The sequence below is a fragment of the Pelobates fuscus genome, chromosome 6, assembly GCF_036172605.1.
Source record: "Pelobates fuscus isolate aPelFus1 chromosome 6, aPelFus1.pri, whole genome shotgun sequence".
NCBI lineage: Eukaryota > Metazoa > Chordata > Amphibia > Anura > Pelobatidae > Pelobates > Pelobates fuscus.
Window position 1 is genome coordinate 187,503,276 of NC_086322.1, and position 62,283 is coordinate 187,565,558.

General features: G+C 38.7%; 1 protein-coding gene across 2 annotated transcripts; it reads left to right on the forward strand.

Annotated features, from left to right (window-relative positions):
- The first annotated feature begins 14,488 nt into the window (after positions 1 to 14,488).
- Positions 14,489 to 38,624, forward strand: LOC134614605 (alcohol dehydrogenase 1-like). Of its 2 annotated transcripts, none has more exons than XM_063458581.1 (9): positions 14,489 to 14,591; positions 21,239 to 21,340; positions 26,143 to 26,284; positions 26,564 to 26,651; positions 26,938 to 27,157; positions 27,913 to 28,173; positions 28,810 to 28,945; positions 36,747 to 36,885; positions 38,519 to 38,624. In XM_063458581.1, exons 1-9 carry the CDS (start codon positions 14,538 to 14,540, stop codon positions 38,541 to 38,543), a joined length of 1,167 nt encoding a protein of 388 aa, XP_063314651.1. In that variant the 5' UTR covers positions 14,489 to 14,537; the 3' UTR covers positions 38,544 to 38,624. The 2 variants fall into 2 exon arrangements, with proteins under 2 accessions (XP_063314651.1, XP_063314652.1); XM_063458582.1 differs by lacking the exon at positions 14,489 to 14,591 and adding an exon at positions 18,818 to 18,849.
- The last annotated feature ends 23,659 nt before the right edge of the window (positions 38,625 to 62,283 follow it).

Here is a 62,283-nt window from a genome sequence, read left to right on the forward strand (position 1 = left end):
CTTCCCTTAAATACTTCCAGTGTATTATATAAAACGCCTTCCAATCTGCATCCAAAGATAGAATTGCAGAGAAGGGGTCCGATCTATCCTAATCTGGTGAATAATATAGCTGAACCTTCTAGTTCCATCTGTGGTCTGCCTATCCAACACAAATCCATGGCCTCTTCTGGGGTGTCTGAGGGATGATCAATAAACAGACAATGTAAATTCACCTGTGTGTAGATAGCAGACACACTTAGTGGGTATTAGGTGAAACAAAAACACACAAATTACCCTTAGTTAACTGTATCGTAGATAAAGGATTCCTCTTATATCCTCAAGACAATAACAACAAAACACCAAAAAGATGGCAATCTACAATACAGAAATAATAGAGACGGACATAGCGCAATACTGTTGCAAAATAATTATAATCGTAGTTATAAATAATTGCACTCACAAAACCAATTTGATTGAAGGCATATCAAAATATGATGATGTGGATAATTCAGGACTTGTGGAGCATCAGAATCGTGTATAGGAGGAAAAAGACAAATAATAGTGCAGAGTATCCAAGTAAAAAATGACACACTTTATTCACAGGTACACTTACAAAATTGCAGTGTCAAATAGGCACATCAAGGTTCAGATGGAGTCACACATCCCAATGGAGAAATCCAGTGGAGCAGAGGAACCAGATGCATAAAAATTAAATAAATAAATAAAACCGATAATGAAAATAAAAATGCTAATACTCTAGCACTAAAAACAAAGCCCTACGCGTTTCGTTCAGAGATGAACTTCCTCAGGGGCATCGAGCATACAATCATCCATATGCAAGCATGAAAATCAAGTCCAGAAACCTCCCTTTTAAGTCCGTCCGGTTTGGCGCGAAAACGCCGGCTCAGCCGCTCACTTCCGGGTTCGGGCTACTTCCGGTTACGGCGTTCCGGAGTTGCTGTCCAAGCCTCAGTTTGATTTTGTTTATCAGTGCAGAGGTGGCACATAGGGAGAGTTCCGTTTTATCATAAACACAAGTCCATGGTATAAAGAAAAACAAATATAGTACATGAATTAACAGCATATCATATATATAGCCAAAAACAATCAAGATAACATAGTAAAGCCTATGACTAGTGTGAAAACACCTTAGGGGGAATAGAACAAAAAGAAACATAAGAAAAATACAAATAAATTTAGAATTAAAATTAAAAATAAATAAAGGTAAAGAATAAAAATAAAAATAAAAATAATAAATTAAAAATTAAAAATAAAAATAAAATTAAAAATAAAAATAAAATTAAAAATAAAAATAAATAAAAATAGAAATAAAAATAAAAATAGAATAAAATAAAATAAAAATAAATAAAAATAAAAATAAAAATAAATAAATAAAAATAAATAAAAATAAATAAAATAAAAAATAAAAAATAATTATAAAAAACAAATCAGATCAAAATCTACGTTCAAACCCCTTGGTTTCATGGTTTTCAATGTATGGATCCAATAACCCTCACGTTGTCTTAAGGTCATCATTAGATCCCCACCTCTTTCATTCAAGCTTACTTGTTCTATGCCAATGCATTTTAATGTATTAAAACTGAAGAGGGGGCAGCTATTACAGTGGACTGGCACTGAATGAGTCAATAGACCCTTTTTGATGTTATTTCTATGTTCTTGAAAACTAATTTTAAATTTTCTCCCAGTTCTCCCCACATACTGCATCCCGCACCCACAGGTGAGGAGGGATACCTAACCCTAACCCTAACCCTACCTCTACCCCAACCACTAACCCTACCCCAACCCCTAACCCTACCCATACCCCATCCCCTAACCCCAACCCTCTCCTGTTTTGCTACTTTTTAGAAATCCAAAGGACTTCGGCACTTCCGAAGCATCCGAATGTCCGAATTTCCAAAATTCGTCCGAATTTGTATTCGGAACGAAATGAATTGCACATGTCTAACAGATAAGTGGAGGGATTTGAAGGTTTCATGGCTGGGTAGGATGTATTCCTTAAAAATGTATTTTCACCCCAAAATGTTATACTTCTTATGAGCCATATCCTGTCTGTCCCGTTGTCAGTCTTCAGGAAAATCAATTCAGCTAAGATTGGGTACATTTGGTTAGGTAAGCCCAGGAGGATCAGATTTCGGTTTTACAGAATCCAAGAGTAAATCTTAGTAAATGGTGGTTTGGGATTTCATAAATTATTACTTTGCTGCGGACGCAGCGCAGGCCTTTAAAATTTAATTGATCTAAAAACCTGCCATAGAACTAGAAACCTGCCCTGGTGGTTATTATTCGAGAAGGAAAAGTTGCTTCTGCATTCACATGACTACTTTGCCAATACTTCCTACATTCAGGGCATGGGATGTATTGTTCAAGGAGGTAAAGGGGACTGCTTTGTGGTCCAGAGCTAAGCCACTATCTGTCTTAGAACATGTTACACCAGGGATTGACTTGGCTTTCTGGAGATTACTCTCTCCTAATACGATGGACGATTTCTTTTTAAATAATTCCTTACTCTCATTTGATACATTTAAATTAAAGTATGAATAAAGTATGATGAATCGGTTGCCCCAAATATGAAATTATTGCTAAAAAACTAAGTGAGCTGGTATCTACACTCAAAAATACACTCATTTAGAGAAGAACAATCTATATTGATGACCCAGATAAGAAACTAATTATTTAATTGTGTTACTCTATGTAAATTCTCGGCCCAAAACGAAATTAAATGTTATGAAAGCATGGGAGAGGGATTTCCAGACAGTATTTCTAGTAGATTACTGGATAGCCATTCCTTGGAATTTGAAGGGCATGACTCAGTGCTCTGCTATTCCGGAGAACCACTACAAAGTGATATATTGGTGATGCATGACCCTGTTTAGACTTCAAAAAGATATGAAGAATTTGACTGCTAACGTGATCATTTTTTAAAAATTGCAATCCCACAATATCATGGTAACTTATTTAATATAAATTTTTTGAAAAAAAGTTTTATACAAACCAGACACAATAAATAATTAAAATCCTACCATTGAAGAAATAACAAGCCCAGTCAACATGTTGATGACCAGGTGAGGACAGGGGAGGTTTTTCCATAGGGGCCCTCGGTGTAGTGGCCCACCAGTTTTTGATGGAAAAATATTATTGGCAGTAATGTAAGATCACTGAGATTTTTTTCTGAGAGGAATGGAGTAAGTTAAAACTTAAAATTTTCACTGCCACCACTACAGGGTGGGTGCACCTCGGAAGAGGTGTATTGCAGTGCTAGGCTCAGCCCCTCACATTAGACTCTGCCCAGGTGCACTCGGCTCCAGGCTCCTGGGACAAAGCATCAAATCTCCCACTCAGACCATCTGGAAGCAGAATTTGCCCTACCTGGCCCAAGGTAAGCCTCGGGAAGGGGAGAATATACTAGAGCTTTTTTATTTAGCCCCTACACCCTACTACTGCCCCTTACACAATAACTATAGCTATAACACGCCTACCACAGCCCTAAACCCCCACTACATGCATAACCCCCCCAATTCAGCCCTAAGCATCCATTACAGCACTAACACCACTACTACAACCCCTTACCCTCCCTATACAGCACCTATCCCCTCTACTACAGCACCTATCTCCCTACTACAGCCTAACCCCCTAAAACTGCCCCTCACTCCAAACTACAGCCCTATCCCCCACCAGAGCCCTAACCTACCTACTACAGCCCTATCCCACCACAACAGCCCCTTACTCACCATACTACAGCAGTAGCATTCCAACACAGTCCCTTACTTACTGCTACAGCCCCTAACTCCTCTACTATAGCACCTATTCTCCCAACTACAGCCTAAACCCCATACTACTGACTCTAATTCCCTATTATAGCCCCTAACTCCCTACTATAACACAAACCCCTCTACTACAGTCCCTTACTCCCTACTACAGCCCTAACCCCAGACTACAGCCCCTAGCCCCAGCCTACTACAGCCCCACCTATTCTACAGCATTTTACTTACTTCTACAGCCCTAACCCACCTACTACAGCCATTTTACCCAAATAACAGCTTGTATACCCAACTACAGCCCTTATAATAAAACAGCAGGTCCTTTCCCCAATGCAGCCCCTATCCCTATTACAGCCTTTAACCCCCCTATTACAGTCCCTTACCCCCACTACATCCCTAACCCCCCTAATTCAACCCTAACCCCACACTACAACCCTAACCCCACTACTACAGCCCCTTATTCTCTCTATACAGCCCCTAACCTCTGCCTTACTTACCTGTCTCTTGCTCTCTCCTATGGGACAGTGGTTTGCTCTCTCCTCCAGCTCTGCTTCATTCCTACTTGATATTTCCTGTCCTAGTGTTTCTAATACTCCACCTCCTATAGTCTGTAAGCTTGTTTGAGCAGGGTCCTCTTAAACCTATTGTACCTGTAAGCTTTCTTGTAATTGTCCTATTTATTGTTACACCCCCCCCCCCCTCAAAATATTGTAAAGCACTGCAGAATCTGTTGGCGCTATATAAATGGCAATAATAATAATAATAATAATAAGTTGTTGGGGTTCCAGGTCAATTTGATGCCCAGATATTTAATAGGCTGCAGGCTAATTTTCAGTTCGGTCGTTTGTCCTAACCATGTAACATCCATCTCCGACATCCTTAGGAACATGCCTACGGACTTATCTATATTAATTTTATATCCCAAAACCTGCTTGTATGTTTCCAACAGGTCAAGGAGACAAGGGACTGACTTTTTCGGGTTAGTGAAGTTGGGTAGGACTTTGCCCGCATATACGGATACTTTAAATTCATCAGATGCCACTGTAATTCCTTTAATTCGTGGGTTTGTTCTGATTAGGTGTAGCAAGGGCTCTAGAGCCAGTATGAACAGGGGAGGGGATAAGGTACAACCCTGGTGAGTGCCGTTTTGCAGCTCAAAAGGTTGTGGAGTTGCTCCAGGTATTATTGTGTGTGCCCTGGGATTTCAGTACAGGGCTCAAACTGCCGTCACAAAGGCAGCTGGCAAGTTCATTTTTTTCAAGAATGTGAATATATAGTATTATTGGACTCTGTCAAACGTCTTCTCTGTGTCCATGGAAAGGACCAGAGAAGGCGTTCGAGATCTCTCAGCCCACCATATCAGATCGGCTGCTCACCATGTATTTTCATATAGTTTGATCAGGTCCCTGATCAGCCGCCTAATTTCTCTCAGTTCCATGGTCGTGGTTTGGGTTGCTGTCTGTTTATGTTGCATATCTGTTTTGCTGAGCTGTTTTTGCAGTTCAGTCAGTCTGTCGTATTTTATCTTTTTTTGTTGGGTTGCTATTTTTATGAGCATCCACTGTATACAGTCTTGTGCGCCACCCATAGTGTGGTTGGCGATATGTCAGGAGTGTAATTCGTCTGGAAATATTGTGTATTCTCCTGGTGGATTCTTTCGTTTATCTGTGGGTCTCTGAGAAGGGAGGCATTCATTCTCCACTTCCATGGTGTATGTGTACCAGGGACGCTCATGGTGAGTTCTATATCCACAAAGTCAGACCATGAGATAAGACTAATCGTGGATGTTTTAGTCCACTGCATACCTGTAAGAAATTACAGTTTACCCTTCCACACAGGGTCCCTGTTCTTTGAGGAAGGTGCAACAAATAAAACACACGAACAAGGGTAATAAAATAAATAAATTCACTGGTAATACATCAGGTTTAATAAAATAGTATTAAACATAGAAACCTCAATAATTAATAACATTCAAGTCACAGTGTATCACAGAAGAATGGAATAATCACACTTTCCATAAATACAATATCTCAAATAATCAATTAAGGCAACCACAATATATATTGGTTATTAACTTGCATCAGAATAATAAACAGTTCATATACAAGCTACAAAACAAAGACCACTCATAGATATATAGTAGTAAATGCATTAACAATGTGCTCTAAAGTATAATACACAACACATATACAGTATATACAATAATTCAACCTGCTCTATAATCTAATACACAGCAAATATATTGAGGTTAAACCAAACAACACACAATGATATAAAACAATACAGTACCACAACTATCACAGAAAACAACCAAGTATCCCAGTCAAATATAGTTACCAACAGAGTGTAGATCTGTATATTGAAGTCTCCTCTGGACCTCTTGGTAGTCTCCTTGAAAGCTCCTACCAGAACTGCCCCCCTTCTAGCCATTTTGGGCCTACATTTATACAGCTTTTTCTCTTTGAAGTTGTTCCTTCCATTTACCCATATCTTCCCTCCATCTACCTAAATTATCTTGGGGGCATGTGATGGGTTTGGGAGCTAAACAATAAATTCCTTATTTCTTGTTTGATGTAGGTGGTTCACAATAGAAGTAAACAGCTATTTATTATTTAAATTTATAAGTTGGGGAAAACTCATTAACACCCTATTGATAACACAAAACTCAGGATGAACAAACTGGTCTAATATCCTGTTCTAAGGTATGCTTTGTTAACAGTAAGACAAAAGGCCTTTGATTTTGGAGTTGATAACCCCAACTGTCCCATCTACATTAACAGTTAGATCAAAGACTGTTTGTCCTGGAAATGACACCACCTTGTTCCTCCTGGTTTACATGGCACTTGTAACATCTCCTTTTGATATTAAAGGTCCAAAGGTCAATCATACAGATCTACATTCTATTTCTTAAATTTGATTTACCTTCTAATTTGATTCTAATTCATCATTTCTTACACACCCATATGATTGGTGAGGAAAGGGTCAATGCGGGAATAGGAGGCATGTGCGGTCAAATAAAACATATAGTCCCTTGTACCAGGGTGCTGGATCCTCCAAGGGTCCAACAGTTCTGTATTGTGTATGAACCTATTTAAAAGTATATCTTGTCATCCCCTATTTTGTGGATGGGGGAGAAGTTGTCCCCCTCTACGGTCAGTCGATGGGCATGGTGTCGCGTTCAAGTCACCTCCTAGTATTAAGATCCCTCTAGGCCAGGATAGGCAACCTTTGGCTCTCCAGATGTTGTGGACTACATCCCCCATAATGCTCTTACACACATAATGCTGGCAAAGCATCATGGGAGGTGTAGTCCAAAACATCTGGAGAGCCGAAGGTTCCCCACCCCTGCTCTACGCAGAGTTTTTGTCAAGGTTTCTAGTTCTGTCCAGAGCAGTTTGTTAGGAGTGCTTGGTGCGTATACGTTAAGTAGGTGGTAGGTGTTGGAGATGAGAGTACATGTCAGGACCACATACCGTTCATCAGTGTCTGTCTGAACTCCTGTGATTTGGATAGGGCACCACTTGTGAATCAGGATTTCTAGCCCATTTTTTTACACAGTGCTCTAGGTGCATATGCTCTTGTATCAATATGGTCTGTGAGTTGTGTCCTTGAGCTACGTGGGATGTGAGATTCTTTAATAAAGGTTATGTCTGCTTTGTAGCATCTAATCTCTCTGAGCAAGAGTCTACACCTGAGCTCCATGCTATGGTGTTGTATGGTGTGTCAGTAGGCTTACCCAGCGTTGGCCTCACCTTCCACTTACAGTGCGCTTAGACTGGGACCAGCGTTGTCCACCCAGGCTGCAGACTTTGAAGGGAAGGACTATGTCCAAGTTCGAGGGGGGAGTAGGGGGAAGGGAAGGGAAAGGGGAAGGGGAAGAGTAGCGGGAGAAAGAGTGAGAAAGAAAGAGGTAGAAGAATAAAAATGGTTGTATACAATATACAAAAAAAAAGAAAAAGCAGATGAACAAGTTAGTACACTGTACGTCAGTAAATTAACTTCATTATATGTACAATTCTGTAAGTCTGTTGTTTACGGGTTTAGCGGTTGCCAGGATCTATGGGGGTGGGCATCCACCACGTCGGGGGGAATCACCTCTAACGGGGGGGAGCTCAGCTATCTAGCACCCTTACAAAGCTCATATTAATGTAACAGAATCCTACCTGTCCTGGTCTGGGTGGGGGGGGGGGTTCCTTTCTAGTGTGGACTTGTCCAATACTGCGGGGTGTGTGCTCTCTAACCCAGTGGAATGTAAGGTGGCCTGTGATTCGATATGTACACCGATAATGGAACAACAGTCGGTCTCACTCGGAGGTGTGAGGTGTTAGGGGTCTGCGTCTTGGTATTCCTATGGCAGGAGCGGGTCATGCTCCAGCGAAGTAGTACTGTCCGAGCATCCAGTGGCAGGGGTGGGTTAGCCTAGGGGGGGAGGGCCCATGCAAGGTCTAGCTCTATTGGCAGTCGGTCCTGCATCCACAGTCATGTCGTATGCCTCAATGCTTCTGATAGACAGCGGGTTATGAAGGCTTGCGGGTGCTTAAACTTTAGGGAAATTTACATACATTTCATGGGTTCTGTGGTTGGGCATAAGTCCCCGGTAGATCAAATCCTCTCCCCTGTTGGGGCCCTTCATCTACTATCCGCCCTCTGTCCCATGTCCCGTGCTCACCATCCGCTGCCCTCAACGCATGCAGTTTCATTTTAACACCAGACATGTAAACACATTACCAATCTTAACTTGTCTAACAATAACTGATTATCTATTGAGCAAAATACCAACTCTTGCATCTAAACATTCCATATGCCATTTGTTCGACCTCTTTTCGTCCCCCTCTTTTTTCTTTTGTTTTTCAATAAAAAACAAAGAAACCTTTTCACTTTCCTTTTGTTACTTTCTTTTCTTTCTTTCTTTTTTTTTTCGTTGTTGTTTATTTTATGTATTTTTGTTGTTTTTTTCCCTCAAGAGTATGTGTGTATCGGAGTTGATGAGTGACAAGCTAACTATCGGCATACACCATTTAACTATCTAGGTTCCCTCAGCATGTCTCAATGCCCTGTCTCTCAACCCTCATTCCATGGACTTCAAGTAGTTACCCCGTCTTTGTCTCATCAGACAAGTCCTGCACTATTACTCCCTCTGTGTCAATATCAATGGTAACTCAACCCTGGTTAACTTCCAACAACTTAAACCCAAAATAGAAATTGTAAAACCATAAAATTATGAAATTATGAGATAGCTTGCATGTGGCATGGTCCACAGGCCTTTCCACTGTGTCAAGTTTTCAGTCTGCAGCTCAGGCCGGTCAGAGACTTCGGTCTTCCCATTCTGTAGGCAATGGTTCAAGTGTCCCTGTACCGCTAGACGGAAGGAGCATATCTTCGGGTAACACCACGCAAAACGGATTTCTTTTTTGCGCAGCAGGTCGGTCACAGGTTTCCATTCCCACCTGCGGATGAGTGTGGCCAAGGCGACATCTTGGTACAGTTGTAGGTCAGTCCCTTCATATGTAAAGGTCTGTGTCCTGCTGTGTCTCAAGATGGCCTCCTTTGTTTTGAAATAATGCCACTTCTTGATAACGTCTCTGGTTTTGATGTTCTTTGGGCCTCTGGCTCTGAGGGCTCTGTGGACTCTATTGACTAGCCATTGGTGTTCGGGGATATCTGGCAGACTTTGTGCTGTGATGCGGGCCCCAATAGTAGAGATTTCGGCCTTCAATTCCACGGCCGTGGGGGCAATTTCAGCCACTAGGTACCCCTTCACTTCCGCCAATGAGTGTAGTATGGCACTGGAGGAAGCCTCCAAGGGATTACCTGTGTGGTCAGTCGATCCAGCAGGGCCCAATGAATTTGTGAGTCCGCTGGCAGTAGGCCTTTACGAGGTGAGCATGTCGGCCACCGATGGAACTTCTCTGTGGCTCTTTTTGGCCGACTTGCAGCTGGACATCCATACCGGAGCGAACTCCTCATCTTGGCTTTATGCAGGGGTGGGTTTCCGTGCCTTTTGTGCAGGTTGTAGCTGATTACAGGGCGGTTTGATGAGTTTCGGGTGCAGAGCTCTGACTCTATGCGGACAGCACGATCGGCAGTCAAACCACGCCCCTTAATTTGTTGCTTTTTTAAAGCTAGAAATTCCAGGGGCAGGGCCAAAGTATTTTGGTGCTCCTACTATCGTGAATTAAGATTAACATTTTTGTAAAATTAGTCTGTTTGATTTATTTATGCTATTAAAGAAGTCTATACATTTTGGGGTGTATGTGTAAGAATACAGATAGTATAATGTGTATTCTTGTCTCCACCTACACCCCGGTTAACTCCTAAACATATATATGTATATATATACAAAAAAACACATGCAGGATTGGTGTGGTGTGCTATAAAATCAAATGTGAAGGTCACCAATAAAGTAGTATACATACACTGGTAACAGATCTGCTGAAATATGCTGGTTAGATAATATCCAAAGAGGAACAATAATTCAAGCTTTAATCACAGGGTTCCGGATCCCAAGGAGTGATGGAAAAACAACTTCTGAATAGTGGATGTCCCAGATAGGGTGAGTAAAAACCTCTGAAGGCCCCAAAATAGTCAGACCGGTTTCGTCCTTTGGACTTTCTCAATAAAGAGCTTAGATCTTTTCACAGCCATTGCAGTTTTAAACCTAGTCAATAAGTGATTTAATAGGGTTAAGTCCTATCAGTTGAGTTAGTACTTGAAACCCACCAAAAAGATGGCCGCCGGAATCACTTACGGCGACTATAATAAGAAGCTGTTAGATGTTGGGTTAATATCCCAGTTTCTACCTAGATGTCATCTCCCAGATGGACCAATAAGTGTAAAAAGGATAATAAACTATCAGAGGGGCAAGAGAGAGACACGGGGTCGGGGGGAAGAAAGAGATAGAGGGGAACGAGAGAGACACAGGGAGAGGGGGAGAAAGAGACAGAGGGCAAGAGAGAAACACAGTGGGAGGGGGAGAAAGAGACAGAGGGGGAGAGAGAGACAGGGGGAGGGGGGAGAAAGAGACAGGGGGCAAGAGGGAGACAGGGAAGAGACAAAGGGGCAAGAGAAAAGAGACACAGGGACATTGGGGAAAAGTCAGAGGGGTAAGAGAGAGACACAGGGGGATGGGGGAGAAAGAGACACAGGGGGAGGGGGAATAAAGAGACAGAGGGCTAGAGAGAAAGACGGGAGCAGGGAGAAAGAGATAGAGTGGAGAGAGAGACAGGGGGAGAGGGGGGAAAGAGACAGAGGGGGAGATAAAGACAGGGGAGTGGGGGGAAAGAGACAGAGGGGGAGAGAGAGACACAGGGGAGAAAGAGACAGCGGGGCAAGAGAGAGACACAGGGGGAGTGGGTGAAAGAGACAGAGGGGGAGAGAGAGACAGGGGTAGTGGGAAGAAAGAGACAGAGGGGGAGAGAGAGACACAGGGGGATGGGGAGAAAGAGACAGAGGGGGAGAGAAAGACAGGGGAGTGGGGAGAAAGAGACAGAGGGGGAGAGAGAGACACGGGGGAGGGGGAGAAAGAGACAGAGGGGCAAGAGAGAGACACAGGGGAAGGGGTGAAAGAGACAGAGGGGGAGAGAGACACAGGGGGAATGGGGAGAAAGAGACAGAGGGGAGAGAGACACAGGGGGAATGGGGAGAAAGAGAAAGAGGGGGGAGAGAGACAGGGGAAGTGGGGAGAAAAACAGTGGGGAGAGAGACATTGGGGGAGGAGAAAGAGACAGAGGGGGAAGAGAGGGGGAGAAAGGCACACAGTGGGGCTGGGGCAAGAAAGAGGTACACAGAGGGACTGAGGTAGAGACAAAGAGACACAACAAATAGAGGTACAGAAGGCAAAGGGATCAAAGTGATACACACGGTTTGTAAGTGGGCAAGCTGTACTAGGAGGAGAGAAAGAGGCACACAGAGGCACACAGAGGGAATTTGAACCTAATTTAAAAAATAAACATTTCATGAAATATCAAGATATTCTGTGACCTGAATACTATGGATCATATACAATCTAAACAATGAGCATGTCATTTAAAAGCATATGTTCCAATGTCTTTTCTCCTCATTGATTTGTAACATAAGATTCATATTTCACATATTTTTCTCTTCTGTTTTTCCTTTCTCATCCATGAACCCCTAGTGACCATTTGCTGTGATACAGATCACCCCCTTAAATTGTAGTTTATAAACGCAGTCATTAATCTAGAATGTTTTTCTTGTGTTTGTAAATCATCTGCAATGTATTATAATACTTGAATTTTCAGTTGTTGTTTTTTTTAGAATAATGTTTCCTATTGAATTGTGTGTGTGCTTTTTTTAACCCCTTAACGCCGTTACGACGTTCTATGCCGTCACGCTTTAAGTGGGCCCTGAAGCGCCTGGTATACTTACCTTACCGGCGCTCTGCTTCGGGAGGACTGCCTCACAGCCCAGGCAGCCCCCCCACGGCAAATCAGGCCCCCGGGGGCCATGTGATCGCTCTCAAAGAGCGATCACATGGCACCCTATAGCTGGCTGTGGATCTGCCAGCAGGGGGACTGTCTAAAATATCAGACAGTCCCCCTGCTGGTGGGATCTGTAAAAAAAAAATATTAAAGATGTTTAAAAATAAAATAAATATATTTATATATATATATATATATATATATATATATATATATATAATATATGTATATATATTATATATATAATATATATGTATATTATATATATTTAACGTCATACATAGTGCATTTTAATACTAATATAAGTACATATATTAGTATTAAAATACACTTAGAATGACGTTACATATATATAATATACATATATTATATATATAATAGATATATACACATATATTATATATATATAAATACGTATAATTACAATAATAAATAAATAAAATAATAAAATGTATAAATAAAATATTGAAACAAAATAATAAGTAATATAAATTATATATACATATGTAATTTCATTCTAACTGTATTTTGTTATTAATATATATATATATATATATATTGGTAACAAAATACACTTAGAATGACATTCTATATATATATCTATCTATATATAAAATGCAAATAACCGCAAATATATATATATAGATAAATACATATAATTACATAAAAGATTACATTAGTATACACGTAGAATTTAAATACCTATAAATGCATATATATTAAAATTCTACGTGTGTATTTAAGTAATCTTTTAACATAATTAGGTGATTTGATTAATTCAAATTTGATTGACATACCTGACAACACAGGGAGAAAGTGCAGAGAATTTAATTTGCAAGCACTATATTTGACCCTGAAACTCTCCAAGACAACATAAAACCTGTACATGGGGGGTACTGTTTTACTCGGGAGACTTCGCTGAACTCAAATATTATAGTGTTTCAAATTGGTAAATTGTATTACAACGATGATATTTTAAGTAAAAGTTACGTTTTTTGCATTTTTTTTACAAACAAACGGCTCTTTTATGGACTATATTATTGTTGTAATATGTTTTACTGTTTTAAAACACTAATATTTGTGTTTAGTGAAGTCTCCCGAGAATAACAGTACCCCCCATGTACAGGTTTCATGGTGTTTTGGAAAGTTAGAGAGTCACATATAAGGCCTGCATTTCATTTTTTTGACATTGAAATTTGCCAGATTGGTTATGTTGCCTTTGAGAGCGTATGGTAGCCCAGGAATGAGAATTACCCCCATGATGGCATACCATTTGCAAAAGTAGACAACCCAAGGTATTGCAAGTGGGGTATGTCCAGTCTTTCTTAGTAGCCACTTAGTCACAAACACTGGCCAAATATTTGTTTTTTGCTTTTTTAACACAAAAACAAATATGAACGCTAACTTTGGCCAGTGTTTGTGACTAAGTGGCTACTAAAAAAGACTAAACATACCCCACTTTCAATACCTTTGGTTGTCTACTTTTTCAAATGGTATGCCATTATGGGGGTAATTCTCATTGCTGGGCTACCACACCGTCTCAAAGGTAACATTACCAATCTGGCAAATTTCTATTTGAAAATGGAACGTTCTATATTTGACCCTGTAACTTTCCAAAACACCATAAAACCTGTTAATGGGGGATACTGTTGTACTCGTGAGACATCGCTGATTACAAATATGTGCATTTTTGTGCAGTAAAACCTAACAGTATTATGACATTCACAGCTAAAATGTCAGACGGAAATACAAATTTAAAAAAAAAATCTTATTTTCTCACATTTTTTTAAAATTTTATTCATAATGAATTATGTTCCATATATGAATAGTTGATGATAAATTAAAGCCCTGTTTCTCCTGAACAAAATGATATATAATAAGTGTGGGTGCATATAATATGAAAGAGGGGAACTACGGGTGAACAGACATTAGCGCAAATTCCAGTTTTTGTTTACGTTTTGTTTTGATCAGAACGTGCACTATTGACTCCGTCCTGAAGGGGGTTAATGAACTCTGGGATCTTTTGGATACATGGTTTACTTTTGATGATGTCGGCAAAGAGACAAGTCCTACAGAAAAAAATGCATGTCCATACAACTTTAAAATGGAAAAAAACATATCCTTTATTGTTACAACATATCATATACACAACCTAATTACAAATTTGAAAATAAAAAAAAGATTCCCAAGGAAACCAGGAAAGGAAATACTGCTGTATTCGTATGTTACTATATACAGTTAGAAAAAAGTCTCAAAGCACTCTAGGAATGCAATGGGCAGGGCCAAGTATTTTTACCATAGCAAATGATTAACTCCATACGGTCTGTGTCCGTATATATGCATGTGCAATCACATCCTTATTTTTCTAATCAGCAAAATGGAGACAGCAGGCAAAGTAAGTGAACAGATCTTTTTTTCTCTAAATACATGTCCCATTCTAGGTATTAATTTGTGCTTTTGTTAACAAAAAGAGATTATCAGTTTGCATTTGTGTCTGGATTCTAAGGCACAAGGAGTAATGGTGTGTGAGAAACTATTATACATTATGCATGTCATGCAGCTCAATGATTAACCCTTAATTACACATCGCAAACAATACAAAATAGATGGCAGAGAAAAAAGAAAAATATATACTTTAATCAGAGCTAGATTACTCTTTTGGCAACCAATGCGGCTGTTTAGGGACTGGATCAGACCTGTCTGGGCTTTGAGCTCTGGCTCTAAACAGGCCCTCCTCCAGATGGCAGGGAGATAAAAGATCTTCCTGCCCTGCTTCACTTCACAGAGGGAGCATTGTAGTCTGTATCAATATCAGACACATACTACCACGAGGGCACTCTTAAAGTGATCTCTTGTCTACAAGAGATTCACACTCCACTTAACAGAAAGAGAGGTGGGAGAACATACATACATACACAACTCTCACACTTCCCTACACAATTCAGCCACCACACATGCAACTCTCAGCCAACACAAACAGTCCCGTTCAGCCTCCCCATAAAGCTCTCACCCTCCTCCATACACTGCCACCACACTCATCACTCACAGAAACAGAGCCCAGGGCTTTGGAGGGGGCTCCAATCGGGCACAGTGACTAGGGGCCTGGGCAACCTTAATCCGGCTCTGACTTAAATCCATTGGGTTCTTAAAATACAGATTGCAATAAATATGGAAAATAAAAACAAAGGCCTCAATTGATTTATTTTTGATAAGTAATTCAAATAATCACAAACAGGAAAGAAGTCTCCATGCACTCACGGTGTTCAAACCATAGGCAGATTTATTAGGTCAAAAAGTTTGACCTGCTACAAGGTCTTTGTCAAGCTGCTGTGTCACTTTTTTGACCTAATAAATCTGCCTATGGTTTGACTGCCTTGAGTGCCTGGAGACTTTTTTCCTGTTTGTCTGAGTGTTGTGAGATTGCTGGTCCTGCTCCAGTGATCCTGCTGTTGACTGGAATTGATTGCGGCTCCTCTCTTCATTCTTATAATTCAAATAATCACAGTCTGTTAGGAAATCGTTTCAAAGACTTATCTACAAATAATCACATATACTTAAATAGTGACTTTTGTAGATAAATCATTTGAAAACATTTTTTTTTCTAACAGATTGTGACCATTTGAAATGCTTATCTAAAATAATTACATCAAGGATCTCGTCTGTAAATAACTGCCATAAGCGGTCGATGTTAACAGCAATCCATAGCTTCTAGTGGCTACTAATTTGCAAGTAGTTTCCAAGCTCGTTCTTATTTTTTTACCAGCTAACAGACTAGCCTCTTACTGGTAAAGTGTAGAGCACATGCTGTTAAAGGTAATAACCACATCTGTGACAAACTGCCATTTGCCACTGGGCATTGGAGAGGACTTATTGCTAGCCTCCTGCCCTGCGACTATGGCCCTGCAGTTCAAACCTGTTATTTTCCCTGCCGAAAGGTTTATTTGTGCCTTTCTGCGGACTGTTAAAGCCATGCTACCCCAGATAGCAATGCCATGGAGCCCAGCCGTATACTGAAAGACTGTATGAAAGACTTTGGCTCCATAGCGATTGAACAGTATGTATTTTTATGTCTTTTATTGTCCTTTGTCTGCCATGTGGCTAATGGAGTTTTGCCTCTGTCCTTGGAGATAATTGGATGACTTCTCAATTATCTCCAGGATAGAAGACTCTGAAACTGGTTTGGGCCGGAAAGCCATGCTGGCAGTGGGTTTTTAAAAATACTTTTGCTAATTTTTGAATCCCTGGTCTGATTCGTGCCATTTGTTAATATGTTGTTCCCCTGAATGGATTGATTATGAAAATGTATGTTTTATGTTTGTGACATGTATATTTGAGAAGTTATAGAAATGTATAAAAATTTATAAGTTTTAGCTTGGAGATAATTGAGTAGATACAGTAGGAAACTCAATTATCTCCCAGGCAGAGGGGAGGGAATATGTGGGATGTAACCGATATATGATTGGTTAATGCCTAATTGCCTGTGGGCACCTACCTTGCAGGGGAGCACTGCATAAAAGCAGAGTCCCTGTCATTAAACCAGAGTTCTTCTTGACCCTCAATACGTAGCCTTGTCTCGTTATTGGAGGGAGCTGCTATATCACACTGGGGATTGCTATGCGCTGCATATTCCCTGGAGCTTTAATCACTTAGTTCTTGTTCCTGTTACGCTCTCCTTGGAGGAGAGGTCTTTCCCACACGGTCCTGAATGCTGGAGGTTCATTCAGGGTGGAAGGAAGACGGCGCGGCTCCAGTTAAGCTACGGCGGTTGTGGAGTCTGGGGTGGTTGTGGTGTCTTTTGCAGTGCGTGGAGTCCTCAGGAAGCGCTAGGAGCATCTGTCAACTGAAGGCGTCCGTTACAACATCTTACCCGTATAAAAGGCTCACCATGAGTATGCGCAGTTCACTATGTGATTGGCCTTATCAGAAGATATCAACAATGTATCAAGTGCTTTATACTGCGATTTTGTGCTATGCCAAATACATATATAATTATCTTTTGAGGCTAATTTCTGTTATATTAACTGTTCATTTAAATGACACCTGTACTTTACTTTAGGAATTCAATATAATACCATATAGCTACAATTTTACCTGTTGGATATGGGGTGATTTAGCTTTTGCTAATTTCTTTACGCATGAAAGAGGTTGGTGTTAAGTTTTAAGGTTTAGACGCATCCATTAAACAGTAGGGACCGGGTTGGAAACCAGTCACTTAGTATCAATTAGTGACTCCTGTAGAGAGGAATGAAGTGGCATCAGGTAGCAGCAGCTGGTTGAAATTGTGCAGCTTCAAACAGTAGTTTGTTTTAACAAGTAGTGCCTGGCCACTAACAAGCAGTGACTGCACTGGAAATGAGACTAATGAAGTAACCCTATATTGATAATTGAGACTAATTCAATGTATTATATAGGCACCCTTTCGTTGACAACTGTCTTACATGTTCCACGAGCCAGACATCCTCTGACAATCCTGGGAGCTCTCTCCCAATCTGGTGATTCCCATCCCGGATTTGAGGACGTCGGTCCTTGTTCTGTTGTCAGCAATGACCCGAAATTCTCTATCTCTCTCCCTTTATTCAAGTTGTTGCCTGCGTCTTGTCAGTACTCTTTGCCCACACAATGTGCAGTTGCGGTCATTTTGGCATCACACATGACACAGGTCAATCAGAGGCCACAGGGGCCTATAACCTCTCTTCATTGTACTGTCATGGTTTTTGTGAGGTCAATACTTAGTATTTGTGGTACATGACCTGGCTTTGTTTAATCGTGTATTTTGTATTCTGGTATCCCTTAGGGCTTCTGGTCTTGACACCGACTAACATTTAAAAGGGCTAATAAGTAAACCTTGCTCTACTTGAAAATTTCTTCTGACCAATGAAAGTGGTTATAACCTTCTTGAATCTTACCCTATATGGCCATGCTCAAAAAAGAAATACTAAGAAAAATTCCAAGGAATTACAAAGCATATAAAAAAATAATAATAATCTACCATTACAAATATCTTTAAAAACAAATCACCAACAATACCAGGTAGAGAATAGTCCAAGATGCATCTTGCCATACACCTTTAAATCAGATAAAGTGCATAGCTCTCTACATGTACTTCTTACTGTCAAATAAGTGTGCAAGGTGTCTGTGATGTATTTGTATTAATAACAAATGTACCGAGGGCCCTACATGCCGAGCAACCATATTAATTTCAAATTAGAGCTACTGAGACTCTATGGATTTTAATCAATGGTCAACTAGAAAAAAAGAAAGAAATATCAACCTTGGTAAAAAGAAAAAAAATGATACTTCTGAATTTCAGAGTACCTGCAGATCCTACAAATAACTTAACTTAAAAACATCAATATTGCATATTGCATCTAGTTCAGATCCTATGGTGGGTTCCCAACTAAATTAATGGACACAGATAAAGAATAAAGATAAAGAAATGTTTCATTCCTACTTTACTTTTAACTTTATTCTTTTATATAAACATTGAATTTGTAATGGTTTTATTTATTTATTTTTTTAATTAATATTAAATAGCATTTTTAAAATCAATATAACTTAATGTATTGGTACCTTTACTTTGTATATTATTTATTAGTTCAGCTATACAAGGCCAATGAACAATAAAAATGGCATCTACTTCACCCTGCATTGTGGTACCTTGATTATTTTTATTATATGAACATAGCTCATTTCAATTTCAAAACAGGATGTGTTAGCGGTAGTAACAAAAACTGATAGACTTACAGAAATAGATGACGAAGGGGGTCTAGAAAATAAAGTAAATATATTGAAATAGTCTGTTCGTAACTGTGTGTGACAGGTGTGGTTGTGGAAGGAATATAGTTATTCTTTACCTGTTTATTGTTAGAGTGAGGTTTTTAAAAAAATGAGTGGCAGGTCAGGTGTGAAGGGCAGCAGAGAGATGTAGTTTTTAGATAATATTCAGAAAGGTTGCCCAATAAGAGATTAAACGTAGGTATTCCATTAACAGTAATCTCTGACATTAACATTGCTGATTAAACAATCCACTTGTCAAGGATCTTTGGTCAGCCTTTGCATGAAGATCTAATAGCATTCTAAAGGAGTTAGAAATAAATAAGAAGAAATGTGTAGAAAAAAGAAGAAAAATAATACACAACTGCATGAATATCCCAGCAAATATAACTGGAGCAATAAGGAGGATGTGAAATATATCACCCAGGCGCTGTTACATACAGACTGTCCTTGAAACCTCAACGCTCAAACAGGGAGATTTGTTAAAGGCACAGAGAGATGAGTAATCATTGGCGGGAGGCTACAGAGTTCTGTTAATATAATGCAGAACTTTGAAACCTTTGTAATGAAACTGTAATATTAAACACAATTAATAGGTCAGAGTTTCATTTTATTATTAAACATCAATGCAAAGTCCATTTAGGGCAATGTTTTTTGAGGCCATGTCTACTATACAAAAGCAAATTATTTTGGTAGATTGTTCTGTATGTCTGCACAACGAAATGTTGCGTGTACCTATTTCACAACCTGAGGTCAACAGTGATGTGAATTGTTCATAGCTGCACACCCACCCCTCTTCTCTTGTGACATGCTACTCACCAATATTGTATGCATATATTATTTTGTGAATATTTCGCCAATAAATATTCATCAATTAGATTGAATAGATAGATAAATAAATACAGTGGCGTACACATGACCCATGGGGCCCCAGTGCGGAAATTGATCCGTGGCCCCCCCCCAGCGCTTACTCTGCACGGGCCCACAACACATGGCGGCGGGCACCTGGTCACAGGGCTGTGACCCCTGCGACCGCGGTATGTACGCCAGTGCATGCAGATACACATACACTTAAAGGACCACTACAGACAACCAGATCACATCAGCTCAATGAAGTGATCTGGGTGCCAGGTCCTTCTAGTTTTAACCCTGCAGCTGGAACTGCTATGTTTCACTGAGGATTAATCCAGCCTCTAGTGGCTGTCTCATGGACAGCGGCTAGAGGTGCTTCCGCGATTCTCACTGTGAAAATCACAGTGAGAAGATGCTGGACGTCCATAGGAAAGCATTGAGTAATGCTTTCCTAAGAGCGGTTTGAATGCGCAGTCGGAGCTGAGAGGCAGATCGGGCAGAGGGTCCCCAGCGCCAAGGGAGTCTGGCGCTGGAGAAAGGTAAGTGCTGAAGGGGTTTTAAACACACACACACACTTGCGAACAGACGCATACACACTAGCTAACAGACACACATTTACTGACAGAGACACACTCATTAACAGATACCAAACAGACTCACTAGCAGACACAGACAAACTAACACACTCAGTAACAGACACACACAGTAATACACTCACTGACACACACACACACTCACTGACACACAAACTAACACACACTGACACTCACTAACAGACACAAACAAACTAACACACAGTAACACACACACAAAAACTATATTTGATATATTTGTGTATTGCAAAAATAACTATGTTTACAATTATCTTAATTCTGATATCATACTCCTATCTAAACTCTTAAAATATGTTTTAAGGGCTGAGCTTAACATCCGAGCTGAATGGACACCATATAGTGGAGCTCTTGCTAACAATCTACTCTTTGGTAACAGCTTTTTGCTGCGATATTCCATTGGCAATATACCCACCATAGTTACTGCAGATGGTGGGAACTCACCCAATGCCTTTTCTACATTTTTTTAGATGGGCATGTAGGCATGAAGGAAGTCAGGGGCCTATCTTGCCTCCCAGCCCATTAGAGTTTCTGGACTTACTCCCGGGTTGCCCCCAGAATGCAAAATCTTACTAGTGTCTCATTACCTGTCATTACTAACAAGGTACTTACCTGGCACCTACATATATTGGAGCGAAGATTCCAGAAGCAGCAAGTGGGCACACCTAAACAAACTAGGACAATGATAGGTGAATGATAGATAATAGATACACACATAAATATTTTTGTTTACATGCATGTTTTGTAAATTATTTCTGTTGTGTGATAAATATCTAAACAATAAATATATATGATTTACTTGTAGGTTATCAAATGCAGGGCAGCTGTTAGCTGGGCAGTAAATGAGCTGCTTGTGATCGAGGAGGTGGAAGTTGCTCCCCCAAAAGCCTATGAAATTCGAATCAAGGTAAGAGCTTGAGGTGCTTTTTTGATATAATACAAAGCTGAACTTTTATTTTTGTTTTTGTGAATTGATGAATAACTATATCCATTGTTAGAAGCAGAAATCCCTAAAGCTCTTGAATGTGAAACCACTCCACAAAACTTGCCTAACAAGCTTAGTAAACAGTGGCTGTTGTGTACAAATTCTGCATATTGCAGTCAACAATAGAGGCAATATTGTGGTCTTCATCTAATACGTTTTAATTTTACTGTGTAAAAATTTTAAATTGTGTCAATATTTCTTTCTTTCAGCAGTACTTGGTGCAATGTTTTTTGTAAGGTAAAATAGATGCAATAGGTTTAATGTTAAGTAAAGAACACTGAATTACAAGATCAATGTGCACCCTGTGTGCATCATTAACACAATTATTCACTGATTGCATTGATATGAATTCAAAGTGATTTTATTCAATAAGCTATTTTGCCCTAAAAAACATTTTTTTCTTTTTTTTTTAAATTCAATTCATATGCCAGTGCGTAATCTACTTTGTGTTATTATTATTATTGCCATTTATATAGCGCCAACAGATTCCGTAGCGCTTTACAATATTTTGAGAGGGGGGATGTAACAATAAATAAGACAATTACAAGAAAACTTACAGGAACAATAGGTTGAAGAGAACCCTGCTCAAATGAGCTTACAGTCTATAGGAGGTGGGGTATTAGAAACATTAGGATAGGAAATATCAGGTAGGAGTGAAGCAGAGCTGGAGAAGAGAGCAAAGCACTATCCCATAGGAGAGAGCAAGAGACAGGTATGTAAGGGAGAGATTACTCTGGGAGGCCATACGCTTTCCTGAAGAGATGGGTTTTAAGGCACTTCTTAAATGATTGAAGACTAGGGGAGAGTCTGATGGCAGTAGGCAAGTTATTCCAAAGGAGAGGAGCCGCCCGTGAGAGGTCCTGCAAGCGCGAGTTGGCCGTACGGGTGCGAGCAGCGGTCAGGAGGTGGTCGCGGGCAGAGCGGAGGGTACGAGGAGGGGCATACCTCTGGATCAGTGAAGAGATATAAGAGGGGCTGGAATTGTTCAGTGCTTTAAATGTATGAGTTAGCACTTTGAATTGACTCCGATAGGATACAGGGAGCCAATGTAAGGACTGGCAGAGGGGCGAGGTGTGAGAGGACCGACTGGATAGGAAAATCAGTCTAGCTGCAGCATTCATTGCAGACTGTAGCGGGGCAGTACGGCTTTTGGGGAGACCAATCAGGAGAGAGTTACAGTAATCCATGCGGGAAATTACTAGAGCATGGACAAACTCCTTGGTAGCATCTTGCGTAAGAAAGGGGCGGATGCGGGCTATGTTTTTGAGTTGGAACCTACAGGACTTGGCAACAAACTGGATGTGAGACTCAAAGGTGAGACCAGAGTCAAGTATGATGCCAAGACAGCGCGCTTGTAGGGATGGACTTATGTGGATATCACTGACTTGAAGGGAGAGTGAGAGAGGAGGATCAGTATTAGGAGGAGGAAAGACAAGGAGTTCAGTTTTAGAGAGGTTAAGTTTGAGAAAGCGTGACGACATCCAGTCAGAGATGGAAGAGAGGCAAGCAGTGACACGTTGCAGGACGGCCGGGGAGAGGTCCGGTGAGGAGAGGTATATCTGAGTGTCATCAGCGTACAGGTGGTAGTTGAATCCAAAAGAGGCAATAAGTTTTCCAAGAGAGGCAGTATAAAGAGAAAATAGAAGGGGACCAAGGACAGAGCCTTGGGGAACTCCAACCGAGACAGGGCGAGGGGAGGAGGTATCCTTGGAAAAGGAGACACTAAATGAGCGTTGGGAGAGATAGGAGGAAAACCAAGAGAGGACAGAGTCACAGAGACCGAGTGATTGAAGAGTTTGAAGGAGGAGAGCATGATCAACTGTGTCAAAGGCAGCAGAGAGGTCAAGGAGAATTAATATGGAGTAGTGACCTTTGGATTTAGCAGATATTAGGTCATTAGTCACTTTGATAAGAGTGGTCTCAGTAGAGTGGAGAGGGCGGAAGCCAGACTGAAGAGGGTCAAGGAGAGAGTTGGAATTAAGGAAGTGAGACACACGGGTAAAGACAAGTCTTTAAATATTAAGTGTTAAATATTAACCATGTAATCAGCAATATTCTGCATGAACTGTGTGCTAAAAAGGATTGTGAATGTGAAATTGCAAAAACTGCTACTATGAAAGAATACTTCTTCTACTAGTAGTGACCCCACTCATTTATATATTTGGTGACATATTAACCTTGTTATATCTTTAGCACTATGTATTTACAATCCATCATAAAAGATAACATAAAATAATGTCAGCAATAAAATAAATCCAATGCTTATAAGCACAATTTTAATAAAGCACAAATAATAGTAAAATACTGTGCAAAGTTCTCTTTACTAGACCTTTGTAATATTTCCATTTCAGTAGAAAATAGCAGCTTAAATGACAAGTGCTCAGTGCCTGTTACCACCTTCCACTGCACAGCATTGTCCCCAAGTCTCTGTGTCCGAGGATTGGAACTATGATTTGGGCGAAAGGTTGTCCCATTAACCCCTTAAGGACACATGACATGTCTGACACGTCATTATTCCATTTTATTCCAGAAGTTTGGTCCTTAAGGGGTTAAGTCCCTTAGGCTAGAGCATGCACCACACCGCCGCTCACTCCAGTAGGCTAGAGCATACACCACACCGCCGCTCACTTCAGTAGGCTAGAGCATACACCACACCTCCACTCACTTCAACGTGTTTCACACAATTAGTTTGGCTTTATCAAGATGAGCGCAACGCAAACACTTTCCTGTATTTATATGGAAGGGTTAATCTGCTAGTTTAAAGATATACACACCTATTTTTTTTTATAATAATCAATTAGAAATTACTGTTCTAGACACAGTGCACTCTAAACAGTGCATAAATCATTCATGTATCAAAAACATGTAAACTAAGTATTGCGCAATAAAAAAAATAAATAAACAAACAATCAATCAATCAATCCAGAGTTTGAATAATAATCATTCATTCTTTTACTCTGGACATACAAAGAGATCAATGCAAACTCATTGAGAGGGCTAATTCATGAAACAGACCATCCCACTTGCTCACAGAATCATGGTGTTTTAAAGGAGCACTACAGGGTCAGGAACACAAACATGTATTCCTGACCCTACAGGGTTAAAACCACCATCTGGCCCCCCTTGCCTCCTCTTGCCTCCCTATATATAGTAAAATGTTACTTGTATTCAAGTCTGGAGCTGCATGCTTTGTCCCTGTTTCCTTTAGACCTGACATCAGCATAAGTGGTAGCCTGATCCAATCACAATGATTCCCCAAAGGGATGGCTGAGACTGACAAAGAGGCAGATCAGGGGCAGAGCCAGTATGATTCAAACACAGCCCTGGCCAATCAGCATCTCCTCATAGAGATGAATTGAATCAATGAATCTCTATGAGGAAAGTTCAGTGTCTGCATGCAGAGGGTGGAGACACTAAATGTTTGGATGCATTTTAGGCAGCCATGACCCAGGAAGGATCTCTAACAGACATCTGAGGAGTGGCCAGTGAAGTTATCACTAGGCTGTAATGTAAACACTGCATTTTCTCTGAAAAGACAGTGTTTACAGCAAAAAACCTGCAGGTAATGACTCTACTCACCAGAACAAATGCGAATGGTATAGCTTACAGCAAACACCCCAATCTCCTCTACCCAAACTTTGTATTGTGTAGTTCTGTGTTTTCACTCACCTAGTCACTTATATGCTGATATGCAGCACATGAAACACAGCAAAGTTAGAACAGTTTTTCAAGGATTGTTTAGTACATTTTAGTTTTTAGTAAAGGTGCTGTTTTGTTGTTGTCCAGTTACCTGGAAATGAAAAATAGTACATGGCAGTGATGTATGCCTTGCACTAGCAGGTTATTTATTTATTTTTATGTACACTTGCTTTGCACTGAGGTAATTGCTGTATTTGTTAGTTAAGGGGCACTGATTACTGCCATCAGCAGTAAAATATTATGCAGTATGTATTCATGCACATGCGTGCTTCTGCTGCCCACAAACACTGCTTGGACTAGGCAAAAGTGCATCAACCAGAAAGGAAATAGAGTTTAATGAAAAGCGGAAAGTTATCTCATGACTTTAAAAGTGAAAGAGGAACAATCACTTTTAGGGAGGTGAGAGTTCCTTATTTCTTCACCAAAGTAAATGTTAATGCAGCGTTCACTGGGGTGAAGAATGAGGTGGAGGTAATCAAAACACATCTCCAAACCACCTCTGTGTTGTGGTGACTTCACTGTGTTGTGTGGTCAAATGTGAACTTTAACATCTAACAGAGAAATGCTGAAGACACAATGTACTGTCTGCATTGTCTACAGTCGTGTCATGTACGTGTATGTGCCATGCATACAGCACTCCAAGAGTTAACGTATTTGCCCAGCAAACCATGTCAATTAAAATAAAATAAACTATAAAGAAGAGGTAACATTAGATAGTTAATAGACTGTGCTTAAATTGACAACAAGACAGTTGGGTAATAATATGATAACAGCAAAACCCCACTGAAATGTTTCCATTGTACCCATGTAAGCCATTTGATATTCTGGGTAATGCATTTTTAACCCCTTGAACTGACCATAACATGCTTCCATAATCTCAAAGAAACACTAAACTACCAACATTTTAATGAGTGGAATATTTATAACTACCATATAATTTCCTAAACTCAGTATGAGAAGACACAACTCATAGTTAACAACGAACATTATATGAAGCATAACACAGTGTATATTAATGATTTTAGATGGTGGAAACAGGCATATGTCGCACTGATGACCATGGAAAGGTCGGAAACTTCAAAGATGTCAAATATCCTGTCATTCTTGGCCATGAAGGAGTTGGTATTGTAGAGAGCATTGGAGATGGAGTGAAAGAATTTAAACCAGGTAAAACATATCTAATTACACTATGAAAAGAGAATCTACGCATTTCATATACCTTGATTTTGTTGACTTGCACAACAGCGACATACGTTAAATGTTGAAATGAGGCTAAACCTATGTACAGGCCTGTCAGCTATAAAGCCGTTGAGTTTTGGTGTAAATTGGATAATATATATGTGCAGAGAACTCTTTTATAAACAAAAAAAATAATCTGTTGTTTGCACATTTTCCTTTATAGCGAAATGTTTTAGCTAAGTAAATGATATACTTTTCCATATTAAGGTGACAAGGTCATTCCTCTCTGCTCACCTCAATGTGGTCAGTGCATTTGCTGTAAGGACCCAAGGACCAATATTTGCTCAGCAGCCAGGTAAGTAATACAACCTTTCCATGTGTGTCAGGTACAAACTTTATCAGGACTGTATTGTTCTCACCAGTCCAAGCAAATACTTGTTACATTTGAAGTCTAGTTGATCATGAAATAGTTACTGGAAGTCATTTTTGACTAGTGTACAAAGTCATATACTGCTATGATATACTATGTTAATGATGTGATGCTTTTAATAATTACATTTTGTTTTCGTTAAGTGATACCATTTATTCTTAATCTTAGAATAGGATATGTTCAAATTTCCCATGTATTTCACATCTAATAGTACAGATAATCGCAGAGGAATGATGGCTGATGGCACCAGCAGATATACCTGCAAAGGAAAACAAGTATATAATTTTGCTCACACCAGCACATTTAGCGAATATATTGTGGTTGAAGAAATTGCAGCCGCTAGAATTGATGACAACGCACCACTGGATAATGTCTGTCTTATTGGATGTGGTTTCTCTACTGGTTATGGGGCTGCTTTAAAGACAGCCAAGGTATTCTCAACACATATATCTGTTTGCCAAAGTGTACTGTGTACCTGATTTTGGGATTCCTAATGCTATTAACTAGCCTGATTTATTTTTATATCTATTCAGTTTCATTGTGGAGGGGTGAATGGAAAAAATATATTCTGGTTGTGGTACAGTTAGAATCCAAATTCTAATAGTGCTTGTTTCCCATGCTGCTCTCATAGCTCCTCATTAGCATTGATTGCTAGTGCAAGGATATGATGTCACAGCTGTGACCTTATATTAATGAAACAAAGAGCCGGCTAGGGAAAAAAGAGCGATATTTGTGTAAGAACAGATAGATCATTCTATCTTTAAAAGCATACTGTAACTGCTTCACCTCATTGTAGTGGTAAAATGTCCGTAGTCCTCTAGTGCTGTCCTTTCATTCAGCCTTATGAGAGTCCCCAACATCCCATCCCCTCTGTGCTGTTTGGGCTGTGATTAGCTGTGCATGTCTCCAGTCTGCTTTTAGCCTATTGCAGAGCCCATTGATCAGGATGGCTAGAAGGAATTGTGTAATATATGCTTAGTCCTATCTCCAAGAGGGTCTGGACTGTGGGTAGCCAGGGATCTTTATTTAGTATTAAACTGCTCAAAAATGGTTTAACACTGCCAGGGGCATCCAGGCACTATAACCAATGCAATGAGGAAAAATGGTTATACTGCCAATAATGTCCCTTTGACATGGCTAAACAGTATGTGTGGACTAGAAGTCACTACATTTTATCATCATGCAGGTACATCCAGGGTCTACATGTGCTGTGTTTGGTTTGGGTGGTGTTGGACTTGCTACTGTCATGGGCTGTAAAGCATCTGGTGCGTCCCGTATCATTGGAGTGGATATTAACAAGGACAAGTTTGACCTGGCTAAAGAATTAGGAGCAACTGAATGCATCAACCCCAAAGATTATGATACACCCATTGAACAAGTACTTCAGGAGCAAACTGGTGGTGGTTTGGACTATGTATTTGAATGTGTTGGTAACACAAACACTATGGTATGTGGTTTAAACCAAACTGTAAAAAGAATAATGTCAAATTGTTTAAGGATTGCTTTGACAACTGTAGCCTGATGACACATTTTTTTTAAAACTAATTATGCTGTGTTATAATATTTTTTTATTTTATTATTTGTATCTTAGTGGTCAAACTGGTTTCTGCTGAAATAAATTTTTACTGTTTTTTTTTTATTTATTATTTAAAAAAAAATAATTATTGTGATATTTGGGAAAGCCCTTTCCAAAAAGGCATGATAGCTTTTAGCTATCAGAAGCAGTCAACAAAAACTGTAGGCAAATGTATACCGCCAAAAAGCTCAGGGGATGAATGTCAAATTCTTGGTCCGATTTCCTGATGGGAATCTCGGCCACCGTAGACTCAATGTGAATAATTTATTTTAGGCTGTTTAATTTCTCACAAAATCTTAACCAACCAATTTAGTACCAAAGCTGTTTTCTATCTTAATAACCTGTATGGCAATCATTACCCATATTAAATATATATCAACATATTAATTCTTACCCAAGTTTGCTATTGAAATATTGTTCTTGAAAGGAATTATATCCCTAGACTCTATTGTGCATCAGACATAGATATTTGTTTTTGGTTATCATGTTTTACATTCTGCTCCACAGGTATCAGCAATAAAGTCCAGCCATTTTGCATTTGGAACTACTGTAATTGTAGGGGTAGCTGGATCAGATGAAACTATTACCTTGGATCCAATGATATTTTTGACAGGACGTAAACTGACTAGCACATTTTTTGGAGGTATAGTAAATTATTAATCATTATTACATGTTTATTTTTTTCTCTTACTCATTTACTGTACCCACATATATTATATACAGTTTTTCTCACAATTAAATAGTCTTTCTAAATATATCATTATTCTCATGATATCATACAATTTACTATAAAACAAATTATAAAATATGATGAAAAAATGTAAAAAACACACTTTTTCTAACTTTGACCCCCAAAATCTGTTACGCATCTACAACCGTCAAAAAACACCCATGTTAAATGGTTTCTACAATTTGTCCTGCATTTAGAAATATGCAATGTTAACATGTTCTTAGCTTTTTTGTTTTGCAAGTTATAGGGTAATAAGTACAAGTAGCACTTTGCTATTTCCAAACCATTTTCTAAATTAACGAAAGTTACATTGTAACACTGATATCTGTCAGGAATCCCTGAATAACCCTTCACATGTATATTTTTTTTAAAAGAACACAACCTAAAGTAAATAACTTGGGGTATTTTGACTATTTTCCTGCAACTATTTTACCACCAATCTATGCCAAATTAAAAAAAAATTAAATAATAATTGGTGATTTTTTTGACACACATAGCAATTTAAGAATACATGAACTGAGAACTTTAACCCCTTAAGGACCAAGCTTCTGGAATAAAAGGGAATCATGACATGTCACACATGTCATGTGTCCTTAAGGGCTTAAGGTTTACTGCCAAAGAACACCCCAATATGTGTTCAGCAACATCTCCTGAATACAGTAATACAATCCATATACAGGTGTGTCGGGTTATCTGGGGGCTAAAAGACCTTATTTGGAGGGTGCGCATTCCAGTTTTCCAACTTGCAATTTTCACATTTGGTCATCATGCACCCATATCCTATTTGGGACATTTTTGAAGCCGACCAATGTAATTTACCCCCATCAAACCATATATTTTTTAAGAATAGACACCTTAGGGTATTTAAAATTGTGGTATTTTAACACTTTCCATGCACTAATTCTACCACCAGTCTTTGTCAAACTCTTGGGTAGTCATTGTAACGGACCACCTGGCACTCCGACTGGGTACCTCCGTTATTGGATGCTCCTAGCACTTCCTGAGGGCTCCAAGCACTCCAGCCGACACCATAACCACCGTAGACTCCTTCCGAGAGCAAGACAGGAACAAGCTCTTAAAAGAGCTTAGAAGTGATTATCCAAGGGAGCATGCAGAGCATAGCAATCCCTTGTAGTGATATAGCAATTCCCCCAATAAGAGACAGGACTCTAAATTGAGGGTGAAGAAGGGTAAATTGAGGGTGTGTTTAATGACACACACTCTGCTTTTATGCAATTCTCCCATGCAAGGGAGACGCCCACAGACAATTATACATTAGCCAATCAAAGAATGATTACAACCCACACATCTCCTCCCCTTAGCCTGAGAGGTAACCCAATTATCCGTACAGTTTAAAACATACTTTTTACCCAACTTTCATAACTCTAAATCTGTACATCCAATATTAGTAAAACATATTATTAATCAGCACATTTCAAATACAAACATACCCAAAAATCATTCAAATCCGTTCAGCCGTTCGGGAGATAAGTATAAGTCACTTTTGACCGACCGCAAGCACATTTTCATGCCCAAAACAGTTCCATGGATTTGGGCTGTGCGGTCGGTCTATTTTATACAGAGAAAAACAAGTGTTCGAATATTCGAAAGGTACTTAGTCTTAAAATGGCCACCGCCACGTGTTCGGTATTCGAATGGCGGCCACTTCGACGACTTCGGCACTTCGACTGCATCCAAAGTGCCAGTTTAAAAGTACAAATCCTTTCTCTGGGAATTAAAGGGCCAGAAACAGCATTATAAAAATCCATTATGCCCAAATACAGTTGTTAAAGGGTCAGTAACAGTATAATATCAGTCCATAAGCCCCAACTCAGTTCCTTAACCCCTTAAGGACATATGACATGTCATGATTCCCTTTTATTCCAGAAGTTTGGTCCTTAAGGGGTTAAAGGGCAATACATCCCAGGGCCATAGTTGCAGGGCAGGAGGCTGGCAAACAGGCCCCTCCAAAAAACAGTGGCGAGGTTACTTTCGCCACAGTCATTTGTTTGTGTTATTTTTCACACACATTGTACTTTAGGCATGGAGTTTTTTGGGTTGTTTGGGGGGTGCAATGCCAAACTTCTGACATGTGTTTTTCAAATTTGACATATCTTCTTTGCCTATCTTCTTTTTGGGGGCCTTTTTACATATCCCAATTCATTTTCTTGCCTTGAATGTGCATATATTTGAAAAGTTAACACTCCAAGGTATTGTATATGGAGTGTTTTGAAGCCTTTGATGCAACCGTTTTAGCCCCCAAAAATTGGAGAAAATGTGTGTGGTAACTTTTCAATGTATTTTTTTTACACACACATTTGTGTGTGATTTAAGGGAGTCTGTTGTTTGTTATTGCAAGAAAACACTCCAGGTTGTATAGGTTGAACTTGATCATAAAAATAGTCTGACGCAGTAAAAGTAAAAAAGCAAACAAACTGAGGAACAGTAAATGTAACAAAAAAAAAATTGAACAGCAAATGAAAGAAAAAATGTAAAACAGACCAATGTGTGATATCGCTTGAAGCAGTCCCCAATGCAGAGTCCAGGCTGTCCAGGGCAATCAGGACAGGAAAAGACAGTGTCCTTTCTCTGCCCCCTCTTGAAACACTCTGCATCTTTTTTTTTGAGGATTCTGCTTTGCTGCAGTTGGGGGGAATTTAAAAATAAAGTGTGTAGCCCCAACTTTGCTCTCTCCCGAGGAGAAGGTGCATCTTGGTACAAAATCCACGAAATGATCTGGAGCTGTAAAAAAGTAATTTTCATTCCGGGGTTTTATTTTTTGAACAACAAAAAAGCATTGTGAATCTGTATTAAGTAAATTGGAACCTTTTTTACCAGGCCTTTGTCTTGCATATAATTAGGTAGGGCTGCAGCAGCTGATCTGCCAGATCAACCCCACCCATATGCCAGTTATAGGCCTTGATGCACACTGGCTTCCTTGTGCTGTCAGCTCTGCCACGTACAGAGACCTCCACACTCCTCTCAGTGTGGATGGTGGTAAGAAGGTATCCTTCTTGTCTCTGTACTTAAACCTGCGCAGTTCTTTCTGATTGTACCTTAAACTACTGTATCAAAACAATACAGTAGCTTGATCAAAAGGACACTTGTATAAAAATTGTCTGTATACAAGTGCTACCCTTTGTTCATCAGGGGGAAAATCAGATCCCAGACAATCTTGCCACTGGTTCCCATATGTTCTGGGCAACACGGCGGATCAAGGTGGCTATCCTTTCCCTTGTACACCCAGAAGGCCTGAGTATACTCAGTCTTGCCATCACAGAGCTTATACACCTTTACGCCATACCTGGAACACTTTGAAGGAATATACTGCTTGAATCCCAGCCTTCCCTTATACTTCATCAGGGCTTCATCCACGCATATATTCCATCCAGGTGTGTAATCCACTGCAAACCTGGCAGCAAAGTGGGTAATCAGGGGGTGGATTTTATACAGCCTGTCAAACTGGGGATGTTCCATAGGGGGACAGAGGCTATTGTCACTGAAGTGCACGAAATGTAAAATCATTTCATACCTCTTCCTCAACATACATTGGGAGTAAACAGAGGTAGAGCAGATGGGGCTACTGCTCCAGTAGGAGCGGATGGAGGGCTTCTTTATGATACCCATCCGCATAGACAATGCCCAGATTTTTTTTACATTCTGGCACATCGATGGGGGCCAATTGCTGCTTTGCTACACAAGAGTCCGGCTTTGAACCACAAAACTGATGGGCATATAAATTAGTTTTGTCGACAATTTTCCCCAATGCATCATCACCCAGAAACACCTCCATAGAATCTAGGAGGCTAAATCCTGCGACATCCACATTATTGCCAGGATTTGTGGTGAAGGGTGGGATATCTAGCCTCTGGCGATGAGGTACTACCCACTCCTTAACAGCACTGCCAGCTGGAGCAGCACGTCTCCTTCTGGCAGGGGGCCTAGCAGCCACAGATACATCACTAGCAGCAGACATTGTATCTAGTGATGTATCTGAGCACCTGGATGGGTCAAAATCAGGGTCGGAGTCAGACATAGACACGTCAGACTCTAATGCAAGGATGGCATACGCCTCCTCAGCACTATACAACTTCTGTGACATTATTACTATTATTATTATTATTATTATATTTATATAGCGCCATCAAATTCCGCAGCGCTTTACAATGGGTTGACGAACAGACATGACCACAATCACTTTAATTAGTGATCTGTCACAAATTTATTTAAGAAAATTAGCCGCTAAAAAAATGCACAGACAGCAAAATAAATGCTGCTGTGCAAGAGCCAGTGATCTATACAGTGATCATTGGCAGGATAGGGGTTAATAGCTCTGAAAAGAGCTTTGGGTCTCACAAAAAAAAATCAAAAAAATTAACCCCTAAAAAATGCCAGTGATCTATACAGTGATCATTGGCAGGATAGGGGTTAATAGCTCTGAAAAGAGCTTTGGGTCTAACAAAAAAAATCAAAAAAATGAACCCCTAAAAAATGCACAGACAGCAAAAAAGTGCTGCTGTGCAAGACCCAGTGATTTATAGTGATCACTGGCAAGATAGGGGTTAATGGCTCTGAAAAGAGCCTTTGGGTCTCACAATTTTACAAACCCCTACCTAAAACTACCTAAGCACAGATATCTCTCTCGCAGTAAAACACAAGTGGAGAGAGGCAGGGAGATCCACACTGATCAGCAACAATATTTACTAATATTGACCTGACCAGATAAATTAGGATCGTAGTAATAATAAATATTATTATAGGGGTAAGCTCTGATTGGATGACCCTAGCCTGTCTCTATGATGAGGGGCTAGGGACACCCCCTGAAACCCCATGATGCACTACCTTTAGAAAGGCAGCGCCATATTGGAAGCCATATGGCTGGGGGGGGGGGGGGGGGGGGAGGGGTTTGGGAGATTAATACATTTATTGTATTCATTTAAAAAAAAAAAGACATTTATTTATTTTCTTGATTTTATTTAAGTCTTCACTGAGTGCCTCGACCCCTTGATGCACTCAGCACACAGGCAGAGCATCAAAGCCTACCCTATGGCATCCGATGCTCTGCTACACTGCCGGGTACCACATGGGCAGCCTGGCAGTCAGGAGAGGTATTGCAGGATGCATCGCTGCAATACCCTTTGAGCAGCTGGAAGCGATCACGATCACTTCCAGCGCTCATATTTGCAGTCCTTAAGGACTGTTTTTTAACAGACATACCTAGTATGTCCACGGTTTGTAAGGGGTTAATAAGCATTAATGAAGTCAAAGTGTTACAAATCCATAAAGCAATGACTGTTCTCCAAAGAAAAACAAGTTACATGCGCTCTCTCCTTTATCCCTATGTATTTTTAAACAAATGGAGGTCTTTTAGTTACCTCCAATGGCCATGAGAGGATGAGCCCACCTGCCAACATCAAGGCAGACCCCCCTAGGTGGGTCCTAACTCTAACCATTCACCTTGCTTCCTTGAGCCTCTGGCAAAAATCTCTAATGAGACAGAAAGGGGTATTTTTTATATATACACCCCTATACATTATTAATGACTGTTCTCCACCTGTACATTCCCTTGTACATTACATTGCAAGGAGGACTCTTAGTATTGATTAATGTTGCTGCAACATGATGTCAGTAATACATTCAGAAAATCAAAACATGTAATGACGCTCTTGATAAATAAATGCTTTGTAATTACATGGTTAAAACATATAATCTTAACCCTTCAACCTTTATCAGAGATGATACAAGGTTTCAAGAAGGTTTAATAAATAAAATATTTTTGTATAGTACAACATTTCACATAAGTTAAAAGCTAAATACATAACAAATATGTTTGGGAGTTTTTACTTTTTTGCATTTAAGACATTATTGTGATGTTTCATTATATTCAAAAATAATTCTAAAAATACTATTTATTTCATTAAAAGGCCAATAGCATTACATCAGGACAATCTGGGGGAATGGTAACAAAAAGGCAGCAAGACTATGTAGAAAACAACAGAAGATCACAAGATCCATTAGTGTGCAGGGTATCAGACAAGTGGGATTTTATATCTCTGGTTAAGTCTTCACTGGGTGCCTCGACCCCTCGAGGCACTCAGCACACAGGCAGAGCATTGAAAGCCTGCCGATGGCTTCAAATGTTCTGCTACACTGCTGGGCGCACACGTGGGGCAACCCGGGAGCGATCACTTGGCGGCCCAGGAGAGGTATTGCAGAATGCCTCTACATCGAGGTATTGCTGCAATACCGTAAGAGCAAATGGTAGCAATCATGATCACTTCCAGCGCTCATATTTGCCTTAAGAATCCTTTTTTTGTCGGACGTAGCTAGGACGTTCCCGGTCCTTGAGGGGTTAAATCATCTACTCTAAGATATATGGGTAAGCCCCTTTTTTATCTGCATGTTATTTTATACTAAACGCTGTACTTTATGCACTTAAATGTTTTGTTAGGTGGGGACTTAACTAAACATTGAAATTTGTATTTTGGTCATGGTCACTTTTTATTTTGGTTTTGTGTGTTATCAGGAGTGCCCACCAAGTGCTACAGCTGCTATATTCACTTGTTAAAGGGACACTATAGTCACCTGAACAACCTAAGCTTAATGAAGCAGTTTTGGTGTATAGAACATGCCCCTGCAGTCTCACTGCTCAATCCTCTGCCATTTAGGAGTTAAATCCCTTTGTTTATGAACCCTAGTCACACCTGCCTGCATGTGACTTGCACAGCCTTCCATAAACACTTCCTGTAAAGAGAGCCCTATTTAGGCTTTCTTTATTGCAAGTTCTGTTTAATTAAGATTTTCTTATCCCCTGCTGTGTTAATAGATTGCTAGACCCTGCAAGAGCCTCCTGTATGTGATTAAAGTTCAATTTAGAGATTGAGATACAATTATTTAAGGTAAATTACATCTGTTTGAAAGTGAAACCAGTTTTTTTTCCATGCAGGCTCTGTCATTCATAGCCAGGGGAGGTGTGGCTAGGGCTGCATAAACAGAAACAAAGTGATTTAACTCCTTAATGACAGTGAATTGAGCAGTGAAATTGCAGGGGAATGATCTATACACTAAAACTGCTTTATTTAGCTAAAGTAATTTAGGTGACTATAGTGTTCCTTTAAGTCATACAATACAAAGCACCTTTTGAGTTCACTCAGTTTTTTCTTTTTCGTTATGCAGATAGACCTATATCTACTTTCCCTATAAAACCAATCATGTCAACTACAAGGAATATAACCCCCTGTTGTGGTTATGGGGCCAGGAGTGCCCTGGCACCGCCTACAAGTTTTGAGATTAGTTTAACAACATACTTGAAGACTACCAAGAACTGGTCTCCTCGTCCCATGGAGCCAGAAGCTTCTTCAAGGAGCTTATGGTAACTACACTGAGCTATGCACTACTATGAAGAGCAGGCTGATTGGCTGAGGATGTCAACTGAATGCTGTCTGAAAATGAGCTAAACCCTGCACACTTTGATTATTTACTCCGGGAGGACATCAGGGCACTCCTAGCACCATAACCACTACATTACAGTGGTTATGGTGCTTGGGTTGTTCCTTTAAGATTTGGGAGTATACCTATTAGAAAACAATCTCTGCTCGTCTGACACCTGAAGGAAATTATAAAAACCTTAGTCATCTTGTCACAACCCAAAAGAGGGTATATGTGGTTTATGCACATTAATTATATCTGTTTTTAACAAATGAATGTTATTTAGGTTGGTGGGCTAAAGACGATGTCCCTAAATTGGTTACTGATTACATGGAAAAAAAATTTGATCTGGACAAGCTAGTGACACACAGACTACCTTTTGAGAAAATTAATGAAGGATTTGATCTTTTGACTTCTGGCAAAAGGTATTTGTCTATTTTAGCTGTGCGTTGTGTTTAACTTGTTTATCTATAATTCTGTTTGCAACAAAATTAAATCTGGTTCTTAGAGAAATACATTGCCAGTGACAAGTGCAGTTCCAGTGGCACATCAGTGGGGACACCAGGGTAAGTGTTCCCACTAATATGCCAGCTATGTACTTAAATCTTGTTACCTGACATGAGTACCTGTATTCATATGCATTCATTGTTCCTGCTCTAAGCACAGGCAAAAGCAAGGAGCACAGTCAGGGACAGACAAGCACAGGTTGGCAGTTGTTAATTTCAGCCATATTGTAATGTAGCATAGATGAGTATCATTGAAGAAAGAAATCTGGGAATGAGACCTCTATATGTCACTTTGGTGCCACGTAGCTGTGCGTGCGCACAGAGAGAGCATGGATATAACATGTTTTATCCTTGTCCCATTCTACACAACATCGGACAACAAACATGACTTATACTCACATGTCACTCGACAGTGCCACCAGAACAGGATGGTGGAGAGTAAAAATGTATTTGGGGAGAGAGTCAGAACAGGGAATAAAGAGAAAGGGGAACAATGGGAGGATATGGAGGCACATCATCGTGAGAAGGTAACAAGACAACATGAAGAGAGGGACAGAACAGGGTAATATGGAGAGATCACGGGGCAGAGTGCACACGTGCATTTATGATAAGATATAAAGAAGGGAGTAATATGTGAAGAAGGATTTAAGAGGGACTAAAGTGAGGAAGAGGTGTATAAGATAGACACAAATGGGAGAACGAGAGAAATATAGGGAAAATGTGGAATTGATTAATAAATGAGGGGGATATACAAGATGCAGGTGAAAAGACATGCACTAGTAGGGGATAATGGGGACAGGCAAGCACAACAGCCAAAAATAATAATAATACGTTGGGCTATAGAATTATATTTCATTTAGCACACATCCATATGAAGTAAATGCAAATAGAGATGTACAGGGGTGTTTAAGGAGACATACATAAACAAACAGTGTACAGCCTGTTTAAGGAAGAAGGACTTAAATCAATATCTAGTATAAGGTGGATTAGGACAGACGTTCTATAAGTAGCTAAATGCAGCTCTGCAGATTCAAAGATTGGAACTGTTGATACCCATAAAGAAATAGATGGATGACGTGTATAGCGGATAACTTCTTTGATATGTAAACTGACATGTGTAAAATGGAAAAACAAAGCGTGTGTGTATATATATATATATATATATATATATATATATATATATATATATATGAGTGCTCCTGTTTCCTACTTTGTCTATTTAATTGCTGGGAAGCACCCGGGTTGATATTACTGGTTTTGAACGTGTTTAAATAAATATATAATAGATACAGACAAACTGGAATAGCATACCTGTTAGTTTAAACTATGTACCTAAGTACATATGGTTAGATTTGTATAGATGGTTTAAAAGTGATCCTGGGAGAATCCAAGGGAAGCCTTTATAATATGGAATATATCACTATTTGCATATAAAATATGACCTAAAAATTGATTACATAAACCGTCCTTAGTCCATAATAGTTTGTACTACTGAAACTTTGTCACTTCCATTTCTGCATTGTTTCACTAATGTTTTGTTTTATCTTTTCAGCATTCGAACTGTCTTGTTATTTTAACAAACATCAACAGCCCGATAATTTCTTCAAATTTAGACTTTGGAAAAAATCTTTTATAATAAAGAAGTGTTGGTAAATCTACTGAATTCTACTTTGGCTCATTATTGTGTCATTTTCTTAAAATGAATAAATGAAACGATAATACAATTGAAAATATAAACCCTAAATAAATACTAAGGAATTAGCTAGTGAAGCAGATATGTGCTGGGCGTTGGCTGAAATCCATGTTCCAAAGTCTCAGTGATATCTTGTGATAGTTACTGACGCAAATTAATAGCACTGCACTATATAATGAAAAACCTGCAAAAACATTCAAAATTGATTACCTAATTTCCAGAAGAAAACTATAAATACTGGAACTATTTGACCATAAACACTTTATGGAACATTTATATTCACTATAGAAGTTATAGAATAATTTTAAATATAAGTATTTGGTAGATACCTTAAATTTCACCTTACACACGATGGAATTTTATGCATAAAACAGTCACATGGTTTCTAGAGGTAGTTATTACGCCGTTTGGGGTTTTCACTATACGGAATTTCGTTTTTTGTATTTGTGTGGGGAATTGTTTGCACTTTTGCTTCCATAACAGGCTGCATGATAATTTTTGACACAGAAAGCAAAAAAGATGGTGTGGTGTGCTACAATAACATATGTGAAAATAACCAATCAAATAGTATACATACACTGGTTATAAGTCTCCCGAAATATACTGGTAGTACTCCAGTTAGGAAATAGTAATTCCAGCTTTTTATCACTAAAAAACATAAGCATATATCAAAACATAGTGTAAAACAGTTTGGTACAATGATAAAAGATAAGGTAATGAGTGCATTCACAAATGATCCCCCACTGATAGTGGCCACAAAGGCACATTAATGTTCTGAGTCAGCTCCTAAATACACCAAGGTCCCGGATCGCAAGGAGTAGTGAAGGAGTGAGTTCTAGATGAAGATACCCCAAATGGAGTGAGTGTGAGGTAGTAGAGGCTCCAAATGTGTCTTCTATCTTGAAAAAATCCTGAGGACGAAAGTTTTTGATTTAATTACTCACCTCATTAAAATGGCAGACTTAGTTCAGTTTCATAGTTGTTATGCATTTGTTTCACATTCCACTTTTTGGAGATTTGTATGCTGTCTAATCTGTAGATTGTATTTTTGATGTCTGAGATTTGTAAATTGTCCGTTAAACAAACTCAGGCTGAAACTGTTGTAAAGCCACTGCCGCAGAGACATCCTAGGAATGGCACATGGATTACTGTAGGATCTGTGAGACTTAGATAAAAGACATATTGCAAAGTCTGTTATTCTACATAATTCCTTTTCAGCACTTTCAGAGTGTAATGGTGTTATGGAGACAGGCTCAGGCATCAAGTGTAGTGGTGTTATGGAGACAGGCACAGGCGCCAAGACAGGCTCAGGCACCAAGTGTAGGGGTGCTGTTATGGAGACAGGCTCAGGCACCGAGTGTAGTGGTGTTGTGGAGACAGGCTCAGGCACCGAGTGAAGTGGTGTTGTGGAGTCATTCTCAGACACAGAGTATAGTGGTATAATGGAGACAGGCTCAGACACAGAGTGTAGTGGTGTTATGGAGACAAGCTCAGACACCGAGTGTAGTGGTGTTATGGAGACAGGTTTAGGCACCGAGTTTGTGGAAACACCATCCTCCTTGTCAAAGTTGTGCAAGACTGCAGCCAATGACACAAAGGATAAGGTGAGGCCTGGTAGAAAGCAGTTGTTCTTGGGGGATTCTACCATAAGTGGTGTGGAGCTGGACAATAGTGACCTTGTGAGATATCTTCCTGGAGCTACGGCTCACAGAGACAGGAGACGTATTTGTAATATTGTTAAGCAAGCAAAGCAGGAAGGGGAATTGGATGTACTTGTCCATCTAGGGAAAAAATGCTTGGCTTGCAATGAGGTCTTAGAGGTAAAGGAAGTTTTTTGTGTTTTTGCCAACGATATATGGCAGGTTGCTTCCACACTGTCATTCTCTGAAGTTCTGCCTGTGCATAACACTCAGAACAACAGGTGGATGTGTATTAGGGACTTTAACTTGTGGCTTGATGGAATGGTGTCAGGAGCAAGGATTTGGCTTAATTTCTCATGGTAGCTCTGTTTAGAATGGAAAGAAACTGTACAAAAAAGATGGTTTGCATCTTTCTCAAAAGGGAACAAATGTTCTCAGTGAGCAGTTGAGAGGTTTTGTGATGGGATTCCAGAATTTAGTAGGCCGAAATCTCCACATGGCATATGCTAATTAGTATCTGATTACAAACAGTTGGAAGAGTCATCAGTATACTGAGCATGTGTGGAAGTGGATAGTAAATTCCTTTGTCTTCAACAAGCCATGTGTTCTGCCCATATCAGGTGATCCTGAATATCCTGTGTGCTGATAATTCTGATGAATATAGATTGGATTATACTGTATGGGAGGGGATATGCTGCTAACAAAAGTCCTCTGCACCATGCTTTTTGCCTCTCAGATATTTTTGGAACAGGAGTTCATCTGAGACCCGATCGGTACGTGAATAAAGGCCTCTTACTTCCTGAAGACTTGTGTCCATATATCTATGTGTGGCTTCTGCGGTTGGTTCCTGTTATTCCTCCGATAACATTTTTGGTGCATTGGGTCCGGGAACCTCATTGCATGGAAGCTGGCGCAGAGATTTGAGACGGTAATCTTTTACAAAATCCTCTACGCTGCACCCCTGGACTTCTACTGCGTGGACCTCCTTTCGTCTCGGCGCCACTGGCCTTTTGTCCAGGAGATCATCGGCTTCTGCGCAGTGAGTACCGGGGTGCCCCGTCTATGAGTGTGAGCCCAGGTCCAGGAACTAAAAGGTAAGACTGATACCGTTAGAGCGGTAGGCCCACAAGGGGTTTGTATTTGGAATTGGTTTGGTTGTATGGAATCTGCCCCGTCCTTCTGGATGGATGAAGCAAAGGAGCACTGCTTATGTTGACATTAGACGCTCTGTAGTCAGCCCGTCTAATACAGGTGGTTTGGGTCAGACGGAATTTTGGTGTAAATAGTTCATGTCGGACACCAGTGTCCTGTCTTGACTAGCGTATCTAGGTGTAAATTTTGGTCGCTAGGTCGGGGGGACCGGGAGACTAAGCAGATTTTGGTGGGGATCCTGCCTTGCTTGTAGGGAAACGAATAACACAAAAAGACATATAACTTCATTTATATATAAAGATAAAAAATAATTTATCATTAAAGATCAGTGAACTTGTTTCTCGAAAAATGTGATTTATATCCTTAAGTGTCCTTGCAATCTAATCTATGTTGGACGAACAATTAGGTGCCTACATATTAGAATTGCTGAACACATACGGAATATAAAAAAATGTTTAGAGACACATAGTGTCTCACAACATTATAAAAAATGTCATAATAGTAATCCAAAAGATTTAATGTTTTGCGCTATTAAATTAGTTTAAAAAAATTGGAGGGGAGAAGATTTCAGCAAAAGAATCGGTGAAGAAGAAATGTAATGCATATATAATTTCAATACCCTTATTCCAAATGGTCTGAATCAAGACTTCGAATTATGCCATTTTCTATGACATCTCTTGTAATGTTTTAAACATATGTATATAATTATTTTCATACAGCTTTTTACCATATATTCTTGTGGCACATATTAGTTTTTTATTACCTTACAAGTTTTTAATATATCAATATTATATATTAGTACCTTATTGATATATTCTCCTTGTTACTCCATATTTTATCACTATACACTTTTTCTGCTATTCTCACATACTGTGATGTTGTTCTTATTGATCTCTTCGTATGATTTTATAAAAGATGAGAGCTCATTATGTCTCTATTATGAATTAATAATGCACTTTTTTAAGTTGGCTCCTATAATGAATGTTATTTCTATTTCAAGGTATGTTTTTCTTTAAATCTCCGTGGGTGGAACGCAGGTGCGTTCCACGGCCGTCATGTCCACTCGTTTTTTGGAGTAGGAGGCGGATGTGGGGAGGGGTGGAACGCATGTGCATTCCACAAGTATCCAGCAGTCCGATCACGTGACCGGACAATACAGGAAGTATCAAGCAGCCCGATCACATGACCGGACAATACAGGAAGTGAACGCTGAGCCGGAAGCGATGCGTTCCACTGACGAAATCAGGTACGTTCCACAGATGAAAAAGGCGCCAAAATTAAACGTATTAAAGAGGAAAGAGACTGTACATATCGAATACTCACCAACTGAGGAAGCCTATTTGTCGAAATGCGTCTTGGTGACTTTGGTGACTATATGGACTTTGTTTTTTGCTGTTCTTTTATTTCTGGAATAAATTATCTTTTTTGAAGCATTTATTGTTCCTGTACTATCCTTCTCATCCGCTGGAGTGGGATTTGGATCTCCCTTAAGCATCCTATTGCTATCCAGACCAGAGCCAGGTTACTTTATGGCTCTATCTTTGTGAGTGTGCTATTTAAAGATACAGTGACCTACCTCCGTTTTATCAGATTTACACTATTGTATCTCCCTCTGTTTCTGTTTCAGTTTAATTTTTTGGGCTGTAATATTGAAGAGAGGGAAGTATTTACAATATTTGCTATATACTGCTCCACCTATTTTGTTGTATTATATTATTGTATTTGTGAAGGTGAAGGGGATACCTCACTGGTGTTTTGAGCAGTTTTCATTCTCTGGGATATACTTGTTTGTGTGTACATTATTGTATATAGTTACTGTCTATCAGCTACTATTATCCCCTAAGTACTGTCCCAAAGTAACATTTGAATATGGCATTCATAGAGAATAGAAATTATCTAACCGCTAACATTGACTCTGTCTTTGGCAGCGATGAAATAATATCTGTAAAAGATACATATGAGAACAAAGATATATGTAGAAATCATTTAGAAAGGTCGTTAATAAAAGAAATGAAAGCCAAATGGGAAATAGCCACTCTTAATAAGTATGTGAGAGAGAAAATAACTCCAAGAGGATTAAGATTTTACAAAGATCCAGCTTTTGATAAGGATGACCCGGTTTTTATAGAAGGGTGGAACAAGATGTTGGATGGATTCTCATTTAGTGCAATGGGATACATTGTATCCAGACGAGAAGAACATCTAACAAATTTGGATATTGAAATTAGGAAATGGCGAGATAAATTAAGCGAAACAACTAGTCCAGCATTTTTTAATAATACAATAGAAGAGATCAATAAGAAAGTAGAAAAAATTGAAAAAGAAGTGATAGAAGTAAAGAAGAAAAAATACCTTAGAGACATTAACGATTATAAAACAGGAAATGTGAGGATATATCATAAAAAGGAACAAAATAAATCATATAACGATAATAGGAGAAACAGAAATACAATCCAAAGAATGGGGGATAGTATTCAAGAGACACAACCACAATATATAAGGAGGAAAGATGGAGACAATAGACCCCCCTTCCGAAGTACTAATAGACATTTAAATGAGGCAATTAATACCAACAGAAGCTATAGTGAAGTAGTAAGAAATGTTAATCAATATCAAAGGCCTGTTGAAAAAATATGAAATTCAAAATTTAGGAGTCATGAGGAGAGAATCCCTAATAAAAGAACACCGAATTTAAGATATAGAGGAGAGGAAGGTAGAACCCCTCCTTCAAAAGGGATTATGACCAATAATAGATTCCAATGTTTGGAAAATCTCCCGACAGATCCTTTTCTACAACAGGACCCAACTCAATTGAAACGATTAACACACCATCAAACATGGGAATCTCCGGGCAAACGGAGAAGGTCCCTCGAAGAAGGAGAGGTAGATGAAAATTTGCTACCGAAAAGAGGAAGGAACTAACCACAGAGGGTATTTTTAATCTGACAGGATCCACACTAGAACAAGATCATATTAAAATTTTAAATAAAGGTCTTAAATTTGCCCCCACAACAGATTTTAATGAATTCAATTTTTTTATAGATTTAAATAGATTTATTAGAAATTTATCTCTTAAAAAATTCTTTTTTAATAATGATTTTAGTGCTACTGAAAAATTAAATGAAGAATATGTACATACAGAGCTTAAAGGGAAACTCCAGTGCCAGAAAAATGATCCGTTTTTCTGGCACTGGAGGGTCCCTCTCCCTCCCACCCCCCAATCCCCGGTTACTGAAGGGGTGTAAACCCCTTCAGTGACTTACCTGGGACAGCGACGATGTCCCTCGCCGCTGTCTCCGCCTCCGCGATGCTCCTCCTAGTGATTACGTCGGCCGGTGGGCGAGACTAATCTCGCTCACCAGCCAAGGAGACCTAATGCGCATGCGCGGAAATGCCGTGCATGCGCATTACGTCTCCCCATAGGAAAGCATTGAAAAATCATTTCAATGCTTTCCTATGGGGAATAGAGCGACGCTGGAGGTCCTCACACAGCGTGAGGACGTCCAGCGACGCTCTAGCACAGGAAACCTGTGCTACAAACTAGGAAGTGACCTCTAGTGGCTGTCTAGACAGCCACTAGAGGTGGAGTTAACCCTGCAATGTAATTATTGCAGTTTATGAAAAACTGCAATAATTACACTTGAAGGGTTAAGGGTAGTGGGAGTTGGCACCCAGACCACTCCAATGAGCAGAAGTGGTCTGAGTGCCTGGAGTGTCCCTTTAAACAAAAATCGCAGTTTTATCCTAGATTTATGGTTTCAGGCGAAATGAAAACCTTTGAAAAAATGATCATGAGAGATGTACAAAAAATTAAAAAATTGAACAAGTTCCAAAAAAATCTCTCTATTAAAGAACAGAAGGCTATAAAAGCACTTAACAATGATCAGCATATCATCAAACCTGCTGATAAGGGAGGAGGCATAGTGATCCTGAACAAAGAGGACTATGTCAAAGAGGCAGAAATAATTATTTTAGACACTAGCACATATAAAAAACTACCCAACAATCCGGGTTTTAGTATACAGACAAAGTTTGAACAGTATATAAAGAAGGGGTTAGAAATGAAGATTCTTAAAGAAAAAGAAGCAGAATATCTGTGTATCAAATACCCCATACCTCCTTTTTTTTATTACCTTCTTAAAGTACACAAGGATAGAATTAATCCACCAGGAAGGCCGATTATCGCCGGAGTAGACTCCGTTTCATCTAGGGTATCAGAATATATTGATGTTTTATTACAACCTGTGGTGGGAAAAACAATTTCCTACCTCAAAGATACCATACATATACTACAGATTCTTAAAGATATAGTATGGAGAGAAGAATACTTATTAGTTACCTGCGATGTTAGCTCTCTATACAGCATAATACCTCATAATATAGGTATACAAGCAGTGCAATATTTTCTAGAGAAATCGAGTTCCAAACCTGAACAAATAGATTTTATACTTGAAGGAATTTTACTTATTTTAGAAAATAACTTTTTTTGGTTTAAAGACTCATTTTTTATGCAAATTACTGGCACAGCTATGGGCACCAAATTCGCTCCCAGTTATGCCTATCTTTTTATGGCATACTGGGAGGATAAAATAGTATTTCCACATCTTGCTGCTACGAATTTGGTGTCCTATCATCGATATATCGATGACATATTTTTAATTTGGAAAGGAGGAGAAGAAAGCCTCAATTTTTTTTTAAATGATTTAAATGTCAACAATTGGGGGATCTTTTTAACTTCCACATATAGCACTAATCACGTTAATTTTTTGGACTTAGAGGTTTTTATTTCAAATTCTACTATCAACACTAAGAATCATTTTAAAGATGTTGATGCTAATAGTTACATTGAAATGAATAGCTGCCATTATCCACCATGGCTTAAGAATGTTCCAAAAAGTCAGTTTCTATGAAAACGTAGAAACTGTACGCAAGAGACCGATTACATTTCCCAAGTAGAAATTTTTAGATAAGGGCTATGAGACCGGAACTTTACAGAACTGCATTGAGGAAGTTAAAAAGATTGATAGAAAAGACCTCATACGCTATAAAAAGCCACATAAGAAAACTGCTGATAAACATACACTAAATATGCCTTTTATATGTAATTATAGTGGTAATAATCACAACATTAATAAAATTGTTACCAAATATTGGCCAATTTTAAAAGAAGATCCAGTATTACGACAAATTTTACCCAATCGACCAAAAATGGTTTATCGTGGATGTAGGAATCTGAAACATTTTTTAGTGAAAAGTAGTTTTAGAGCACAGCCTCCAACACACTTTTTAAATAAAAATAAAGGGTTTTATGGGTGTTGATCCTGCCTTGCTTGTAGGGAAACGAATAACACAAAAAGACATATAACTTCATTTATATATAAAGATAAAAAATAATTTATCATTAAAGATCAGTTAACTTGTTTCTCGAAAAATGTGATTTATATCCTTAAGTGTCCTTGCAATCTAATCTATGTTGGACGAACAATTAGGTGCCTACATATTATAATTGCTGAACACATACGGAATATAAAAAAAGGTTTAGAGACACATAGTGTCTCACAACATTATAAAAAATGTCATAATAGTAATCCAAAAGATTTAATGTTTTGCGCTATTAAATTAGTTTAAAAAAATTGGAGGGGAGATTTCAGCAAAAGAATCGGTGAAGAAGAAATGTGATGCATATATAATTTCAATACCCTTATTCCAAATGGTCTGAATCAAGACTTCGAATTATGCCATTTTCTATGACATCTCTTGTAATGTTTTAAACATATGTATATAATTCTTTTCATACAGCTTTTTACCATATATGCTTGTGGCACATATTAGTTTTTTATTACCTTACAAGTTTTTAATATATCAATATTATATATTAGTACCTTATTTATATATTCTCCTTGTTACTCCATATTTTATCACTATACACTTTTTCTGCTATTCTCACATACTGTGATGTTGTTCTTATTGATCTCTTTGTATGATTTTATAAAAGATGAGAGCTCATTATGTCTCTATTATGAATTAATAATGCACTTTTTTAAGTTGGCTCCTATAATGAATGTTATTTCTATTTCAAGGTATGTTTTTCTTTAAATCTCCGTGGGTGGAACGCAGGTGCGTTCCACAAGTATCCAGCAGTCCGATCACATGACCGGACAATACAGGAAGTGAACGCTGAGCTGGAAGCGATGCGTTCCACTGACGAAATCAGGTGCGTTCCACGGATGAAAAAGGCGCCAAAATTAAACGTATTAAAGAGGAAAGAGACTGTACATATCGAATACTCACCAACTGAGGAAGCCTATTTGGCGAAACGCGTCTTGGTGACTTTGGTGACTATATGGACTTTGTTTTATTCTGTTCTTTTATTTCTGGAATAAATTATCTTTTTTGAAGCATTTATTGTTCCTGTACTATCCTTCTCATCCGCTGGAGTGGGATTTGGATCTCCCTTAAGTATCCTATTGCTATCCAGACCAGAGCCAGGTTACTTTATGGCTCTATCTTTGTGAGTGTGCTATTTAAAGATACAGTGACCTACCTCCGTTTTATCAGATTTACACTATTGTATCTTCCTCTGTTTCTGTTTCAGTTTCATTTTTTGGGCTGTAATATTGAAGAGAGGGAAGTATTTACAATATTTGCTATATACTGCTCCACCTATTTTGTTGTATTAGATTTTGGTATACATTCCGTCTGCTAGATCTCAACCTATCTTGGCTAAGTGGGAGGCGTGTAAATTTAACCACTAGACTATTGATAGAGTATATAGACTAAATGAGTCCTGTTGTACATTCCGCTCATTAGTTCACTATATGTGGTGCTTGGGCAGCGTAGACTAAACGAACCTTGGTGTAAATAGTTTGATAGTTCTCAAGTTGCTGGCCAATTAGAATAGTTGGGATTATTGTAAATATTGTTAGATATACTGTAGTTGGTGAATTGGTTAAATTGTATGTCCTGCTAGAAAGCTTGAGCTCTGCCGTCTAGTGGGATTGTAAATTGTGTGTATAACTGTATAATAGTGCACGGTACCATAACCACTAACATGTATTATAATTACTGACATTGTGTATTGTATATAACTACTAATAAACTGTTGTTTTATGTTATACGTTTAACACCATAACTGTTACTAATTGACCTGTGATTTAAAAACTGTACCATAACCACTTCATAATACCATAACTACTTCATAATACCATAAACACTTTATAATACCATAACTACTTCATAATACCATAACCACTTCATAATATCATAACTACTTCAAAATACCATAACCACTGATATTACATTAACGACACTAAAATTACTGTTTAACCTTGCATGTGTACTAACTGATATTGTAACTTTAAAATCATAATTGAAAAAAACAGTAGTATACCAACTAACCACAAGTAATAAGTCTACTAAATTGAAAGGGTCCCAGGTAAACCTCACTAACACCCAAAGTAGAAAACAGACAGCAATAAAGTGGAAACCACATTCAAATAAGCATATAGTTGAAATACAACCTGGAGAATATATCCAATATTGGAATATTCTATATGAGAATATAATAAAATCTGGAATGATAAAAAATATATATCATAGCGTAACACAATTAAGATATAATGGTGAAATGTGAAGTAAGTAATGCACTCACAAACGAAAGTATAAATCAGGCCTCTCACACCCCTGGGGTATATGCAGTATTGGACTTGATAGTAGATCCAAACATAGAAGTGTCTTCAAAGAAATGGATAAAAAGAGCCATACATGTTGAAGTATGTATAAAAATATATAAAAGGAATTTATTGGTTACACTTACAGACATAAAGTAGTGGTAAGCATGTCTCCACTCTCAGTGGAACTGGAAGGCAGTGTAGAGATCACAAGCACAGATCCAATTGGAGCAGCAGAGTACAGGAACAATAAATGGAAATAAAATACAATAAAATAAGAAACAATTATCCAACGTGCTTCGTCCGTAGTAAGTAAGGGACTTCTTCAGGGATATATACTTTATGTCTGTAAGTGAAACCAATAAATTCCTAAAAAAAAATATTGACTACACTGTGTAGTAGGGAGAGCCTGTCCTGGTGGCCACATGGCCTCCATGTGGCAGTCTTGACTTAAATTTAGTGCAGGGTGTACATGTGGCTGTAACTAGTAGGCCGGAATTCTATGATCAGTTTCCATATATTGACTGTTGGAAACCGATTGTTGAAAAACTGCCTTGGTGAATTAAACTGTGCCATGAGGATCAATGGAGCCATATGGTGGTCAGAACTAAGGCCTTAATTCCACCTGGTTTGGACACCCTCCCCCCCTTGCATCTGATTACCAACCCCCCTATTCATTCTCTAGAGCCAGAGTAGCCACTCCCCCACTCTTCCTCCCAAGCTAAAACTTGTGTAACTGTTATTGGCACTCCCCCTGCTCTATTGTCCCCGCCTACCTACATACCTATCTGTTCTTTTGTTTCAAACTCTTGTATTTCTGTACCAAACCCCACTGATTCTTTGTAATTTGAACTGACTTCCTTTTTGGTAGGAGTGTATTTTAGCATTGAATTTTATTAACAGTTAAATTGTGAGGAGAATTCTTAATAACAGTAACTGGGTCTATTGGATCAGATAATTCTCAGCAATGACATTGTACCATAATCATTGAAATAGCACTAAAACTACTGAACAGTCTAAAATACAACTGGAAGAAATGATCAATGGTATAAGATGTACACTTTTATCCTTTTTTAGTTACTGGATGGGCCCCTCCCAGCTTTGTTCACAATATCCCCTTTACTAAAATACAATAAGAGATGTTTAATTTACCTTAGAACTAAAGCTTTAATCAAGCCTAGATGTCAGGGTGGACAGTGATTAAAATAAGTAAAAATAAGTAAAAATAAAATAGGACATCATTAAAGTCTATCTGCTTCATTAGACTTTAGGGAGGCACTCTAGGGCCACCTACTGGCCATCTTCGGGAGTTTCATTGATTACATAATCTTTAACTCTATACTGGCATACAACAGACAGAAGTAGGATTGCTTACCTTATTTTAATATATTTATTGCTGTAAGGTATTATTTTATGTATAAATATATTAAAAGTTAAGTTTTATTATTAGACCCATAAATATTATTTTGATACAATTACTTACCCTCTGGTGTCACCTACTGGTAGGTTTTTGGTTTAACACTTTTTTTTATTTTTTTCATCCGCCAAATGCTGACTAGTAAAATTAGCTCACCCCCTTACACCTATCTTACTACTCCCAGACCGGAACCTATTACTGAGCAGTCTTATCGAAGTCCCATACTAACCCGACAGATGACTGGTACCCTCCAACCCCGACATTACCAAATGCCTCTCCAACTTACACCGGGCCAAACACACGTTGTCGATAATGGTCAATTGCAACATGCAGATCCTGTATTTGTCTATGTTCCCTTCACTATGACTGATTTATTTAATTGGAAGACCCATAACTCTTCATATACCGATAAGCCTCAAGCCATGACAGATTTGGTTGACTCAATCATACAAACCCACAATCCTACTTGGGCTGATTGCCAGCAATTACTATTGACTTTATTTAACAATGAGGAAAGGACTCGGATTAATCAAGCGACTATTAAAGCGCTTGAGGAAGTGGCCCGTGTTCAGAACCAGGCCAATCCGGTTGCATGGGCTGCAGCCCATTACCCGAATGTGGATCCGAACTGGAATATTAATGGCGCTGATATGCCCCATTTAAGAGCTTATAGGGAAGCCATTATTGCTGGCATGAAGGCAGGAGGGAAAAAGCAATTAACATGTCCAGGACGGCTGAAGTGTTACAAAAAACTAATGAATCACCCAGTGCTTTTTATGAGAAACTGCCTGAGTCAAATAGATTGTACACTCCTTTCAATCCTGAAGCCCCTGAAAACTTCCGAATGATAAACTCAGCATTTGTCAGCCAGGCCCAGAGCGATATTAAGAGAAAACTACAAAAAATAGAGGGATTTGCAGAGATATCCATATCACAGCTAATGGAGGTTGCAAATTAGGTGTATATGAATAGAGAAACTGAGACAAAGCGTGAGGAGGAATGTAAGATGAGGAAGAAAATAGACAGGTTAGTGGCAGCTATTTCAGGCATAGCTAGAGAAGGAGGGAAGATGAATAGAGGAATAGAGAATAGGATGAGCAGGGTATCATTAGGTATAGATCAATATGCATATTGTAGAGAGGAAGGGCATTGGAAGAGTGACTGTCCACATAGGGGATATATTGCAGGTGGTAGACAAGAAGAGAGAAGAGGGCGAGGTGGTTATGTTCATAGCAGCATAGGTATGCGGCAGTAGAACATTTGGTCCAGCGGGGCTCGCAGGCCTCCATAAACATTGAAAATAGTGAAAACAGTAAGCACAGTGAGCACTTATCTATCGATTCTATGGTGACCAAGTTGGTAGCTCTTCCTTCTGAAAAGACTACAACTGTGATAGGAGCTACTTGGAAAAGCACTGCTAGGCCGATTCTCAGGAGTCATACTTGCATTCTAGGAGGCCATATTGTTAAGCACCAATTCCTATATATGCCTGAGTGTCTAGATCAGCTTCTAGGACGAGATCTATTATCAAAGCTTCAAGCTCAGATAACTTTTCTACCTAATGGATCAACGTCTCTGAAATTTAATAAATCACCTGGCATGATAGCGGTATTGGTGCCAAAAGAAGAAGAATGGCATTTCTATTCTGTAATGACAAATGCGAACCCAAAGAGTGATGGATCTGTATTTGACATTCCAGGAGTATGGGCAGAAAATAATCCTCCAGGACTTGCTTGTAACATCCCACCGATACATATTGAGTTAAAGCTCGGGGTGTATCCTGTTAGCCTTTGTATGTTGTTCTTTTATCTACCCCAACAGCTGTAAAGGTGGCAGAGGTGACTCCTTGGATTCATCACTCTAGGGGTAAACCAGCGGCAGATTCCTGGCAAGCTACTCCAGATCGTGAGAATCCTTGCAAGATCCGGTTGAAGCACATGACCCAGTCGAATTGAGTGTAACTTGAGAAGCATGAGGTGATTTTTGAAGAATCGTGTTTGAAAGTAACATCAGAGATCAGCAAGTAGTTGTTTTGACGGCCATAATAAAGCCTGACTACCTGCCTACGTTTCATAGTCAGAGTGTCTCGAAGGGACCTCTGTGAAGGAAAGTGAGGATCAGAAGAACGCCAATCCTTGCAGCCCTCACAGTCGGGAAGCTGAGGTGCCGTCGCACGGTCGAAGAATAAGATGAGGACCACAAGAATGATGTGCTTAATTATGTGCTTTAGTATTTTTATAATTTTTCAGGAGGGTAAAGGTAAGGATATTCCAAGCTGTGTTAGTTGTATTAAGACTACGAAAAGAGGTAACCAGATATCCCAGACCCTAATTTGGCACTCACAATATGAGTGTAAAGGATCTGTGTCTAGGTGTAGGTACTTAGATACTGATTATAGGGTGTGTCAACCGATATCAGGTGAGCCCAAATGTTTTGATCCCCAATTCCAACCCCGTACAATTTGGTTGGTAATTCGGAATAGTAACTCCCAGGGGACATTATTAAATAGGACTGTTATAAGCACCATACATTCCACGGGTACATTCTATTATTTGATGCATGTAAGGCGATTTCGGGTAGTGGAAAACCTTGGAATGTATGTGGTAATCTTAAATGGGAACGGACTTATGGGTTCAATGATAAATATTTATGTCCCAGTAAAAGATCTACTGAACCTGACTGCCCAAATAGAGACTTTAACTTCTGCCCATATTGGTCATGTGTAGGTTGGGTGACCTGGGGGGAAAGAAAAGACAGTAGATCAAGATATGATTATCCAAAGGTTGCCCACTGCACCGTATTGTAAAACTATGGAGTGTAACCCTGTGCATATGACCATTTCTAATCCACAGCACTTCATCGGGAATCTCTTTGGGTTTAAAAATACATGGTACAGGCGTAGAGCCAGGGACCATAATATATGTAGGTCTTGAAATGGAGACAGTAGCAACCCAGACTCATCAGGTTTTTCATTCTTTCTATGAGGAGATGAGTATTGAGGATAAAATTCCCCATAATGTTAAGAACCTATTTATTAATTTGGCTGAGAGTATTGCAGGTAGTCTTAATATAACTAACTGCTTTGTATGTGGAGGTACTAATACGGGAGACCAGTGACTATGGGGACAAAAGAGATTTGGTACCCTGGTTCTGAGACAGATGAACAACAGATGCTTTCTCAGTCTGATCATCAAGTACTAGAGGTAAATCAGAATGGTGGTTAAAAACCTCTATTATAGGTCATGTTTGTGTAGCTAGGAAAGGGACAATGTATAACACGTCTGTAGGCGAGTTAACATGTTTGGGACAGAAGGCCTACTATGCCGATACTAAAGATACTACTTGGTGGTCAGCTTCAAATGTCTCAGAACCTACTAATTCATTTGCCAATTACACCAATTTGAAAGAGGTATGGTTTGACTTATCTGCTACATCTAATTGGAGAGCCCCATCTAATTTGTACTGGATCTGTGGTAGAAAAGCATATTCAGAGTTACCACAAGATTGGGAAGGGGCATGTGTACTAGGTATGCTCAAACCATCCTTCTTCTTGGTGCCAATTGAAACAGGAGAGACCTTGGGAGTTAAGGTTTATGATGTGAATCATAAAAAGAAGTAAGCTTCATTGAATATAGGTAGTTGGGAAGATGAGTGGCCTCCCCAACGTATCATTAATTATTATGGACCTGCTACCTGGGCTGAAGATGGCACTTATGGTTACCGAATCCCCATATCCCAATATATATGCTCAACCGCAATATAAGATTACAGGCGGTGGTTGAGATTATCACCAATGAGACAGCACAAGCGCTTAATCTCCTGGCTAAACATAATACTCGAATGAGATCAGCCATCTATCAAAATAGATTAGCTCTGGACTACCTATTAGCAGTAGAAGGAGGTGTATGTGGGTGTATGTAAGTAACTGTTGTCTGCAAATAGATGATGAAGGGCAGGCAGTGGCTGAATTTACAAGCTACATGGTTAAACTGACGCATGTACCTACTCAGGTCTGGAGTGGGTATAACCCAAGTAGGTTTGGAAGTTGGTATGAGCAGCTTGGAGGGATTAAGGCACTAGTAGGAGGAGTAGTATTTATTATATTTCTATGTCTCTTTCTGCCCTGCCTGATTCCACTAGTGGTCAGGTCTATACGTAGTGTTATAGAGAGCACTTTAGAAAGAAAGACAGCTGCCCATGTAATGGCTGTCTGGAAGTATGAACCCCTAGCCCAGAGAGAGAATAATCGGGATGAGGGATGGTGAGAGAGCATGAAGGTAAGTTAGAATGATTACAAGATCTGTACTGGTTCATGGTTACTTGAGTGGTGTTGGTAGATTATGATTAGTGATGCATCTGGAATAATGTTATATCAGAAACATCAAAGGGGGGAATGTGATGGGATTCCAGCATGGTCAAAATTTAGTAGGCCGAAATCTCCACATGGCATATGCTAATTAGTATCTGATTACAAACAGTTGGATGAGTCATCAGTATACTGAGCATGTGTGGAAGTGGATAGTAAATTCCTTTGTCTTCAACAAGCCATGTGGTCTGCCCATATAAGGTGATCCTGAATATCCTGTGTGCTGATTGGTCTGAATAATATAGGAAGGGTTATACTGTATGGGAGGGGATATGCTGCTAACAAAAGTCCTATGCACCATGCTTTTTGCCTCTCAGATATTTTTGGAACAGGAGTTTATCTGAGACCCGATCGGTACGTGAATAAAGGCCTCTTACTTCCTGAAGACTTGTGTCCATATCTCTGTGTGGCTTCTGCGGTTTGTTCCTGTTATTCCTCCGGTAACAGTTTTTCTAGGATGTATTTAAATAGGGGGGGGGGGGGGAAGGATTAATCCAATGGCCCCAAAAAACAAGGACAGAAGGTGCCTGTACCAAGTGTGTTAAAAATGATAAGCTTAGAGTCATGTCTACACATGCTTGCAGTTTAGTTAATAAGATCCACGAACTTGTGGCAATAATGGTAAATGATAGTGTAGATTTAGTCACTGTTACTGAGACATGGTATAATGAGAAAAATGACTGGGATATAGCAATACCAGAGTACTCTTTATATAGAAAAGACAGGGAAGGCAAGAAAACGGGGAGGGGTGGCCCTGTATGTGAAGGGTGGCATAACATCTAGCCTAATAAAAGTTAGTGAGGGGAACATAGAGTCCGTTTGGGTTACGTTAGAATTTGGTAATCACAAAGTAACTCATGTAGGTGTGATTTGTAGGCCCCCATGACAAATAGAAGAGATAGATAATCTACTAGTTGAGGAAATAGCTAAAATGACAATGAAGGAGGAAGTTATCATCATGGGTGACTTTAATCTTAGTGGTGTGAACAATAAAACCAAAATAGCTGCTTGTGTCAGAAGCACACATATTCTAAACTCCCTACTGGGATTGTCTCTAAAACAAGTCGTTGAGGAGCCAACTCGTAAAGAGGCCATACTAGATTTAGTGTTAACAAATGGAGATTTGGTATCAGATAGTACTGTAGGTGGAAGTTTAGGATCCAGTGATCATCAGGCAGTGTGGTTTAATATAAGAACGAAGATTGAGTCACACCACACGAAAACTTTTGTTAGACTTTAGAAAAACAGACTTTTCTAAAATTAGAATATGTATAAAGGAGTCATTAACAGATCAGTTTAAATGGAGTCCATGAGAAATGGGATTATTTTCAAAGTTGCGCTGCTGAAGGCAACAGAAAATTGCATTAGGCTTGTCAGTAAAAAAAAAAATTTAAAGAAACCGCCGTGGTACTCCGCAGATGTGGCCAAAATAGTAAAAACTAAAAGTTAGCATTTAGTAATTATAATAAAACCCAGAGTGAGGCAGATAGACAGATCTATAAGATTAGTCAGAAAGGGGTTAAGCAAGTTATAAGAGCTTCCAAATCACACACAGAAGAGAAAATAGCATAGTCAGTAAAAAAAAGGGGACACAACATTTTTTAGATGCATAAATGAGAAAGGGAAAGTAAAACAAGGATTAGTTAGATTAAAAACAAAAAAAGGAAGGTATGTTAAAGAGGATAAAGGTCCAGCTGACTGCCTCAATGAATATTTGTGTTCAGTATTTACAGATGAAAATGAAGGAAAGGGACCTCAGTTAGGAAAAAGGACAACTGAGTAATTTGCTGCATGTGAGTTTACAGAGGAAGAGGTTTTTATTTCAACTTTCAAAAGTAGAGATAAATAGGTCAATGGGGCCTGATGGGATACACCCAAAGTTTTTAAAAGAGCTTAGTGGTGTACTTGTAAAACCATTAACAGATTTATTTACCCAATCATTGTTAACAGGAGTAGTCCCAGAAGATTGGAAGTTAGCGAATGTTGTGTCCATTCACAAGAAAGGTAGTAGGGAGGAGTCGGGCAACTATAGGCCAGTAAGCCATACATCAGTATTGGGGAAAGTAATGGAAACCATGTTAAAGGATAGGATTGTTGAACATCTAAAATCACATGGATTTCAAAATCTGAGACAACATGGGTTTACTTTACTTTTTTAACTACCACAACAAGATGACATCTTAAATTACAGGGGCGAAGGTTTAAGAATACTGTCAAGAAATATTACTTTACTGAGAGGGTAGTGGATGCATGGAATAGCCTTCCAGCTGAATTGGTAGGGGCTAACACAGTGAAGGAGTTTTAGCATGCATGGGATAAGCATAAGGCTATCCTAGCTATAAGATAAGGCCAGGGACTAAATAAAGTATTTAGAAAATTGGGCAGACTAAATGGGCCAAATGGTTCTTATCTGCCATCACATTCTATGTTTCTATGTTTTCTATCTGTGGCCCAGAAGGTACTCGAGTATGATGCGCCAGAGGAATTATAGAGGAGAATGTGGAAAGAACAGGCCGCACCTATCCAATCCAAGAAGTGACTCATCTAATCCAATCACCGGAGACAGTGTGTGCTGTGTTTAGCGTATTTAAAGACAATAATGTTACAGTAATAGTAAATCCACCAGTCAGAGACCCAATTTTCAACACATACATAAGTCAGGATGAAACTCTTACAATAACAGGCATTTTAAAAAAAGGACGCAACAGTAGCAATACCTCCTCCACTACTAATACCGTGAGGAAGAGCAGGGAGAATATTGAGGATAGTGCCAGATGTCATCGAAAGAAACAGGTGGGACAGGGACAGTTGGACTCCTCATTTTCTCAGATAAATGTTCACAAGCCCATTCTTGAACATTTTGTTGGATTTCATTCCAGGGTCATGTCACAACAGTAGCCTAGGAAAATCACTCACGTGATTACCCAGATTTATAGACTCTCCAGCATGCCTTTCTTACCTTCATAACACACTGGTGGCAGCCCGTGGTGCCTGCATGTTGGTGGTTGTAGAGCAGGTCAAACCATTCTTGAGCAATGCATGAGGATTGTGGGCATTTCCACTATAGGGAGAGGGTTAGCCAAATGTTGTTGGAGGTGTATGGTGGAAAGAATTTTTGGACAGCAGAGGGTAATCCATACTCCATCATCCTATCACTCAATTGGCATTGACTTCCCTCTGGGGCATAAGGATTTCACAATAATAGGGTAGCTAATGTCACTTCTTATTCCATTTAGGGATATCACAGAAATGTTAAACTACAGTAATGCCAATTTTGGACAGATCATTTGCTTGTTCCACCACTTTACTAAAAAAGGTAAATAAAAAATTAATATTTTTTAAAATTATTAATTAACCCTGCTGCTGTTACTTCCCCCCTTTCTTCAAATTACTTTTAATGTAGTTTTTTCACTATGCCTGAGTGAGTCCTGTGGTGCATTTAGGAGATAGGGCGCTGTTTTTTCACTTTGGAAGAGGATCACTTACTCTATAGACTGGATATGTAAGGAAGATTTGTTCTTCTCCAAGTGGAAGGAGTGAGTGTGTGATCAATTGCCCACTTACTTTTTCCTTTCATTTTTTTTTTAACCATATTGTTATTAACATTTTAAAATGTTGGTGATTGTGAGATGAAGTGCGACAAGCAGAATCTATTATGATTTAAAAACTACAAATATATATATATATATATATGCTATCTATGTGTTACTTGATACATGCCTCTAAACCTTCATCTAAATTAAAATACATGTTGTTTTGGGAAAGCAAGACAGGTACACCATATGACTTTGAAGAATGATCTGTTTTTAAAAGGCATTACTTATGGTAACAATCATATGGATAACCACTTCAAACTACTCTATCATTGGTACCTAGTTCCCTCTTGCTTGCTCAACATGAATAACAAGTATTCTGACTGGTATTGGAGAGACATATCAGACTAATGATGAAAGAAGACCCGTCAATCAGCATTTTGACATCCAAATTAGTGTTATTCAAGAGGTTCCTGGAATCTGTCTCTAAGGTCAATATAATAATTAAAGGCCATATCCTTATAGCAGGAACTTAAAGCTTACCCAGACATTGGAAAACATCTAATGTACCTTCTCTTAAGGAAGTGCTACATTTGTCTTTAATTTTGCCTCTTTATAAATCGCTGGTAAGACCACACCTTGAATATGCTGTGCAATTTTGGGCACCTGTTCTAAAGAACGATATCATGGAACTAGAAAAAGTGCAGAGACGAGCTACAAAATTGATAAAAGGAATGGAGCATTTTAGTTATGAAGAAAGGTTAAAAAATGTAAATCTCTTCAGTTTGGAAAAACGGCACCTTAGAGGGGATATGATAACATTATACAAATATATTCGGGGCCAGTACAAACCATTATCTGGAAATCTATTCATAAACAGGGCTATACATAGGACACGAGGTCACCCATTTAGGCTTGAAGAAAGCAGATTTCATCTAAGGCAAAGAAAAGGTTTTTTTTTTTTACAGTAAGAGCAATAAGGATATGGAATTCATTGCCGGAAGAGGTGGTTTTGTCAGAGTCTATACAGATGTTTAAATTGCAATTGGATAAATACTTGCAAAAACATAACATACAGGGATACAATTTCTAATTAGTGGGCTAATAGCTGCTTGATCCATGGAGACATCTGACTGCTATTTTGGGGTCAAGAAGGAATTTTTTCCTAGTTTGTTGCAAAATTGGAAGCGCTTCAGACTGGGTTTTTTGCCTTCTTTTGGATCAACAGCAAAAGCATATGTGAGGAAGGCTGAACTTGATGGACGCAAGTCTCTTTTCAGCTATGTAACTATGTAACTATGTAAGATTAGCTAGCTCTTAGACATCATTCATCAGTCTTTAATCAACTCCAATATGGTCGGAATTATTTGGAAAATGATGTTAAGAAAACTTTTCATTTGTGACTTACAAATTATGATATCCCAACAATGCAATGAAGATAGTTTATTATTAGTACTTACAAGTGTAGAGCAGGCTCACTGCTCTATGATGATAGCGTTGGTGGTATGATCCCCACCTGGGATTTTCTTGAGAGTAAAAATAGATTTTTTTTTTTTTTTTTTTTTATCGACTTGCACGTTTTTGAAAATATGGGATGATTTGAGCAAATGTTTTCATCAAGGTTGCCCCTCATAGTAATGTTGTGGTATAGAGAATATGATTTAACTGAAGCAAATACATAAACATACCATTTTAACCCCTTCAGGACGGAGTCAATAGTGCACGTTCTGATCAAAACAAAACGTAAACAAAAAATAGAATTTGCGCTATATGTCTGTTCACCCGTAGTTCCCTTCTTTCAAATTATATGCACCCACACTTATTATATATCATTTTGTTCAGGAGAAACAGGGCTTTAATTTATCATTAACTATTCATATATGGAACATAATTCATTATGAATAAAATTAAAAAAAAATGTGAGAAAATAAGATTTTTTTTTAAATTTGTATTTCCGTCTGACATTTTAGCTGTGAATGTCATAATACTGTTAGGTTTTACTGCACAAAAATGCACATATTTGTAATCAGCGATGTCTAACGAGTACAACAGTATCCCCCATTAACAGGTTTTATGGTGTTTTGGAAAGTTACAGGGTCACATATAGAACGTTCCATTTTCAAATAGAAATTTGCCAGATTGGTAATGTTACCTTTGAGACGGTGTGGTAGCCCAGCAATGAGAATTACCCCCATAATGGCATAACATTTTAAAAAGTAGACAACCAAAGGTATTAAAAGTGGGGTATGTTTAGTCTTTTTTAGTAGCCACTTAGTCACAAACACTGGCCAAAGTTAGCGTTCATATTTGTTTTTGTGTTAAAAAAGAAAAAAACGAATATTTGGCCAGTGTTTGTGACTAAGTGGCTACTAAGAAAGACTGGACATACCCCACTTGCAATACCTTGGGTTGTCTACTTTTGCAAATGGTATGCCATCATGGGGGTAATTCTCATTCCTGGGCTACCATACGCTCTCAAAGGCAACATAACCAATCTGGCAAATTTCAATGTCAAAAAAATGAAATGCAAGCCTTATATGTGACTCTCTAACTTTCCAAAACACCATAAAACCTGTACATGGGGGTACTGTTATTCTCGGAAGACTTCACTAAACACAAATATTAGTGTTTTAAAACAGTAAAACATATTACAACAATAATATAGTCCATAAAAGTGCAGTTCGTTTGTAAAAAATGCAAAAAATTTCACTTTTACTTAAAATATCATCGTTGTAATACAATTTAACAATTTGAAACACTGATATTTGAGTTCAGCGAAGTCTCCAGAGTAAAACAGTACCCCCAATGTACAGGTTTTATGTTGTCTTGGAGAGTTACAGGGTTAAATATAGTGCTTGCGAATTAAATTCTCTGCACTTTCTCCCTGTGTTGTCAGGCATGTCAATCAAATTTTAATTAATCAAATCACCTAATTATGTTAAAAGATTACTTAAATATACACATAGAATTTTAATACATATGCATTTATAGGTATTTAAATTCTACGTGTATACTAATGTAATATTTTATGTAATTATATGTATTTATCTATATATATATATATATATATATATATATATATTTGCGGTTATTTGCATTTTATATATTGATAGATATATATAGGATGTCATTCTAAGTGTATTTTGTTACCAATATATATATATATTGATAACAAAATACAGTTAGAATGAAATTACATATGTATATATAATTTATATAAAATTTTGTTTCAATATTTTATTTATTAATTTTATTATTTTATTTATTTATTATTGTAATTATACGTATTTATATATATAATATATGTGTATATATCTATTATATATATAATATATGTATATTATATATATGTAACATCATTCTAAGTGTATTTTAATACTAATATATGTACTTATATTAGTATTAAAATACACTATGTATTAAATGTGTTAAATATATAATATACATATATATTATATATATAATATATATACATATATTATATATATATAAATATATTTATTTTATTTTTAAACATGTTTAATATTTTTTTTTACACCTCCCACCAGCAGGGGGACTGTCTGACATTTCAGACAGCCCCCCTGCTGGCAGATCCACAGCCAGCTATAGGGGGCCATGTGATCGCTCTTTGAGAGCGATCACATAGCCACCGGGGTAAACAGAAATTAGACGGAATATCTTACATACACATAACAGTGGAAATTCGAATGGTGTGAGTAGCGTTCCTATAACAGGATAAAAAACAAAGGGAACAAATAATGGTGCAGTATCGTTGGTACTGACAGGGACAATTGTAATATTCCCAATAGGATCCCAATAAATTTTCACTCACAAACAAGGAGCCAA

Bases quoted from the DNA above. Each gene is read 5' to 3' on its own strand.
- LOC134614605 (XM_063458581.1), top strand. From the start codon at position 14,538: ATGTGCAATCACATCCTTATTTTTCTAATCAGCAAAATGGAGACAGCA. The intron at 27,158-27,912 runs GTATTCTCAACA...ATCATCATGCAG, and splicing joins CTGCTTTAAAGACAGCCAAG to GTACATCCAGGGTCTACATG. The intron at 36,886-38,518 runs GTATTTGTCTAT...TTATCTTTTCAG, and splicing joins CTTTTGACTTCTGGCAAAAG to CATTCGAACTGTCTTGTTAT.